General features: G+C 43.2%; 2 protein-coding genes and 2 long non-coding RNA genes across 8 annotated transcripts; 2 read left to right on the top strand and 2 right to left on the bottom strand.

Moving 5' to 3' along the window:
* Positions 1 to 17,378: 17,378 nt before the first annotated feature.
* LOC147326525 (hyaluronan and proteoglycan link protein 1-like) lies at positions 17,379 to 40,767 on the bottom strand. 2 transcript variants are annotated; one of them, XM_086301816.1, is made up of 6 exons: positions 40,451 to 40,767; positions 25,410 to 25,542; positions 24,066 to 24,229; positions 23,443 to 23,641; positions 22,349 to 22,651; positions 17,379 to 20,886 (listed from the first exon to the last, which is right to left on the bottom strand). In XM_086301816.1, the coding sequence occupies exons 2-6, from the start codon at positions 25,513 to 25,515 to the stop codon at positions 20,597 to 20,599; spliced, it is 1,062 nt and encodes a 353-aa protein (XP_086157942.1). In that variant the 5' UTR covers positions 25,516 to 25,542; positions 40,451 to 40,767; the 3' UTR covers positions 17,379 to 20,596. The 2 variants fall into 2 exon arrangements, with proteins under 2 accessions (XP_086157942.1, XP_086157943.1); XM_086301817.1 differs by lacking the exon at positions 40,451 to 40,767 and adding an exon at positions 25,942 to 26,058.
* Positions 40,768 to 45,954: 5,187 nt separating this feature from the next.
* On the top strand, positions 45,955 to 49,413 carry LOC147326526 (uncharacterized). Its single transcript, XM_086302612.1, has 2 exons — positions 45,955 to 47,759; positions 48,251 to 49,413. The coding sequence occupies exons 1-2, from the start codon at positions 46,028 to 46,030 to the stop codon at positions 49,411 to 49,413; spliced, it is 2,895 nt and encodes a 964-aa protein (XP_086158738.1). The 5' UTR covers positions 45,955 to 46,027.
* Positions 49,414 to 51,743: 2,330 nt separating this feature from the next.
* LOC147326527 (uncharacterized) lies at positions 51,744 to 56,708 on the bottom strand. Its single transcript, XR_015130483.1, has 4 exons — positions 56,543 to 56,708; positions 56,177 to 56,256; positions 55,627 to 55,734; positions 51,744 to 53,632 (listed from the first exon to the last, which is right to left on the bottom strand). It is a non-coding gene; the product is annotated as an uncharacterized LOC147326527 (long non-coding RNA).
* Positions 56,709 to 56,743: 35 nt separating this feature from the next.
* Positions 56,744 to 60,042, top strand: LOC147326528 (uncharacterized). Of its 4 annotated transcripts, none has more exons than XR_015130481.1 (6): positions 56,744 to 56,864; positions 57,885 to 58,051; positions 58,511 to 58,656; positions 59,060 to 59,221; positions 59,366 to 59,533; positions 59,686 to 60,042. It is a non-coding gene; the product is annotated as an uncharacterized LOC147326528 (long non-coding RNA). The 4 variants fall into 4 exon arrangements; XR_015130482.1 differs by lacking the exon at positions 56,744 to 56,864 and adding an exon at positions 56,978 to 57,435; XR_015130480.1 differs by lacking the exon at positions 56,744 to 56,864 and adding an exon at positions 56,984 to 57,396 and having other exon boundaries at positions 58,511 to 58,643.
* The last annotated feature ends 858 nt before the right edge of the window (positions 60,043 to 60,900 follow it).

Below are 60,900 nucleotides of genomic sequence, written 5' to 3' on the forward strand. Positions count from 1 at the left end.
GTAACCGGTCCGTTGCCATGGGTTACCGGTCCGTTGCCATGGTAACCGGTCCGTTGCCATGGGTTACCTGACCGTTGCCATGGGTTAACTGTCCGTTGCCATGCGTCAACTGTCCGTTGCCATGCGTTTACATGTGTTGTTATGGGTTAACTGTCCGTTGCCATGCGTTTACATGCGTTGTTATGGGTTAACTGTCCGTTGCCATGGGTTAACTGTCCGTTGCCATGCGTTAACTGTCCGTTGCCATGCGTTTACATGCGTTGTTATGGGTTAACTGTCCGTTGCCATGGGTAACCGGTCCGTTGCCATGGGTTACCGGTCCGTTGCCATGGTAACCGGTCCGTTGCCATGGTAACCGGTCCGTTGCCATGGTAACCGGTCCGTTGCCATGGGTTACCTGACCGTTGCCATGTGTTAACTGTCCGTTGCCATGCGTTTACATGCGTTGTTATGGGTTAACTGTCCGTTGCCATGGGTTAACTGTCCGTTGCCATGCGTTAACTGTCCGTTGCCATGCGTTTACATGCGTTGTTATGGGTTAACTGTCCGTTGCCATGCGTTTACATGCATTGTTATGGGTTAACTGTCCGTTGCCGTGGGTTATATGACCGTTGCCATGGATTAACTGTCCGTTGCCATGCGTTAACTGTCCGTTGCCATGCGTTTACATGCGTTGTTATGGGTTAACTGTCCGTTGCCATGCGTTTATATGCGTTGTTATGGGTTAACTGTCCGTTGCCATGGGTTACCGGTCCGTTGCCATGGTAACCGGTCCGTTGCCATGGGTTACTGGTCCGTTGCCATGGTAACCGGTCCGTTGCCATGGTAACCGGTCCGTTGCCATGGGTTACCTGACCGTTGCCATGGGTTAACTGTTCGTTGCCATGCGTTTACATGCGTTGTTATGGGTTAACTGTCCGTTGCCATGCGTTTACATGCGTTGTTATGGGTTAACTGTCCGTTGCCATGGGTTAACTGTCCGTTGCCATGCGTTAACTGTCCGTTGCCATGCGTTTACATGCGTTGTTATGGGTTAACTGTCCGTTGCCATGGGTAACCGGTCCGTTGCCATGGGTTACCGGTCCGTTGCCATGGTAACCGGTCCGTTGCCATGGTAACCGGTCCGTTGCCATGGTAACCGGTCCGTTGCCATGGGTTACCTGACCGTTGCCATGCGTTAACTGTCCGTTGCCATGCGTTTACATGCGTTGTTATGGGTTAACTGTCCGTTGCCATGGGTTAACTGTCCGTTGCCATGCGTTAACTGTCCGTTGCCATGCGTTTACATGCGTTGTTATGGGTTAACTGTCCGTTGCCATGCGTTTACATGCATTGTTATGGGTTAACTGTCCGTTGCCGTGGGTTATATGACCGTTGCCATGGATTAACTGTCCGTTGCCATGCGTTAACTGTCCGTTGCCATGCGTTTACATGCGTTGTTATGGGTTAACTGTCCGTTGCCATGCGTTTATATGCGTTGTTATGGGTTAACTGTCCGTTGCCATGGGTTACCGGTCCGTTGCCATGGTAACCGGTCCGTTGCCATGGGTTACTGGTCCGTTGCCATGGTAACCGGTCCGTTGCCATGGTAACCGGTCCGTTGCCATGGGTTACCTGACCGTTGCCATGGGTTAACTGTCCGTTGCCATGCGTTAACTGTCCGTTGCCATGGGTTATATGACCGTTGCCATGGGTTAACTGTCCGTTGCCATGCGTTTACATGTGTTGTTATGGGTTAACTGTCCGTTGCCATGCGTTTACATGTGTTGTTATGGGTTAACTGTCCGTTTGCCATGCGTTTACATGTGTTGTTATGGGTTAACTGTCCGTTTGCCATGCGTTTACATGTGTTGTTATGGGTTAACTGTCCGTTGCCATGCGTTTACATGCGTTGTTATGGGTTAACTGTCCGTTGCCATGGGTTAACTGTCCGTTGCCATGCGTTAACTGTCCGTTGCCATGCGTTTACATGCGTTGTTATGGGTTAACTGTCCGTTGCCATGGGTTACCGGTCCGTTGCCATGGTAACCGGTCCGTTGCCATGGGTTACCGGTCCGTTGCCATGGTAACCGGTCCGTTGCCATGGGTTACCTGACCGTTGCCATGGGTTAACTGTCCGTTGCCATGCGTCAACTGTCCGTTGCCATGCGTTTACATGTGTTGTTATGGGTTAACTGTCCGTTGCCATGCGTTTACATGCGTTGTTATGGGTTAACTGTCCGTTGCCATGGGTTAACTGTCCGTTGCCATGCGTTAACTGTCCGTTGCCATGCGTTTACATGCGTTGTTATGGGTTAACTGTCCGTTGCCATGGGTAACCGGTCCGTTGCCATGGGTTACCGGTCCGTTGCCATGGTAACCGGTCCGTTGCCATGGTAACCGGTCCGTTGCCATGGTAACCGGTCCGTTGCCATGGGTTACCTGACCGTTGCCATGCGTTAACTGTCCGTTGCCATGCGTTTACATGCGTTGTTATGGGTTAACTGTCCGTTGCCATGGGTTAACTGTCCGTTGCCATGCGTTAACTGTCCGTTGCCATGCGTTTACATGCGTTGTTATGGGTTAACTGTCCGTTGCCATGCGTTTACATGCATTGTTATGGGTTAACTGTCCGTTGCCGTGGGTTATATGACCGTTGCCATGGATTAACTGTCCGTTGCCATGCGTTAACTGTCCGTTGCCATGCGTTTACATGCGTTGTTATGGGTTAACTGTCCGTTGCCATGCGTTTATATGCGTTGTTATGGGTTAACTGTCCGTTGCCATGGGTTACCGGTCCGTTGCCATGGTAACCGGTCCGTTGCCATGGGTTACTGGTCCGTTGCCATGGTAACCGGTCCGTTGCCATGGTAACCGGTCCGTTGCCATGGGTTACCTGACCGTTGCCATGGGTTAACTGTCCGTTGCCATGCGTTAACTGTCCGTTGCCATGGGTTATATGACCGTTGCCATGGGTTAACTGTCCGTTGCCATGCGTTTACATGTGTTGTTATGGGTTAACTGTCCGTTGCCATGCGTTTACATGTGTTGTTATGGGTTAACTGTCCGTTTGCCATGCGTTTACATGTGTTGTTATGGGTTAACTGTCCGTTTGCCATGGGTTATATGACCGTTGTTATGGGTTAACTGTCCGTTGCCATGCGTTTACATGCGTTGTTATGGGTTAACTGTCCGTTGCCATGGGTTACCGGTCCGTTGCCATGGTGACCGGTCCGTTGCCATGGTAACCGGTCCGTTGCCATGGGTTACCTGACCGTTGCCATGGGTTAACTGTCCGTTGCCATGCGTCAACTGTCCGTTGCCATGCGTTTACATGTGTTGTTATGGGTTAACTGTTCGTTGCCATGCGTTTACATGCGTTGTTATGGGTTAACTGTCCGTTGCCATGCGTTTACATGCGTTGTTATGGGTTAACTGTCCGTTGCCATGGGTTAACTGTCCGTTGCCATGCGTTAACTGTCCGTTGCCATGCGTTTACATGCGTTGTTATGGGTTAACTGTCCGTTGCCATGGGTAACCGGTCCGTTGCCATGGGTTACCGGTCCGTTGCCATGCGTCAACTGTCCGTTGCCATGCGTTTACATGTGTTGTTATGGGTTAACTGTTCGTTGCCATGCGTTTACATGCGTTGTTATGGGTTAACTGTCCGTTGCCATGCGTTTACATGCGTTGTTATGGGTTAACTGTCCGTTGCCATGGGTTAACTGTCCGTTGCCATGCGTTAACTGTCCGTTGCCATGCGTTTACATGCGTTGTTATGGGTTAACTGTCCGTTGCCATGGTAACCGGTCCGTTGCCATGGGTTACCGGTCCGTTGCCATGGTAACCGGTCCGTTGCCATGGTAACCGGTCCGTTGCCATGGTAACCGGTCCGTTGCCATGGGTTACCTGACCGTTGCCATGCGTTAACTGTCCGTTGCCATGCGTTTACATGCGTTGTTATGGGTTAACTGTCCGTTGCCATGGGTTAACTGTCCGTTGCCATGCGTTAACTGTCCGTTGCCATGCGTTTACATGCGTTGTTATGGGTTAACTGTCCGTTGCCATGCGTTTACATGCATTGTTATGGGTTAACTGTCCGTTGCCGTGGGTTATATGACCGTTGCCATGGATTAACTGTCCGTTGCCATGCGTTAACTGTCCGTTGCCATGCGTTTACATGCGTTGTTATGGGTTAACTGTCCGTTGCCATGCGTTTATATGCGTTGTTATGGGTTAACTGTCCGTTGCCATGGGTTACCGGTCCGTTGCCATGGTAACCGGTCCGTTGCCATGGGTTACTGGTCCGTTGCCATGGTAACCGGTCCGTTGCCATGGTAACCGGTCCGTTGCCATGGGTTACCTGACCGTTGCCATGGGTTAACTGTCCGTTGCCATGCGTTAACTGTCCGTTGCCATGGGTTATATGACCGTTGCCATGGGTTAACTGTCCGTTGCCATGCGTTTACATGTGTTGTTATGGGTTAACTGTCCGTTGCCATGCGTTTACATGTGTTGTTATGGGTTAACTGTCCGTTTGCCATGCGTTTACATGTGTTGTTATGGGTTAACTGTCCGTTTGCCATGGGTTATATGACCGTTGTTATGGGTTAACTGTCCGTTGCCATGCGTTTACATGCGTTGTTATGGGTTAACTGTCCGTTGCCATGGGTTACCGGTCCGTTGCCATGGTGACCGGTCCGTTGCCATGGTAACCGGTCCGTTGCCATGGGTTACCTGACCGTTGCCATGGGTTAACTGTCCGTTGCCATGCGTCAACTGTCCGTTGCCATGCGTTTACATGTGTTGTTATGGGTTAACTGTTCGTTGCCATGCGTTTACATGCGTTGTTATGGGTTAACTGTCCGTTGCCATGCGTTTACATGCGTTGTTATGGGTTAACTGTCCGTTGCCATGCGTTTACATGCGTTGTTATGGGTTAACTGTCCGTTTGCCATGCGTTTACATGCGTTGTTATGGGTTAACTGTCCGTTGCCATGCGTTTACATGTGTTGTTATGGGTTAACTGTCCGTTGCCATGGGTTACCGGTCCGTTGCCATGGTAACCGGTCCGTTGCCATGGGTTACCGGTCCGTTGCCATGGTAACTGGTCCGTTGCCATGGTAACCGGTCCGTTGCCATGGGTTACCTGACCGTTGCCATGGGTTAACTGTCCGTTGCCATGCGTTATATGACCGTTGCCATGGGTTAACTGTCCGTTGCCATGCGTTAACTGTCCGTTGCCATGCGTTTACATGCGTTGTTATGGGTTAACTGTCCGTTGCCATGCGTTTACATGCGTTGTTATGGGTTAACTGTCCGTTGCCATGGGTTATATGACCGTTGCCATGGGTTAACTGTCCGTTGCCATGCGTTAACTGTCCGTTGCCATGCGTTTACATGCGTTGTTATGGGTTAACTGTCCGTTGCCATGCGTTTACATGCGTGGTTATGGGTTAACTGTCCGTTGCCATGCGTTTACATGTGTTGTTATGGGTTAACTGTCCGTTGCCATGCGTTTACATGTGTTGTTATGGGTTAACTGTCCGTTTGCCATGCGTTTACATGTGTTGTTATGGGTTAACTGTCCGTTTGCCATGCGTTTACATGTGTTGTTATGGGTTAACTGTCCGTTGCCATGCGTTTACATGCGTTGTTATGGGTTAACTGTCCGTTGCCATGGGTTAACTGTCCGTTGCCATGCGTTAACTGTCCGTTGCCATGCGTTTACATGCGTTGTTATGGGTTAACTGTCCGTTGCCATGGGTTACCGGTCCGTTGCCATGGTAACCGGTCCGTTGCCATGGGTTACCGGTCCGTTGCCATGGTAACCGGTCCGTTGCCATGGGTTACCTGACCGTTGCCATGGGTTAACTGTCCGTTGCCATGCGTCAACTGTCCGTTGCCATGCGTTTACATGTGTTGTTATGGGTTAACTGTCCGTTGCCATGCGTTTACATGCGTTGTTATGGGTTAACTGTCCGTTGCCATGCGTTTACATGCGTTGTTATGGGTTAACTGTCCGTTTGCCATGCGTTTACATGCGTTGTTATGGGTTAACTGTCCGTTGCCATGCGTTTACATGCGTTGTTATGGGTTAACTGTCCGTTGCCATGCGTTTACATGCGTTGTTATGGGTTAACTGTCCGTTGCCATGGGTTATATGACCGTTGCCATGGGTTAACTGTCCGTTGCCATGCGTTTACATGCGTTGTTATGGGTTAACTGTCCGTTGCCATGGGTTAACTGTCCGTTGCCATGCGTTAACTGTCCGTTGCCATGCGTTTACATGCGTTGTTATGGGTTAACTGTCCGTTGCCATGTGTTACCGGTCCGTTGCCATGGTAACCGGTCCGTTGCCATGGGTTACCGGTCCGTTGCCATGGTAACCGGTCCGTTGCCATGGTAACCGGTCCGTTGCCATGGGTTACCTGACCGTTGCCATGGGTTAACTGTCCGTTGCCATGCGTCAACTGTCCGTTGCCATGCGTTTACATGTGTTGTTATGGGTTAACTGTCCGTTGCCATGCGTTTACATGCGTTGTTATGGGTTAACTGTCCGTTGCCATGGGTTACCGGTCCGTTGCCATGGTAACCGGTCCGTTGCCATGGTAACCAGTCCGTTGCCATGGGTTACCTGACCGTTGCCATGGGTTAACTGTCCGTTGCCATGCGTTAACTGTCCGTTGCCATGCGTTTACATGTGTTGTTATGGGTTAACTGTCCGTTGCCATGCGTTTACATGCGTTGTTATGGGTTAACTGTCCGTTGCCATGGGTTACCGGTCCGTTGCCATGGTAACCGGTCCGTTGCCATGGTAACCGGTCCGTTGCCATGGGTTACCTGACCGTTGCCATGGGTTAACTGTCCGTTGCCATGGGTTAACTGTCCGTTGCGTTGCGTTAACTGTCCGTTGCCATGCGTTTACATGCGTTGTTATGGGTTAACTGTCCGTTGCCATGGGTTACCGGTCCGTTGCCATGGTAACCGGTCCGTTGCCATGGGTTACCGGTCCGTTGCCATGGTAACCGGTCCGTTGCCATGGGTTACCTGACCGTTGCCATGGGTTAACTGTCCGTTGCCATGCGTTAACTGTCCGTTGCCATGCGTTTACATGTGTTGTTATGGGTTAACTGTCCGTTGCCATGCGTTTACATGCGTTGTTATGGGTTAACTGTCCGTTGCCATGGGTTAACTGTCCGTTGCCATGGTAACCGGTCCGTTGCCATGGGTTACCTGACCGTTGCCATGGGTTAACTGTCCGTTGCCATGTGTTAACTGTCCGTTGCCATGCGTTTACATGTGTTGTTATGGGTTAACTGTCCGTTGCCATGGGTTAACTGTCCGTTGCCATGCGTTAACTGTCCGCTGCCATGCGTTTACATGTGTTGTTATGGGTTAACTGTCCGTTGCCATGGGTTAACTGTCCGTTGCCATGCGTTAACTGTCCGTTGCCATGCGTTTACATGCGTTGTTATGGGTTAACTGTCCGTTGCCACGGGTTATCTGTCCGTTGCCATGCGTTTACATGCGTTGTTATGGGTTAACTGTCCGTTGCCATGCGTTTACATGCGTTGTTATGGGTTAACTGTCCGTTGCCATGGGTTATATGACCGTTGTTATGGGTTAACTGTCCGTTGCCATGCGTTTACATGCGTTGTTATGGGTTAACTGTCCGTTGCCATGGGTTACCGGTCCGTTGCCATGGTAACCGGTCCGTTGCCATGGGTTACCTGACCGTTGCCATGGGTTAACTGTCCGTTGCCATGCGTTAACTGTCCGTTGCCATGCGTTTACATGTGTTGTTATGGGTTAACTGTCCGTTGCCATGGGTTAACTGTCCGTTGCCATGCGTTAACTGTCCGTTGCCATGCGTTTACATGTGTTGTTATGGGTTAACTGTCCGTTGCCATGCGTTTACATGCGTTGTTATGGGTTAACTGTCCGTTGCCATGGGTTAACTGTCCGTTGCCATGCGTTAACTGTCCGTTGCCATGGGTTATATGACCGTTGCCATGGGTTAACTGTCCGTTGCCATGCGTTTACATGTGTTGTTATGGGTTAACTGTCCGTTGCCATGGGTTATATGACCGTTGCCATGGGTTAACTGTCCGTTGCCATGCGTTTACATGTGTTGTTATGGGTTAACTGTCCGTTTGCCATGCGTTTACATGTGTTGTTATGGGTTAACTGTCCGTTTGCCATGCGTTTACATGTGTTGTTATGGGTTAACTGTCCGTTGCCATGGGTTATATGACCGTTGTTATGGGTTAACTGTCCGTTGCCATGCGTTTACATGCGTTGTTATGGGTTAACTGTCCGTTGCCATGGGTTACCGGTCCGTTGCCATGGTAACCGGTCCGTTGCCATGGTAACCGGTCCGTTGCCATGGGTTACCTGACCGTTGCCATGGGTTAACTGTCCGTTGCCATGCGTCAACTGTCCGTTGCCATGCGTTTACATGTGTTGTTATGGGTTAACTGTTCGTTGCCATGCGTTTACATGCGTTGTTATGGGTTAACTGTCCGTTGCCATGCGTTTACATGCGTTGTTATGGGTTAACTGTCCGTTTGCCATGCGTTCACATGCGTTGTTATGGGTTAACTGTCCGTTTGCCATGCGTTCACATGCGTTGTTATGGGTTAACTGTCCGTTTGCCATGCGTTTACATGTGTTGTTATGGGTTAACTGTCCGTTGCCATGGGTTACCGGTCCGTTGCCATGGTAACCGGTCCGTTGCCATGGGTTACCGGTCCGTTGCCATGGTAACTGGTCCGTTGCCATGGGTTACCTGACCGTTGCCATGGGTTAACTGTCCGTTGCCATGCGTTAACTGTCCGTTGCCATGCGTTTACATGCGTTGTTATGGGTTAACTGTCCGTTGCCATGGGTTATATGACCGTTGCCATGGGTTAACTGTCCGTTGCCATGCGTTAACTGTCCGTTGCCATGCGTTTACATGCGTTGTTATGGGTTAACTGTCCGTTGCCATGGGTTATATGACCGTTGCCATGGGTTAACTGTCCGTTGCCATGCGTTTACATGTGTTGTTATGGGTTAACTGTCCGTTTGCCATGCGTTTACATGTGTTGTTATGGGTTAACTGTCCGTTTGCCATGCGTTTACATGTGTTGTTATGGGTTAACTGTCCGTTGCCATGGGTTACCGGTCCGTTGCCATGGTAACCGGTCCGTTGCCATGGGTTACCGGTCCGTTGCCATGGTAACCGGTCCGTTGCCATGGGTTACCTGACCGTTGCCATGGGTTAACTGTCCGTTGCCATGCGTCAACTGTCCGTTGCCATGCGTTAACTGTCCGTTGCCATGCGTTTACATGCGTTGTTATGGGTTAACTGTCCGTTGCCATGGGTTATATGACCGTTGCCATGGGTTAACTGTCCGTTGCCATGCGTTTACATGTGTTGTTATGGGTTAACTGTCCGTTTGCCATGCGTTTACATGTGTTGTTATGGGTTAACTGTCCGTTTGCCATGCGTTTACATGTGTTGTTATGGGTTAACTGTCCGTTGCCATGGGTTACCGGTCCGTTGCCATGGTAACCGGTCCGTTGCCATGGGTTACCGGTCCGTTGCCATGGTAACCGGTCCGTTGCCATGGGTTACCTGACCGTTGCCATGGGTTAACTGTCCGTTGCCATGCGTCAACTGTCCGTTGCCATGCGTTTACATGTGTTGTTATGGGTTAACTGTCCGTTGCCATGCATTTACATGCGTTGTTATGGGTTAACTGTCCGTTGCCATGGGTTAACTGTCCGTTGCCATGCGTTAACTGTCCGTTGCCATGCGTTTACATGCGTTGTTATGGGTTAACTGTCCGTTGCCATGCGTTTACATGCGTTGTTATGGGTTAACTGTCCGTTTGCCATGCGTTTACATGCGTTGTTATGGGTTAACTGTCCGTTGCCATGCGTTCACATGCGTTGTTATGGGTTAACTGTCCGTTTGCCATGCGTTTACATGCGTTGTTATGGGTTAACTGTCCGTTGCCATGGGTTACCGGTCCGTTGCCATGGTAACCGGTCCGTTGCCATGGTAACCGGTCCGTTGCCATGGGTTACCGGTCCGTTGCCATGGTAACCGGTCCGTTGCCATGGTAACCGGTCCGTTGCCATGGGTTACCTGACCGTTGCCATGGGTTAACTGTCCGTTGCCATGCGTCAACTGTCCGTTGCCATGCGTTTACATGCGTTGTTATGGGTTAACTGTCCGTTGCCATGCATTTACATGCGTTGTTATGGGTTAACTGTCCGTTGCCATGGGTTAACTGTCCGTTGCCATGCGTTAACTGTCCGTTGCCATGCGTTTACATGCGTTGTTATGGGTTAACTGTCCGTTGCCATGGGTTACCGGTCCGTTGCCATGGTAACCGGTCCGTTGCCATGGGTTACCGGTCCGTTGCCATGGTAACTGTCCGTTGCCATGGGTTAACTGTCCGTTGCCATGCGTTATATGACCGTTGCCATGGGTTAACTGTCCGTTGCCATGCGTTAACTGTCCGTTGCCATGCGTTTACATGCGTTGTTATGGGTTAACTGTCCGTTGCCATGCGTTTACATGCGTTGTTATGGGTTAACTGTCCGTTTGCCATGCGTTTACATGCGTTGTTATGGGTTAACTGTCCGTTGCCATGCGTTTACATGCGTTGTTATGGGTTAACTGTCCGTTGCCATGGGTTATATGACCGTTGCCATGGGTTAACTGTCCGTTGCCATGCGTTTACATGTGTTGTTATGGGTTAACTGTCCGTTTGCCATGCATTTACATGTGTTGTTATGGGTTAACTGTCCGTTTGCCATGCGTTTACATGTGTTGTTATGGGTTAACTGTCCGTTGCCATGGGTTACCGGTCCGTTGCCATGGTAACCGGTCCGTTGCCATGGTAACCGGTCCGTTGCCATGGGTTACCTGACCGTTGCCATGGGTTAACTGTCCGTTGCCATGCGTCAACTGTCCGTTGCCATGCGTTTACATGTGTTGTTATGGGTTAACTGTCCGTTGCCATGCATTTACATGCGTTGTTATGGGTTAACTGTCCGTTGCCATGGGTTAACTGTCCGTTGCCATGCGTTAACTGTCCGTTGCCATGCGTTTACATGCGTTGTTATGGGTTAACTGTCCGTTGCCATGCGTTTACATGCGTTGTTATGGGTTAACTGTCCGTTGCCATGGGTTGTATGACCGTTGCCATGCGTTTACATGCGTTGTTATGGGTTAACTGTCCGTTGCCATGCGTTTACATGCGTTGTTATGGGTTAACTGTCCGTTGCCATGGGTTATATGACCGTTGCCATGGGTTAACTGTCCGTTGCCATGCGTTTACATGTGTTGTTATGGGTTAACTGTCCGTTGCCATGCGTTTACATGCGTTGTTATGGGTTAACTGTCCGTTGCCATGGGTTATATGACCGTTGCCATGGGTTAACTGTCCGTTGCCATGGTAACAGGTCCGTTGCCACGGTAACCGGTCCGTTGCCATGATAACCGGTCCGTTGCCATGGATTACCTGACCGTTGCCATGGGTTAACTGTCCGTTGCCATGCGTTAACTGTCCGTTGCCATGCGTTTACATGCGTTGTTATGGGTTAACTGTCCGTTGCCATGGGTTATCTGTCCGTTGCCATGCGTTTACATGCGTTGTTATGGGTTAACTGTCCGTTGCCATGCGTTTACATGCGTTGTTATGGGTTAACTGTCCGTTGCCATGGGTTACCGGTCCGTTGCCATGGGTTACCGGTCCGTTGCCATGGTAACAGGTCCGTTGCCACGGTAACCGGTCCGTTGCCATGGTAACCGGTCCGTTGCCATGCGTTTACATGCGTTGTTATGGGTTAACTGTCCGTTGCCATGCGTTTACATGCGTTGTTATGGGTTACCGGTCCGTTGCCACTCTTCTCTTTCTTTGCTGTCTTAACACTAGGAGTCCCAGGCTTCTACCTTTCTACCTTTAAAACCCACCACCAGCCAAATGGCTGGTAGCCAAGTGGAAGCTAAATTGGCTAGTCATTCATATGTAAATTAGGTTGTTAGCTGGGAATTCTGGAGGGAGGGGAGTGGGGGTGTGTGGATGAGGGGGTGGGGGAGCTGCTAAAAGCTGTGAACTTCCTTTTGTGTTTCATCTTGATGCATTCTCAATCATCCAGGGAAATAAATCTCCAAAAGTCACCAACTTGGAGTGTTTCAGTTTGCCATCTTAGGGAGAAATCAACACACATGGGTGTAGGTCCTTTGTTGCTGAGATTTATTGATAAAAACAGTACAAAAAACCAACCATTTGTACACATATTTACAAATAATAATAAAAAGTGAGTTTCTCAATATATTCCTGTCCTTTGGACGTCTAGTGAAAAACAGTTTTCTGTCTTGACTGATCTGTAATCACTTTTCTACATTTATATCCAGTTTTTTGCCATCGAGATCACCACAGTCCAAATGCAAAAGCTTTAAAGCAAGACTTAGGAAACCAGTGGGTGTCGTTATGGTATTTACTTCTGGCATCTGTAATGAATTTTGGAATGAATATTGTTAGAATTATGTGAATCATATACTTTAGTTCTGATGAGTGGCTCCATAGTCTCATGGTTTTCACGTTGTGGCTCGAGTGGTTTGTATACAGATCAATGCTTGGGCAAGATACTGAACCCTGAGTTACCTCTGTGTGTGTGAATGCATTCAGCAGATAAAAGCACAAGGCACTATGTAAATACCATTTCTTTTACATTCACCTAAGAAGTGAAAAAATCTCCAGTTTAATCCCAGCTGGAGACAAAAATCCCTTGGGGGTGTCAGGAACGGAAATCCACTGTGAATAAGGGGAGCAGCTGAATAAAGCTTTTATGCTGGAGCCCTCATGGTCACTATATTCAAACACTTTTCACCACAATCATAAAACATCAAATGAGGAATTGTCCATAAAGTCCTGAGTGCTTAAAAAGAAGTTGCAAGTTCTTCACTGGAAATACACCTACTGGTTTGTTGGGGGCAGATGATTAGTGCCCAGACTTTCAGAAACAAATAACCAAACACAGAAAACATAACAAACCACAAATGTCTGCCAGGGTTTCAGCACTGAGCTGGGAAACATCTTGTTATTTATGCGAGCTGAGCCTATTTGAATAAGAAAAATACTGCTTCTTTCACAATATACCAAATCTTTTCATTTCTTTTGCCTGAGTCACTGAGAAATTTTCTTCACTCCGCAGCCCACCAACTTCACGAACCCAGTGTATGCCACCCTGTACATGGGTGCCCACAACAGCCGCAATTCTCTGGCGAGCACTGATGAAAAGAAGGAGCTCCTCTCCCAGGTTGACGAGGACATGAGCGACCCCCTGGCATAGACCTCGGCATGGACTGAACTCTGCCAACATTGCCCTGCCTCGCCCAACCTAGAGCCAGCGAGCTCTCTCATTTTATGCCTTTACCAACTGAAAAGAAAAGCAACAAAAAAACATAAAAACGAGAACACTGTATAAAATGTATAAAATGAAGAACTACTTTTTTTAAGTGATTGCAGTATTATATTTTGTTCTTTGACAAAAAGGAAAACAAATCCTCTGGTGACGGAAAAGAAACCATTTTATAGACATTTTATCCAGTTCTTTTTCATTTTGCTCACTTCCTCACAACTCAGAATGGCTTACTGAAGGCCAGACAGTCCTGATCTCCAAGGACCCCCAGAAGAGAACTTTCCCATCCAACCACTGGCCAATAACCTGCCTCAGTACCACATGGACGCTGCTGTCAGGCATCATAGCAGCTAAGAAGAACAATACATGAGTGGGGGGACAAAAAGGAATTGTCAGGAATACCGGTGTTCTGGGAATCCATCCTACCTGACAAACCATCCTACCCGTTGTTTCTACGCATGCGCGCAACACGAAATTCAGTGGCGAACCGTCTTACCTTTGTGAATATAAGCTACAAACATACTCTGACGGGTAAAATTATGTGCCAAACCGTCCTACCTTTGTAAAAGTGATGTACAAGCATACTTTAACAGCTATAATTAAGTGGCAAATCGTCCCACCTTTGTTAATATGGGCTAGAAGCATAATTTTACAGCTAGAATTCAGTGGCAAATCATCTTACCTTTGTTAATAAGAGCTAGAAACATACTCTGACGGGTATAAATACGTGCCAAACCATGCTACCTTTCTGAATGTGACCTACAAGCATACTTTAACAGGTAAAATGAAGTGGCAAACCATCCTGGCTTTATGAATGTGAGCTACAAGCATACTCTGATGGGCAAAGTTAAGTGGTAAACCGTCATACCTACTTACGTTTGTGCTGGAATTACTGTGTGACAGCAGAAATGTGCATAAACTACTTACGGTAGGACGTTTTGCCAAAGTAGGACGTTTTGTCAGAACAGCGGAGGAGTGAAAGACCAGCTACTGGTAGACAGGGCAGTGTGGACTAGGCTGACCAACCTGAGCACTCCCTGGAATGATTACAAGAAAGCCTATGACTCGATGCCCCACACCTGGATCCTGGAATGCCTGGAACAGTACAAGATCAACAGGACCCTAAGAGCCTTCATCAGGAACTCAGTGGGGGTGTGGTGGACAACACTAGAGACCAACTTCAAGCCCATAGGACAGGTTGCCATCAAGTGCGGGATCTACAAAGGAAATGCTCTATTCCCACTGCTGTTCTGTATAGGCCTGAACCCCCTCAGTGAGATTACTGACAGGACTGGCTACGTATACTAACTACAGAATGGAGCAATATGTATGTATGTATGTATATATATATATATATATATATATATATATATATATATATATATATATATATATATATATATATATATATATATATGTATATATATATATATGTATGTATGTATGTGTGTGTGTGTGTGTGTGTGTGTGTGTGTGTGTGTGTGTGTGTGTCATTGCAAGACATAATACAAATAAGCAACTGAAGTTAAAGAGGAAATCATGGAATCAATTATTAAACCAAAGTGTATTCTAAATTTTTGACTCATCAAAGTAGCCACCTTTGGCAGATGTATCAGCTGAACACACACGTGGCATTCTTTCTACATTCTTTTCTACTTCAGAAAGCTCTCCCCATATCTGTTGCTTTCACTCCAGTTCATCCCAAAGCAGGTCAATGGGGTTTAAGTCTGGAGACTGTGCTGGTCACTCCATGTTTTCAAGCTTACCAGCTTGTTCTTTTTTTCCTAAGGTAGTTCTGGCATAGCTGGGTCTTATATTTGGGTCATTATCTTGCTGTAGAATGGACCCCTGACCAACTAGGCACATACCAGAGGGTACTACATGGCGCTACAGAAAGTTGTGGTAGCTGTTTTGGTTTAGGGTGCCTGTCACTCTGTACAAGTCACCGACCCTGGATCCAGCAAAACAGCCCCAGACCATCACACTTCCTCCATGTTTAACAGTTGATGCCACACACTGTGGAACCATCCTTTCACATACTTGACGGCGTACAAAGATCCTGTGTGATGAAGATTTGAAATTTTGATTCATCAGTTCATAATACCTTCTTCCAGTCTTCAGTATCCCAATGGCAATGTTTCATGGTCCAGGGAAGCCTCTATGTCTTATTCTGACATCTTAGCAATGACTTTATTCCTGCAACTTGTCCTGTCAAACCTACAGCTTGAAGTCTTCTCTTCTTTTTTTTTTTTTTTTTGCCTGTCCCGTTTGGATCTTTAGCCATCAGAATTGTTGTCTGAAGGCCAAGAAAGATGCCAAATGGATTTACTTTACCAAGTGGATCATCATGGCCTTGCCATATCGGTCCATTTGATTGACCTTTATTATAATTATGTATTTATTTTATTTTCGTTTTTTAAAGACGGGACAGACATGACTGGGGGAGAGGGAGAGAAAGAAAAATAGAGGGGAGAAGAGATGGTGAGAAAGGGAGGAAGAAAAAAAAAGAAAAACAAACAAAACACCTGGATCACCTGTATGGAGATAAAAAAAACAGAAGAGAAACAAACAACAAAGAGCAACGTAATAAAAACAACACCATCAAAATAAACTAGCTAACAATAGATAACAGTAGATACTTTTTAAATTTCACCTGTTGAGAATGAAAAAACAAAGCAAGTAGAAGAAAACGAGAGCAACATAATAAACAACATCACGATGATCTATGGGAATATGACAGTAAATACTAAATATTGAATATTATTGTGCAGCACGTAAGATCGACAGCGCACAGTGTGCTTTGAGGTAGGAGCCAAAAACGGTGTAGTTTGTGTGTGTGAGCACCCGTGTGTACACCTGTGAGCATGAACGCGCTTGTTTTTAAAAGGTTCCTTCATGTGTGCACAGCCCCGTCCACCAGGGCATGAAGCAGGTATGGAGGAGATCAAAACTCCAGACATCCAGAGGCCTCCAGAACACAAGAGACAAAGGAAGACCAACAGAGGGGCAGCCGCGCCACTGTCCCAGAAAGAGCTGAGGAGAGTCCCAGATGAGGGCTCACTCAGCTGCCGAGGAGCAGAAGAAGTCGGGGGGGGGGGGGGGGGGGGTTGCAGTGACATGCCCGTGAGCTCCGCCGGCAGCCAGCTGTGCCAGAGTGACCGAGCCCCAGGCCGAGAGGCCGAGGGCACCCCACCCCCGAAGTGGCCCGAGCGAGCCCCAGGCTCCAGACCTCTTCCTGTTTGAGTTTGCCCCAGTTTCTGAGTGCCTTTTGATGGTGAAGGAAACTGTACTCACTGACACCTTAACTTTCTTTCCAATTTCTCTGTAGGAAAGACCTACATTTCTAAGTGTTATGATGGTCTGTCTCTCTTCCCTTGTTATTTGCCCTTTTCTCACCATTTTTCTAGCAACGCACTACTTTCTGCAGTACAAGACAGTTCAACTGATGTTCACGAGGGTACCACAGTGTGTTCCAGCACTGCTGTTATGCAGACAGAGGGGGTTGTAAGTGATCCAGAAAAGTTGGAACACCTGTAGGAATTAGTAGCACGAGCTTTGAGGGCTTGATCAACCTCCATTGCTGCAGAACAACTTTAAATTGTTAACGCATTTTGTGTTCCCTGAAACAGGCCTTTTTGTATAATTCTGAAAATCTTTGACCGGTACTGCTGTCTTTGTTTATTGTGGATGTCTATATATAATCTGTGCTCTCTTTGTAATGTTAAACAGACAGCTTTCCTGAAAATAGCACAAACAAAAGAATCAGCATGAAAACCAACATGCCGTCACTCAGCTTTTAAAACAGTCATTTACTTTGGCAACATGCTGTATTTCAGTTACAAAATTAACTGATGCAGCACCATGAATGGCCTCAGTGTTCCCACTGGAAAAACATTTTCATGTAAGCAGGACCCCTCCCTCTGCAAACATTTACACATTACAGCATTACCCAAGAACTACAGCTCTGCAAATACACATCCTAACAAATAAAGGGCAGACATTAACTTTGATGATTTTTCTTTTCCGCTGCAACTACAGTGGAATCGCTCATCGTTGCTATGATGTATTTATGTTAATTCAGTAATGGTTGTATACATTGATAGAGGCTGAGTCATGGTTTATATATTCTTTTATTATCCCTTTGTCTGCAAATCCCTAAGATTGTTTTCTATGCTGTGGTTCTCGAAGAACAATATCAGAAAGACAATAGAATACAAAATAGAAGCTTTAAAATGAACAGTTGAAATGGTGAAAACATAGATATTTACTTTCTTGTGATATGACAAAAGTGATACCACTGTCATATCTGTACAGTAGATACAAAGTGGTAGATAAGCAGGAGACACGTAACTTCATTTAGCATAAAAGAAAGGCTAGTAAAGAGATGTGAAAACATTTGCTGAAATGTGATATTCCTGACAACTACTTGAACTTTAGCTACACACAGAATTTAGACTAGCAACTGGTAGAAACAGGTAATCTGGTTAGGAAAAATGTAACATACTAAGTAAGGCAAGTAACAAATGTAAACAGGTAGCTGAGCTGCACTAAACTTGAAACACTGGACAACGAATTAGCAAAATTTCCCCACTATTTTCTTCATTTAACGAGTAGCAGGTTGAGACAACTTGACTGTAGGAAATATGGATGATGTAACATCAATTGTGAAATTGCTTTCAATCCGCACTGATGCACTGAAGAACTGCCTTGCATATCTTATTATATATCTTATATATTAGTTTCATTCTATTTATTTTACAGGATTTTCCAGGTATTTTTCTATGCTAGCTAATGAGCTTGTGGGTGTCCTAAATTTAAACACTGGTGTGAGCTTGGTGTCAACATGTAGCTCAGAATCTTACCAATTAACACATAATACTGTTTACTTTCAAGAAATATCTTGATTTTATAGCCCATTATGAGATCTAGCTATTACACAGCTGTGTGTTAGCGTACCAGTTTGCACTTTCACAAATGTCAAACTATTCATTTAATTGACTGTAATTTCTGCAATAATTCTAATCAATACACTAATACAAAAGGAGTAAATTAAATAAAACAGATCTTTAGTAAGTGTTTACTTCATAGCTGTTATAGCATTTTATCTTCCACATCATCAGTGTGTGATCATTACAGGCTATTTTCGTCCAGCAGTTCACTGATGATAAGTATAGCAAAACTCTGATTGTGCAGTGACTTGAGTAGCCAAGTATAGCCAACTCTGCACCATTCCAATTAGATTACCTAAACTTCAGTCTTTTCCATCCTGGGCTGTGTACAGTGAGCTTACACATTACATTTACTGTTATACCCTTAAATGGAAGAAACCTTTAGAGGCTCCTGCAGGAAGAACTGGTCGGCTGCTTCATGGCTGTGCCTTGCAGAACTTAGACAGCAATTAGGGGACCAGTTCAGGACCTTAGACTTCATCTCTATATACATTAGTGTGTAAGTCAGTCACAGAGTGTTATCTCTGTTAACCTCAGCACCTTATTCTTTTACCTGGTATCCATTAGTAGGTTTTCTGAATACTCTGACCTAGCCTAGCATTAGTCCCAATTTATTCAAAAGAGTTGCATATTATTTTTAGTCACAATTGAGTTTCTTGTCAACGTAAACTAAGACTTTATTACGTCCCCCCCCACACACACACACAAAGCATCAATACTATATGACTTGTTAAAGAGAGGGTAGATTTTTGGGTCCAAAGAGTTTGCAAGTCTTGTTTAGGCTGACAATCCACAGTGTGAGTAGTAGTCATTGGCCATGTGTGTCTGTTAGCATACTAACAGTCACTATTTTGCTTTTTTCTTTGTATTTGGCACAAAGAACTTTGCAATTTCAGTGGTACAAACAACTAAATCTTTGCTTTTGTGACATGACTAATATTTATTTCTTTTTATTGTTTTGCTTTTTTGTTGACTAAAATAGATCAAACATAAACCTGAGCATAACCTGGATTTAAATCTAAATTTTCCAATTCTAGCTACAATTCTAGTTAACAGCAGCCTAGCACCATCATAGGAGAGGAATGGAGTAGAAAAATGTGATTTAAAGGTCAAGCAACATTGTATGCAGAAAGCAGATTTTTATGATATTACAAACACATGCTGAAGGTCAAACCCACAACTGAATAACAGGATTTTTTTGATTGTCCTCTCAGGTTGCACTGGGATTGCTGGGCTAATGAGCAACATCAGTCACAAGCAGGGCAAAGCCTGGCTCTGGTAATAAGCTAGAAGAATCTATGGCATTTGTATCAAAAATAGCAGTCTATAAGGCGCTAAATAGATAGCAAGAGTAGCTATACTCTAATAGCAATTTTGCTGTTGAAGTCAAGGCATGCTCTGAAGAACAAAACGTACTCTAGCACTGCAAAGCATTTTTTCATGCCAGGCATTCTGTATTGCTGCAAAGAGCAAACTGCTGTTTGCCTTGTCTTCTCTCCTCTATGCATCATATTCGGTAAATTCAGTGCAAAATCATTTTTTGTGGTGTTTTTTCCACCGTTATTGTATGTTTCATGTAAACCCAATAGACTTGGATAGTTTGACCAGAAAGATAAAAATTATATTCTAAATATTTCTACAGTATATCAAAAAATAGTCATTAACAGAAATACATTTCTAGATTATCACATTCTACATACTTAGAAAACATAAACAATGCTAACAGTTAAATGATTTCTTTTTCATTTTGGTGATGAGACTAGTGTTTGGTTCATCACGTTTGTATAAAAAAAAATAAAACACTGGGTGGTAGGATGATTTACAAAGTACCTGTCTTAGCACCTTGTTAACATTGAACAGCAGAGATTGGATTAGTTACGTTTCAGACTTTCAGACTTTCAGACTTTGACGAGCCTAGTCCATTTGTAAATGACAGTATGTCTGTAGCCGTAGGTTATCTAATCCCCACAACAATGTGCCCACCTCTCTGAAGGGCATTGATTAAATAATATAAACCTTAAATATGCGTAAACTATCCCTTGTAGAATATAAGGTCCCAGTTTACAAAGCACAACATGAATCGGTCTGGATAAAACATCTTAAGGTTTCCATTAAAAAAAAAAAACTATCACAGTTTGAATGTGCTTTTTTCTCTGTTTTCTTTCTCTCATTTATTATGCTCATTATTGTATGTGTTGATGCATGTTAGTGTATGTAATTGTTTGCTGGATGTGTGTTGTGGCTCAGTTGTGGCCCTTGAAACAATACACTCCATACAGCTTATGCTTCTTGTCAGGGAAGCCACTGAACCTAACAGCAGCTTCAGTGGGACTGCAGCGCCGGCGCGGGTGGGAGATGGGGTAACGGACACTGCCATCCTCCAACCAGCCTGCATCACAGCGGTCATAGCCCAGCAGCTTCCAGGCAGCATACATCTGGCCAACCTTGGCAATTTGAGCACCATCTTTTTGGCATGCCCTGACTGCCTCATCATAGGTCAGCTTAAAGGGTTGGATCAGGTAGTAGAAACGACCTGAGGTGACAAGAAAACAGAAGGATGAACATAATGGGTTAGAACATACAGAAAATATATCAATGTATCAAATTCCTGCAACCTAACATGATCCTGTCACCACAACAAGACAGGATATACATGCTTTGATGCCTTTACAAATTTGACGAAGTTAAAACATCCATCATTTCATATTATACGCCATCGTTTGTTTTGTGGTGTTGCAAAATACACTGTTTACGGCAATACTGAGATGATGAAGATCAGATGAGAAGCAAAAAAGAGCCGTCAGGTGCTGAAAAATGAACCTTAGACTCAAACGTTAGAACAGCCTTTTTCACACGGCACGCCATGTAATAAATAGAAAGTAAATGGCAGCCGTTACAACAATCTAAAGATATATAGTTTCATGCATTGGTCACAGGTACACTCCAGGTACACAACGCCCAGCTGAAAACACTTTACCCAAGTCGAGTTGCCCAAGATTCACAGAATTTACCAAAAATGCGATATATATCATTATCGGGATGAGAAATGTCTTACATCGGGATAAGAGATTTTGGTCATATTACACAGCCCTCAAAATCTGTTGAGACCATGTGTAACATTCAGACATTCCGGAATATAATAAAATAACTTGTCATTTTCATCATAAGATAATGATGTGATTTACTATCTTTTTTCAGCTATTTTGTAAAACTGTACATTAAAAGAATTTGGACTACAATATTTGTATTTTATGATTAAAAATATTATCATAAAGATCTCTCAAATATTGGTGGAAGCATAAAAAATCATTTTGATAATTACCAGTACTTAGTACGCAGCTGTGACATAAAACTTACACTGAGTGGTGGTCTAAAAAATCGGATACCACATCCTAACCCCACAAGCTCTAAGTTACCCTCTGTTCCACACTATTCAGTATTGTGCCCTGGGACACCTGAACAAAGAGGGAGGAGTCCAGTGGTGGAAACCATGGTGTGTCTCCTGAGCCACATCTATTCTAGGTGCTGCTATAGGAAGTAAGATGCAAGCATCCCAGTTGGAGCTCACATGGCTCTTCATACTAACTCATATTAAAGCTGGATTGAATAGTGTGTAAAAAACAAAAACAACAAAAAAACCAACAACAACAATTTGATAAATATGAGGTCACTAGCTACATTTTAAAGACATGTTAATATCAAGTGTTAATTAACTTCTTTAGACCTGCTATCCATCAGGGCACTAGCATCCCATTTGTGGTTAGGGCTGGATTCTGTTTTAGCCACATAAAAAAGAAGCACACTTTCAGAAACTCTTACATGTTGGTATTATAGTATTAACATTCGTTTCTTTTTCAATTTTAGGTGGCCAAACAGGTAAAAATGTTTTCAATCAACTCATAACCCAGTAACCACAGAGAGCATGTTGCCCTCAGTATTGCAGATGTGTTTGTCGCCAATACCTACAAAAACACAGTTTTAGTGCTGTTCCTCACCTTTGTAGTGGGAGGTAAAGCAGAAAACATCATAGTGGTTCTTGTCCTTGTCTCTCAACCCATAGTTCCGAATGCCTGGCACTGTGTTCTTGCCACCACAGGGTTCTCTGGGGGTGTTGATGGGATACTGGACTGTGCCATCAGACAGCCAGCCAGCATTGCACCAGTCCATCCCTCCACGCCATGTGTCATACAGTTGGTCAAAAGATGCCACGATAGCATCCTGATCGTGGCACGCCCGCTCTGCATCGTAGAAATTAAGGTTGTAGCGTCCCAGGCGGGGGTAGTATGGGAAGACAACACCTGCACAGACAGGGTGAAAACAGAAAATGAGGGCAGAGAAGGAGATGCAATAGAATAGAATAGAATTTATTTTGAACATGTCAATATAACTAAAATAACAAGAAAACACATACACAAAACAAAGGCATCAAAGTTGTCATTAATATCTCTATATCCACTCAATTAATACGCTTGAAAAGGAGTAGAAAAGATAGATTTACACTTATTTGTTGCTACCCGCTTGTTTCAAATACCAAAATTTGCTAAAAATATAAAAATGAGACAAGGATTCAATAGAACACAATGATACAGCAACATTCATGTAACTTATTGTTTTTACATGAATCCTTACTACATAGGGTTTCCTCTAAGGGTATTTGGTCTTATTTGGAACAAGTTCTGAATGTTGTGGCTCAAAGATTTGTTTCCTACTTTATACATTATTTGTGCAGTTATCAGGTCAACCAAGTTTTTAAATTTAAGAATATTTAATTTAATAAAAAGTTGATTTGATGCTTCTTTTTTGCAGAATATATATTGGATGGTGTGTGTTCTATAGGTGGCTCCCCACAATTCCACACAGTACAGAAGTATAATGGAACAATACAAAGTATATAATATATAATGATGTTTGATTTAGAAGATCCTTAACTTTATAGAGATGACCTGCAGCCAGGATAAACTGGATGTGTTTGGTCAGCTGTTTGTGTGTTTGACTGGCTCCAGCATTTTTGTCTTCAGCTGACATTACCCCCCCCCCCTTTTCCATATTTAAATTCTACTAATTTTTGAAGTAGTTCCAAATATTATACCTTCAAGGTCCAGCGACACCACTGCTGTTCCATCTTCCAGCCCGTCAATTACTTCACATTTATACCTCCCATAATCCTCCAAAGTGATTTCTGTAATGACTAGAGAAGCATCCATGGCCGAAGAACCTTGTAGGTGGACACGTCCATGGAATCTGCCATAACTCCTTTTGTGATAATCCATGGCAACAAACACATCCACCTAGAGCACGATGAAAAGTGTTCATGTTATACTTTTCCACTGCTTTCAGTTTTTGGAATTTCTTAAGAATAGTCCAGCACATTTTGAACAGAATAAACAAGAAATTCAATTCAATTTTATTTAAACAGCGCCAAATCACAACAACAGTCGCCTCGATGCACTTTATATTGTAAGCTAGACCCTTCAATAATACAATAATACAACAGAGAAAACCCCGACCCTGAGCAAGTGCTTTGATGACAGTGGGAGGGAAGATGTCTTAGCAAGTGATGAATAATAAGATAATAAGGCCACCATTGGACATGTGTAACAAAACTAGTTTATAATGCTTCTACATAAATTATATATTGATACTTTGGAATGCTACACACAATGTTTTGAAAAAAAAATTACTAATGACAGTTCATGTCAAATAAATGATAACCTCTTTTAGATAGTCTGAGGTCAGCTTGGTCCATTTGATCCGCATCTTACGGTTTTGTGCCAGTGTTTGGTCCCTTAGAATCGTGCATGGTAAAGTAGCATTTCCCCCTCGTCTTGACACCACTTTGGTTTTTTCTGCTACCACTGACAGTTGGGGGCCATTTTCTGAAAAACAGCAACCAAACAGAGAGCAAAGTGCTTCAATGGGACGGATTTTAAGAAATGAATGCAGACTGATTATTAGCGACTTTATATGTGAGAAGAAGGGTTCTAAATTCGATTCCATATTTACCAACGAGGCAGTCAAGAGAAGCTAATAGACAGACAAAGTATTTTAGAAGTATGATTTTCTTTCTAGTCCCAACCAGAACTCCTGTCGAATGTTTTGGATCAGCTGACAAGATGTTTCTAGTCTTAGCAATTGTGCAGGTGAAAGAAGACAGATCTGTGGGGTATGAACCCTCTAAAATGTTTGTCCTCCAGTTTTAAAGAGGGAAATTCTATTACATTTTAGTCTCTAACTGAGATCAGACTATAACAAATTTGAGAATGCTGCAGCTATGCAGCTGAATATCCAAGCCTGCTGAAAACTTTGAGGTTCTGGCATTCTGCCATCTTCTCTATGTATGGTCATGTTAGACTAGAAAAACAAAAGTAAATAAATGAATGAACAAACAATAACAAAAAAAACCCAAAATGAAGCAAAACGTTAAAAAATGCTAGTCCAGTTAAGACGAAACTGCTCCAAGGTCTCAAACCAAACAGCAAAGAATATCTGTGCCATAGATCCAAACAGTGCCAAAGACTCAGCTGCTGCTAAACTGCTTTAAACTTTACTTTAAACAATAACTAATAGAGATTAATTTATCATGTTTTATTTTACTAAAAATATTATACAGTAGCTAGTGATATTGAAAAAAAAGGAAATTGGAAGTCATGCTGGTAAAGATTTATATCATCGTTCTCACTGAATCACGCAGCCTAAATGAAAAGGGCTTTGGTTTTGTTCGTATCTCACAAACAAGGAAAACCAAACAATAGATAAATAAATACATTTCCGAAGTGACTTGCATAACAAAATAGCTGTTATGTGTTGTTGGTTTTTTTTTTTACCATGTAAAAACTAGAGATATACAGTGTTTTAATTTGCTGATAAAAGCCAAACTGGATAGCTCTGTCTAAGTTAGCTAAAAGTCCCTACATAGCAGTCTTATCACTGAGAACATGCTGATAAACTGAGGGAAGAAAGGACACTGCAGAGTGAGTGTTCTAAACGAAACACAGAAACAGACGCTGGAATGACATTGTCACTCTCACAAAGAAACACAAGTGAACATGTACTCACCTGTGACATAAATGGTTCTCGAATGCTCCAGGTCAGGGTACAGAGCATCTAAGTCGTTTTCTGCTACATTCAGTGATATCAAAGCCCAGATCAGCACAGGAATCATCTTCACTCACCAGCTAGGTTCTGACCACTGCAGAGACACACAGACAGAGGGTGGGGTTATGCTACAGTGAGGATGCTAAGGAAAGTTTTCCATGTATAAGCTATACAGAAAGCCCGTTTATAAGCTTCTTCTGTATGCAACTGTATGACCCTGTGTTTCTATCTGCAGTGCTTTTTCTCCCCCGAGAGCTCCGTAATTACAGTTGGTTAACAGGACGCCTGCCTGCTGGGTACTGAGCACATCTAAAGAGAAACACACACATCTCAAAATCCCATTTCTAAGTTGTTGAACGCAGTTAAACATACAGTCAGACTCAGCACATTAAAATAAAGCTTCTCAATGCACAAACCAGGCATCCCTACAAGCTACAGCCCACAGAAGATGTTCACACAAATACACATTCTGTGTAAGCCATATAGTACATACTGTGCAGGAAGTATTCTGTCATTCAGCACTGTGAGAAAGCAGCATGTCCTGATGACAGCCCACACTTTTAGAAGGAGACTGCCACCGTGCAGCGTCACCCCTGCACCTCAAGCTTCATTCACACTCACACACTGGCGTAGCTGTAGTTGCATCCTTGTGAGGACACCAGCTGACACAACAGAAATTCTTGATTTAACAGCTAACTAGCCCTTTGAGTTTCCCACATTTTGTTCATTGCCCTCAATTTGACTTAAAAAATTACATGTAAATATACATGTAATGTATTTACATGTAAAATATATATATATTGGTGGTTTCTGTGGTATTTGTTTAGGTGATGATGGGTGAAAAATTATTGTTGTACCCTTATATATCTTATACAAAATATAACAGAAGAAAAAAAACCAACAATTTCATTTTAATATTGGCAGGACAGGTTTTGTATAACCTGTAAAAAATATTTCACAGCTTGTGTGGCAATATATGTGCTGGAGGATGGTTAGGAGTGCTGGCCGACTTTGCCAGGTGGAGTTCCTGAAGTCAGCAGAAAAACTGCAGCGTATACACACACACACACACACACACACACACACACACACACACACACACACTTACTTTATACCCCTCCCAGCCTGTCATTATGGGCGGGACAACTGGGGAGGGTGCAATGATAAGGAAGTGAAGTATGTTGGGAAAGATGTATGTCGTTTAAAAAAAAGGTAAAAATGCTTGAGTCAGAATGTGCACTGCAGGACACAAGAAGAGCAGGTGATGTGTGAAATGATAATAGAGAAGCAGACAGAGAGCGACTAAGACTGGGAGATATGGCGAAAAAAAGAAGCTAAAGCAGGGAGGGAGGGAGGGAGGCGGAAGAAGCTGAGGGGACTGCAGCAGCAAAAATGATGCAGTTTGAATCTTCACTGGCACCATTAGGTGATGAGCTTCAGCACCTCATCATCCACAACTGTCATGTGCTGACTTTATTTGAACAAAATGTTAACATTATTAAATAAATATAAAAGTTAATAAGTAGTGTTTTTTCCATACAGCTGAAGAGTGGAAGTTTAGATCAGTTTGATAACATTTGCATTTATAGTACACCTCGTACGAAGAACTATTTCTTTTACCTACTTGGATACTTACCAAGTTATAAGTTCATTGAGTCTTTTTACTTATCCATTTAATTCATGTTTTTCAGTTGTGTAATCCTGGACATGTTACAGCAAGGGAATGTTTTTAATGTCTCTACATTGAACTGCAGGTCTGTGATGTTTTATCAAATTCTTGATGCCTGATTTACATTCACTTTTAAGACCTTGTAAGAGAAAATCTTATTTAAGTTTCTGAAGATGTTTCAACTCTTATTCAAGAGGCTTCTTCAGTTCTAAACCCAAAAGGTGGAGTGCACCAGGTATTTAAATCCTAGTGGGATTCTGTCTTCTCTGTCCAAAATGTGAACATTGGCATCCTCTAATCTCTGGCTATCTACTGCAAGATCTCTTTGATCTTTCTCCCCTCACCCCAACCAGTTGCTCAGATGACCGCCCCTCCCCGAGCCTGGTTCTGCTTGAGGTTTCTTCCTATTAAAAGGGAGTTTTTCCTTGCCAATATCACCAAAGTAATGCTCATAGGGGGTCATATGATCATTGGGGTGTTCCGTTTTCTTGTCCATTTTTTATTGTAGTTTGTACCTTACACTTGAGTCAACTGCTATATAAATAAAATTGAACTGAAGAGGCATGTTTGTGTCTGTAGAAACCCTCACTGTATTTAAAATATCTCGTGATGAGGCAGACATGTAATCGTGTGCAAATCTGATTTGGGGTAAAGTTGGTTCTGCTTTGGGAGGAGCTGTCTTGCTGTAGTCATTTCTGACAGCCTCCTCCTACAAGGTACAGCATCCCCTGGGTAAACATAGTGGTATGTAGGGCTCCACGTTCAGCTGCATGAAGCGTAAACACAAAACCTATTTGTACTCAAAGAGCATGATGGTTATGCTCAATCATACTCTCTCTCTCTCTCTCTCTCTCTCTCTCTATCGAGACAGAGAGAGATATAGATATATACCTAAATAGAGATATGTATGTATATATGTATATGTAGAGGAAGACAACCATTAATGGTCACAACTTATTTAAAATCACTAAACTGATCCTTGTCTTTGGACTGTTGGGGGAAGCCAGAGAACCCACCCAGAGTAGCTGGACAACCCCCACCTAGTTCATTTAAAGCCAGGACCTTCTTGCTGTGAGGCAACAGTGCTAAACAATGAACCACAGCTGAAATTGGAAAAGATTAATTCTTTTGAGATCTTATCAAAAATGTATGTTTTGCCACAAAAGGATAGCAGCAAGACAGAAAGGGAAGCCTTACGTAATAGTAGTGTGACCTGCTGTAAAGTATGGTTTCGAGAATGAAACAGACAAAGGATGTTGAACATGGAGCTGCCAGGCAAGAGAAAAAGAGAAAGACCAAAAAGAACATCCATGAATATAGTGAAGGAAGACATGCAGAGGGCTGGTGTGAGAGTGGAGGATGCTGGGACAGTGAGATGGAGGCACATGATCTGCATTTGGTGATGAAGACATGCCAAAAGAGATATCATGTCATTTTTCAAAAAATAATACTTTTATACATTTGTTTTCCTAACGGTATCTTGAGGTAAAGCAAACTGTACCAGAAACAAGTGCATTCATGGGGTTCCTACCATTTTCAGCATTGCCTGTAGTCACTTAATAAATCAGTGTTTATGGTACAAAATTACATAATGCATTAAGTTGGATATGTTCATGCTTGACTTTGTTTTTAAGTGTATTAGTATAAGGTACTCAAAGTACAGGATCTCCAGGATTTTGTCAGACACAGGAACAGAAATACTCTCTCTTAGTTAAGTAAATGGTAAATGGCCTGTATTTGTATAGCACTTTACTTAGTCCCTAAGGACTCCAAAGAAAAAACTTTATACTACATTCAGTCATTCACCCATTCACACACATTCGCACCTTGGTGATGGCAAGCTACATTGTAGCCACAGCTGCCCTGGGGCGCACTGACAGAGGCAGTCATCAAAAAGGTTTGCTTCAAGTGCATATATTCAAAATGTCCACTCCTTGTTTGTTTATGAACATTTTTTAACATTTTTTTAATAGCAGCAACCAACCAAATTTAGTTTAACAGTAATTAAAGAAATCGAATGTCCAGTCACCATCTGCTAAATCTCTCATATTCTAATTAGCAAAAAGAAAGAAAGAAAGCACCTTTTTAAAAAGAAGCTGTTGAGTTGCATAAGGAGGATTGGAGGACTGAGTTTTTACACAGTTTGTCACTTTGTTGGAGCCCAGAAGTAAGATATTTTGCTGTCTTTTGCCTTGAGTTTGACATTGGCTGCACAGTAGAGTAAATATGCTGCTGGTGCTTCAGTTCATTGCTTTAGTCTAAGTATTATGTATGAAGAGGATGCTAGGGACAGGGCAGATTCTTTACCCTGCTGTTGGACATCCATTGATTTTTTCCCCACCTTACTCATGAACCCACAGGTAAGTCTTAGTTTCAAAACTTACTAGTTTAGTATTATGCCATAAAAATAGAATTAAACCCATTTGGGATATATAAGTACATTCCTTCTTTAGCACTGAAAAGACATTGTGTATGACATCATAATGTGCCTTTACCCTCAGTTTTGGTTGAGTTTGATATGCTCAAAATGAGAACAGCAGGTATTGGTGAAAGGGGCATATACATAGCCTGAGGCTGGAAGGGGTGTGAATGATCCTGTTCCTGAAATTCAGATGCTATGTCCACTTGCTTCTTATCTGCATTTAACATATAAGATAATTGACTAATATGCTAATATGTCCTTTGGGCATGATAGCACAGGGGTCACAGCAGTCATAGTTTGGAATCTCTTGAACCTTTAGTGTTCCATGACTAACAGAGGACCAGAGCACTGATGGAAACTGGGAGTTTTCCAGTTGAATCTCCAACTTTAAGAGCTATTCCAGGCTACTTTTTCAAACAGACTGGATTATGAGCTGTGAGTTGAATCAAATGCAGCATTAACCTTGTTTAATTAGTCTTTAATCAACCGCCACTGGAACACTGTGGCACTATTTTAAGTGGACCCATGAATTCATTAAACCTTCAACATTTCTAACAAACTGCTGTGGCAGTGGATGTGGATTGGAGACGGGCATCTGAACCACCTCAAATCGCTCCCTTTAATGTGGAAGAGTAGCAGTACAGTACTCTGAGCCCCTTGTGAACGACTGAACTTCTTGCCCTTTCTCTGAAGGCCAACCACCCTTCAGAGAAATCTAATTTCTGCTGCTTGTATCCATAATCTTATTCTTTCGATCACTACCCCACATAGTAGACAGGTCTGGCCTGGATCTGGTGTTAAGTCGGCACTGCTGGCTGACAGCTGGCATGGTAAGTGGTATGTCATTCAGATATGGGCCAGGCCTGGCGTAGATGGCACTGTTTATATGATGGCATGCCACATCTGGCCCGATTGTGGATTGGTTTATCTGGCCAAGGCTCATAGAAAACAGGTCTGGCCTGTATCCGGCAATAAGCTGGAACTTCTGACTGACTGGTGTCATGTCAGGGTGTATGTCAACCATATGTGGGCCAGGTCTGGCAATGATAGTGCTATTTATTTTCCTATTTTAGTTAGAGGACCCAAGTGCCATGTTGCAATACTATACTGCTATGGTAGCCAACTTTTCAAATGCAGGTTTGACAGGTTTGTGAGTGTACACTTCATCCACAACCTAGTGAGGGTTTACTTATGTCTACTACCGGGCTCCTGTAGCTCAGGAGGTAGAGCGGGTTATCAACTGATCGGAAGGTTAGTGGTTCGATCCCTGGCTCCTCCAGGCTGCATGTCAAGAGTGTGAATGTGTATGAATGTACAGAGTTGGCCATTTATATGGATACACCGTAATAAAATGGGAATGGTTGGTGATATTAAAGTCCTGTTTGTGGCACATTAGTATATGTGCAATTGCACACTGCTTGCATGATCTCTGCGCACAGAAAATCTGCGTTGCGCACACAAAAAAATCCAAGCTGAATTGCAATTAAAACCTTAATAATTCTGTTTTGCGGTGTTAGTCAGTAAGTGACTGGCGGCTCCCGCATGGGATTAGAACGATGCCACCTTATCCCATAATCCAGCCAATATTTACTTTGGGGAGAAACGGTAAAAACGGCGTTTTATAAGGAAAGCCTCGAAAGCGCTCTCCACCTGTGAGCAAAACCAAAACCAAAAACCCCAGCCTTTCCTGTTGGTCGAAAAATGTACCATGTCGACCAATCAAAAAAATGATATGGCAACATGGTATTTAGTTGTTTAGGAAGGGGAACGTTTTGGAGTGACGATGGTGTTTTGAAATGTGAGAGATTTGCCACGTTTAGTACAAATCTTGTGTAGTTAGTGTGTAGTGTAGTCAGTAGTTTTCTTGTGTGTGTCAGAACAATGAGGCGACTGCTGAATGTGTAACAGCAGTCTGGCGAGGAAGGAGCGGCTAGCCGGTCCAGCGGGCATGTGGTGTGGAGGTTAGCCGGATAACACGGAGCCAGTCAGTTAAATTAAACAACAGACCTTTATTCCTTGTCAGCAACATAAGACCATACAAGCCAGGTCTCCACGGCTCTACACTGTCCGTACATACATGTGCGGGGATCGGTAGTCGCCGGTGCCAGGCTGTTACAATGGTGAGGTCTATCCTGAGAACAGAACACGAGCAGTATGTAATGGCTGCCACGCTATACTCACACACCCCCTAGGAGACTCCCCCCCTAGTGGTGCTATAACCCAAAAGGTTTGTTACAAATGTTACAGGTGTTACAGCAGTGATACATCTCCTGTTGTCAGGCCTGCAGGTATCAGGCTGTTGTTCCCCTTTATCTCATAGTGGACAGAAATTATGTTTTGGAGTGCATAATTGTGTGGCATCAGATTTGATGCAGAACAGCTGATTGTTCTGTAAATAGTTTGAAATGTTTATTTTAAAAAACGCCTTGGCTGCATTTTTAGGTAAACAGCTGCAAAAAACTTGTTTGCAAAACTTTTTTGAAGAAGTAACTACATAATTAATTGCCCAACATTGGTCATTATATACTGTATTTTGCAGGCAGAGAGTTACAGGACTCTCTCCCAGACCACAGACTCATACTCATAATACAAGTCAGAGCTTTATTTAAAAAAAAGAAAAAAGAAAAAGAAAGAAAGTTGTGTTTTCAAAATTGGAGTTCAAATTATTTTTACTTCCAAAAGTGTTAACATACTACGCAGGTCATGAACAAGATTTTTTTTTAATTTTCATTGTAATTGGGCTAAACACTTAATTAAAAGTAGTCTAATGCTTTCATTTGATTATTTTAATAAACCATGTAACTTGGATGGATTTGATGCTGGCGTGACCACAGTGCACACGTCTAATGTTGCTCTCAGTGGTCCAAGTGTCCGCTCAGGGAGTTTGTGTGTTCGCTCAGACACATGAAAAATTAGAGGGAACATTGCCTACGAGACCACCCATCTTCCATGCTACAGTTAGCAAACTGCTTGCTAAGTTTCGTGAAACTGGTTCAGTGTTGGATTTGCCAAAATGTGGACGCAAGAAAACTGTCACTAATGAAGAAACATCAGTGGCTGTCCTAGCTTCATTCAGCAAGAACCCACAGTGTAGCACTCGCCGCATGTCACTGGAGAGTGGCATTAGTCGAACATCCCTTCGGCGGATATTAGCTACTCACAAATGGCACCCTTACAAACTCCAGCTACTGCAGCATCTCAGCGAGAATGACCCAGATCGGCGGACAGAATTTGCAGAATGGGCAAAACAAAAATTGGAACAGGACCCTCAGTTCACGCAGAAGATTTTGTTCAGTGATGAGGCAAACTTTTATGTGAAAGGTGAAGTTAACAAACAAAAACACTGCTATTGGTCTGACACTAACCCACATTTGATGGATCCCTCCAAGACTGTTGGAACAACAAAAGTGATGGTTTGGTGTGGTATATGGGGACATCAATGGAAACCCCAAGGCCACTTGATATTTGAAATTGCTACATGATGATGTGTTTCCCTCTTTATGCACTGAAGCTGGCATGTTCCCTGAGTTTCTCCAGCAAGATGGTGCACCACCACATTATGGGTGCCAGGTCCGAGCATTCCTAGATGAACAGTTTCCTGGAAAGTGGATTGGTCGTCGTGGGCCAGTTGAATGGCCCCCAAAGTCTCCCGATCTGACCCCCTTAGACTTTTATCTTTGGGGTCATCTGAAGGCAATTGTCTATGGTGTGAAGATACGAGATGTGCAGCACATGAAACTACGGATACTGGATGCCTGTGCTGGCATTTCTCCTGCGGTGTTGCTATCAGTGTGTGAAGAGTGGGAGAAGAGGGTTGCATTGACAAGCCAACACAATGGGCAGCACATTGAACACATTTTATAAGTGGTCAGAAACTTGTAAATAACTCATGAAAGAATAAAGTTACATTGAAACCAAGCACACCATTGTTTTTCTTGTGACATTACCAATAAGTTTGATGTGTCACATGGCCCTCTTCCTATTGAAAAAACAAAAGTTGTATCCAAGATGGCCGACTTCTAAATGGCCACCATGGTCACCACCCATCTTGAGGAGTTTGCCCCCTCACATATACTAATGTGCCACAAACAGGACTTTAATATCACCAACCATTCCCATGTTATTACGGTGTATCCATATAAATGGCCCACCCTGTAGTTAGGAAGCACTCAGTTTAGAGAAATTGGGTGAATATTGTATAGAGCACTATGAATAATCCAGGAGAGTAGAAAAGCGCTATGTAAGAAACAGTCCATTCACTGTCTGAACAAAGTTTCATCATGTTTCTTTTGTGCTATCATGTTCTGGCACATGTTATTACATGGCTTGATTAAGGTACACATTAGGCTGACATCTGGGGCCAGAGCTGAAACTGTTCTGGGCCAGCACAGGGCCAGCAGTGTGTCTGCAACTGGCCTGTGGGTGCACACAACTTACACATGGCCCACATACCACAAAGAATGATGAGCCTTTGGTGGCCCAGATCTGGTTTCCCAGAGGTAATCCAAACATGGGCCAGCACAGGACCACCAGTGTGTCTGCAACTGGCCTTGTGGTGGCCCATGTGTGGATCTGGACCATACCAGTTTTGCTATGTGGGACCCAGAGCTTATGACCATAGGTAAGGGTAGGGACATCTTTGCTTTTGCACTTAGCTTTCTCTTCACTACGACAGATTTGTACAGTGTCTGCAAGACTGCAGCCCCAATCCATCTGTCAATCTCTCGATCCTCTATCCACTCACTAATGAACAAGACCCTGAGATACCTAAACTCCTCTACTTGGGGCAGCAACACATCCGTGACACAGAGTGGGCACTGCACCTTTTTCCCACGGAGGACCACGGCCACAGATCTGTGCTGATTCTCATTCCCGCCACTTCACAGTCAGCTGTGAGCCACTCCAGTGCAAGCTATAGAACACCTCCTGATGGCTAACTAAGCCCAATAGGACGGACTCCTCCTTCAGCTTGATGGCTCTCTTCTCGGATTACCACCACAAAAAGCACCAACCACCTTGCAGTAAAACTGCAGTAAAAAACAGATGCCACAGATGTTCAAAAGCAGCCACAAAGCATTAAAGTAAATGCAGTTTAGAATACATCTATGTCATGGGCTTGTGAATTAATGTGTTGGGTTGATTTTGCTGCCTTACAATTTGTGTGGATTGAAAACAGGCCCCCACATTCTTCTTAACTCTTATGTAGAAGTTGCTAAGCTCACTTTTCCATTTCAAAGCAACAACAGGAAATTTTACTGAGAGCGTTTTATATAAGGTTTTAAAAGCCGTGGGGTTACTTTTTTATTAAGCTGAGAGGCAGCAGCATGCAGAGAAAGCATCGGGATACGAAAACTAGGCTAACACTAGCTAGCTAGCAAGTTCATGAACCTGGTGCTAAACTGCAAGAAAGCACAACATAACAGTAAACCACTTACTCACCAAATCAGTGTACCACACATTAGAATCACAGCGGTGCCAATAATAACCACTTAAGTGGAAGCATTCTCCAGCTGCACGCTGGTTTGCTCAACATATTCTAGAAGACCCGTGCTGGCTACAATATTCTCATCAGGTTGAAAAGAAGGGTAAACATCCTTTAAACTTCTTAAATGTCTCCTTTGCACACGTCATTACTACATGTGATGCAATTTTATCTTATGTATTCAGAACTGTTTTTTTTTTTTATTAATATCCATATACTCTGTTTTTTTTTTTTTAATTTAATGTTCTTTCCAAATTCCAGGTTTGGAATATGGAAATTATTTACATTTATGACTAAGCCACAAAACAGAGTAACTTGAACCTCAACAAACCTCCTTTAGAGAGAAAACTAAATTTAGTGTAAAAACCTTAAAAGAGAGACCTGATGAGCCACTTAGAGGGAAAGAAAAGTCTGTGTTATTTTCTTTTTTATTTGTAAGACATCATTTGCTCAGTTATGGGTTATCTCCTTTAAGGTACACATTTGTGTGGGAGCCAAGCATCTCTGGACTGTTGCCTTCTTTTTAAACAAAAGCACCAAAACCTCAGGACAATGATACATGCAAAGGAATGCATGGGTAATGACATTAATGAGACAATGAGATGTGAAGACCACCACAAAGAGACAAAACAATCATTTATGTCATTGTAAAGTGACAGTACTTGTTCTTGTAAGAAATGCATAAGTGATCATGAGATTTGGAAAGTTTCTTTGAACACTCAACTGTATAACTAGAAAATAGTTCACAGGTTAATGCAGACATCTCTCTATCTTCTTTCAGTTATACAATTCAGGGTCACAGGGAGTTTAGAGGCTATCACAGAACAAGGGACAGACTCCACCTGGAAGAGGTCACTAATTTGTCTTAGGGCTAACACATACAGACAAACAACTATCACCAATGCATGTTTATGGACTGTGGGAAGAAGCCAGGGAGTTCATACAGAGAAGAACATGCAAACACCACACAGAAAGGCTGGATATAAGCCCAGGGCCTTCTTGCTGTGATGCAACAGCAACCACACCACCACACTTCCCCAGTGTAAGCTTACAAATAAAGTAACCATTATGAATTAAAGAGGCGGAGTTTTGTTCTGCTTGAATGGACATCTCACTTCTGACTGAGTGAGAAGGTGATGTAAGAGCTCCTGAGACTTTGTAGCCTGAGCGATAAACACAATACTTTCATTACATACAAGTTGTTAACCTGGCTTATGCTGAAAACCAGTACAAAGGAGATGCTTTCCTCCATGTGTTTATAGACCACTCTGCATTTAATTGTTAATCATTTTAAACTGTAACTCTTTTCCACAGCGTGTCTTTTATCCTGTCTTCCTCCTCTCAATCCATACTGGTCGTGAACAAGAAAAAAAGAAAGAAATCATCAAGGGAGCATATACTTTTCACAGCACTGTACATGTCCTTCTGAGCGGTAGATTAAGCAGGACAATTGAAGCATTCAGTTTTAGTCAGTATCTTAACCAGCTACAGAGCAAGCTTCAGCTACAGCTATAAAAAGACAAAAATCTAGTGATAAAAGCAGCTTCTTTATCTCCCAAGTTGTAAAAGAGTCTGGGGAAAACTGGTTTCAGACAGGTATCAATTTGTAGGTTGAATGTGAATTCAATAAATGAGATTGCATTCAACAAACGTAACAATGCAACAGGCCAGATCAGGCTGTTGTGGTTGGGTGAATAACTTCATGGTACAGATAGTGACAGACTCCTTTAATGTGCTGCTATCTCTGCTGCAAGCCTGCAAATGTTCAGAGCTCTGGACAACATTTAGGGTTACCTGGCTTACACTAAAACTTCTGGCGAACAGAGAGGCATTCAGTCTCTGCAGCACCAGTGCAGAAGCATAAATGCTAAACATATTTTTTTTTCTTATGAAGGAGTCCACAAAGATCACATTAAAACTCTGTAAAGGTTACATAGGAGAATCATTCTTAAAATAAACTGAATGGAAACTTGGAGGTTTAGTGTAAACCTTAGCCTAGGGTATGCTTATGCATTTCTTTTCCTCGTGTAGTCTTTCCACAGGGAAATGATGCAGAAAACATTCTATATTCAGCATCTCTAAAGTGGAGTAGGAACACCCTGTTGGAGAACGTCTTTTAAAAGCTGTGAGGCAACCTGCTTTGGAAAAGCAAACCCTGCCAAGCATACAGACATTAGCAGTCTCTAGAATCTACTATGTGTTTGCATGTGGGTGGGGTGCAATTCGATGGGTGTGGTATTTACTGTATATGCAGCCTTAGGTATTCACAAATAGTCTGTCTCCTTATTGCACAGCTGATATATTTTCCTCCTATGGTTGACGTGGTGAGTTCAAACTAGTCTACTGAATTCTTTATTATACATCACCAGCACACCACGTCATACCTGCCACAAAGAGCCCTCAGTACAGAGCACAAGATTTTCCTTTTAATATTCCATATAAATACTATGAGAAAACAGTAATACTGTTGGTGACACTGATTGTATTGCAGGAACGAGAATAGCTAGAAATGTATGATCCTACAATCCTGCCCATCTCTGTTTTTGTTTCTGCTTTTGTTTTCTGTGGGAAATCAAGCTTTGGTTAGGGTTAGATACACTCCTCATAAGCATCTAAATGGGTACAGGGTACTCACTGCTAGCCAAACACAGGAGGCACTATCAGAGCTAAAAGTAACTAAGTGTTCAAGTGCTTTTTTAATCCTTGCCTTGTTAACTGTCCATCCATTTTATTCCACTTATCTAATTCAGGGTCACGGGGTTGCTCTCCGATGTGTTCAGTAAGGTGTGAATTTTAGATAGAAAGCACTTAGACTTAGAAAAAAAAGTGCTGTGAATGGGTAAATAAGGTAAAAAGAAAAGTACTATATAAGAATCAGTCCATTGGAATGACCGGCTGCATCTTCTCCTTAACTTGCTGTCTGTCTGAGTGTTGTCTAGAAAAAACTATGTAGGCTTTATAGATAATTGAGAAACTTTCTGGTGGAAACCTGGTCTTGTTAGAAGAGACAGCATCCATCCCACTTTGGATGGAGCAGCTCTCATTTCTAGAAACTTTGCCAAATTTATTAACCCCCCCAAAAACGTTATTATCCAGAGTTGGGACCAGGAAGCAGAATTGCAGTCTTACAAGCCTCTCTGCAGCTTCTCTCCTCCTGTTATCCCCCAAACCCGATCCCCTTAGAGACTGTGTCAGCTTCCAAACAGACAAAAAACAAACTAAAAACCAGCAAAAAATAGCTTCAGTATGAGAAAAAGTTACCAAGAAAGATATTTCACAAATAGTCTTGTAGTGAGAAAAATCTCAACCTTGTGATTTCGTCCATCCACTCAACACCACAATAGACTCACCTACAGCATTTAACTGGGAGCATGGTTAAATAATAAATAAGGTAAGGTAATGTTACTGAAGAGAGAAAACGTTCAGAAAATTTGGCTCATGTGTCTTGCTTGACATTTGCTATATAAAGGCGAATACACATAAATAGACACACACAAGACATACTGATGCAGATTTTTCCCTTTCAAGCTAGCAGCCAGTAGATGTTGCTGTTTCCTGCTCACTACTAATTCATATAAAGTGTGTGTGTGTGTGTGTGTGTGTGTGTGTGTGTGTGTGTGTGTGTGTGTGTGTGTGTGTGTGTGTGTGTGTGAAATAACACCCCCCTTTTGATTAAGGGTTGACATGGTCCACTGCAGGCCCCAGTCTGAATGTATGTTTGTGTGTGTGCTCTGGGTGGGTGCAGGGGTAATGGGTGGGGGTCCGGGTGGAGCCGCAGAGTCTAAGCCAGCAAACAGAGAGGGGTTGTTGAGCTGAGAGCTGCTCACAGTCCTGATGTTTTCAGCTCTAAATCACTTGGCCTGTTGCTGCACAACATGGTCGACCACAACTATTCTCAGAAGTCTCACAAATATGATCGGCTGCACGATTCCATGATGAGCAGATGAATGAAGATGGGGAAAGAAAACAAAACCTTGGTTTATAGCGCAATGGAGTTTATAGAAGCAATTTCTGCATTCCACTTGCAATAGTCCAATAAGTAAACTGTGAAAACTGTCAATATCAACTATTCTTAAAAAATAAATTCATCCTTGTTATGTAAGACACTGCTCTTTGCTCTTTACAGGTTGCTGCAGTGGGACATTCTTCTTTATTCACAGATATTCATCTCTTCCGTGGCTTGGTTAGATGTTCCTCCAGAACATTTTGCTTAGTGTTTCCATGGCCGGGCCCCTGAACAATGAAGCAACCTGGCTTTGAACAGATTTCCAATTCCCTGTTCGCAGTGTATAACAAAACCTGTATGTACATCAGTTGTAATATGTCTTGGTCTGCTCATGCTACAAGAAAAACTACCCGACTGCCTTTACAGATATTAGGAAAAAAATTCAGGTTGTATTACTTTACTTCAGAAAACAGTAGACTTATCACTGATAAGTTGATAAGTATCACTGAGCTGCAAGTCCCTCAACAGATGTTCCTGAACTGTGTGAAAGTACTACCCCCAAGCAGGAGCATTTTGTGGGTAAAAACTCCTAAAACCTAAGCGAGACCCTGCCTCATCTTCACTTCATCAAAAGATTACACCCTCTAGCATGCATATTGAAAACTCAACTAAAGCTCAAGTACCTTTAAGCCTATGTCTAAATATAGCACTCAACGAAGGGTGTTTGGAGTCTACTGCAGTGGAAATCCTTAAAAGTCCAGCTCCACAAGGAGACAAATATTTCCGTTACCTTTTACAAAATCCCCCAAAATGTTCCAGACCTGTGCACAGGACACAACCTCAGGCAAGTATTTATGTTGAGGAGGAAAAACAAGCAGGACTTTTTAAAAGGAAAAGTAAATAGTTTTTGATCTGTGGCAGTCAGAATGCTTTTTGTTTCTTTACATTTTAATATTTGTTATAAGATAGTAGAGTTGATGATGATAATAATAATAATAATAATAATAACAATAAAAACAATAACAGTAATAACTACAACAACAACAACAACAACAACAACAATAATAATAACAAAACAACAACAACAACAATAATAATAATAATAAGAAGAAGAAGAAGAAGTAGATTTACAAGGCGCTTAGTGAGTGAACGTTCGTTTCTGCTGTTAAAAGGACAAGTCGGTTTTCTTTATGAAAACAGTTATATAGCAAAAACAAAAACAAAAAACAAACAAAAATAGTGTTACTGCTTATTCCTATTAGGTTTGGTTTGTGATACGCACTTTAACGTCTTCATTACTGTTACACGTCTTTCCTTTTCCCTAAAACACCTTGAGATTATTACAAGGTGTTATATTTATCATTCCAATAAACATCGCATTAATTCTCATATTCTTTGTAATGCGTCAAAGTGACAAGAGTTTCACAGGACTTTTTTTTTTTGTAAACACAAAACGAAATAAAAAAAAAACCCAGCTCTTTACCTCGCCCTGTGCGCTGTTTGGAAGCCTCAATCCTGCGGCAGCCAAGAAGGTGATTGAAGCGTAAACCGTTTACGCACCAAGTTAAGAGCAGCAGGCGGTGCGGGTGTTTCTCTATCTGCTCCAATAACAGGTTCCACTATCAGCACTAATAGCAGTGCGGCAGCGCGGTCCTCCAGTTTACACGCACGTGGGTAAGAACAGTCCGACTTGCGAGCGGCACCGCGCGCATGCAGGTGAAGTGCGTGAAGTGCAAATCCACACTGTGAAGTGGATGTTTAGCCTTTTTGGACAACTATTTCCAAATGCCTCACACCCATTTCAGGAAAAGTGTCAAACAAAGGAGGTACCCGGCCCTGTTGCTCAATCTGTGCTTACAGACTAGATTTGCACAAGCCCATCACCCCGCCTTCTCATTGCTTCTCAGCGCCTCTCAGCTTTAATCACACGTCGTGTTTAAAGTTAGTAAACATTCAAACGTGCCTTTGTCAGCAGTAGTGATGTACTGTTTATGTGTTCTTCTCTTTTTACCTGAAGAGAAACGAAAAATCAGACATCAAATCACAAACATGCTCATGAAAAGAATGAAGTGTCTCGTGAGAGAGAGTCAGTCTTTCTTACACTCAGTAAAATGTAGTTCAGTATTTGAGTTCCACCATGATGAGCTCTTTTCACTGCTATGACAGAACAAATCAACTGTCATGGGCCCTATTTCAGGAAGCCGGTTTAGAAAACTCAGAGTGAAAAACGATACCCAGCCAACATGTATATATGGGCCCCACCTGGTTTTTGCTCGGGCTGGATGGGTAGCATGTGGGCATGGGCTCAAACTGGGCTTTTTGTATGGGGCCTACTTGGGTTCTTCACATTAAACCCATATGGGCCATCCCAAGTGAGCACTTTTAGTAGGTCCTAGCTGGGTCAAACATGGGAAACACTTAACTTGGTCCAAAATGGGAAACACATGTAGGACCCACTTGGGTTTTCCACCTGGGATAGACATGGGCAAACACAGTCATTTAAGGATAGGCTGTTGTTGTGTGCCCCAGGTGGGGCAAAGTTAGGTAATCAATATATGTTTTAGTATCGATGACACAGGTGGGCCCCACCTGGTCAAACTAAATGGGTCGCACATGGGCAAATGCAAGTCAGACCCTGAAAACATGTCTATGTGGGCCCCAGGTGGGGCAAAGTGAGGTAATCAATATATTTTTTTAGCACTGATGACATAGGTGGGGCCCACCTGGTCAAACTATATGGGTCGCACATGGGCAAATGCAAGTCAGACCCTGAAACATGTCTATGTGGGCCCCAGGTGGGGCAAAGTTAGGTAATCAGTATATATTTTTTAGTACTGATGACACAGGTGGGGCCTACCTGGCCAAACTATATGGGTCACACATGGGCAAATGCAAGTCAGACCCTGAAAACATGTCTATGTGGGCCCCATATGGGTTATGTTAAGTTAATATGGGCATATATTTTATGTGGGCTCAAGATTGTTTAGTATATATGGGACCCACTTAGGTTTCTCACATTAAAGCCATATGGGCAAAACCGAGTGGAAACATATAGTAGGTCCTGGCTGGGTCAAACATGGGAAACACTTCACTTGTTTCAAAATGGGAAACACACGTAGGACCCACTTGGGTTTTTCACCTGGGTTAGACATGGGCAAACACAGTCATTTAAAGAAAAGCATTTGCTGTGTGCCCCAGGTGGGGCAAAGTGAGGTAATCGGTATATATTTTTTGGTACTGATGACATAGGTGGGGCCCACCTGGTCAAACTATATGTGTCACACATGGGCAAATGCAAGTCAGACCCTGAAAACATGTCTATGTGGGCCCCAAATGGGTTGTGTTAAATTAATATGGGCATATATTTTACATGGGCTCAAGATTGTTTAGTATATATGGGACCCACTTGCGTTTCTAACATCAAATCCATATGGGTGGGCATCCAATGTAGGTCCTAGTTGGGTTAGTGATGGTAAATGTGTACATTGGTTCAAAATGGTAGCACATGCTTATGTGAGGATTCTTCTTCTGTGAAGAGCCTGAGAAAGTGTTATTTGAATAAAGGAGGATTTATTCCAAACAAGCCCATCACAGATTGCGCACAACCCAGGGAGTTCTGAAAGTCAAATTGTAAAAATAATCTCAAAAGAAAGTATGAACATAACTCTCTTTTATAACCTGCAGACGGCACCCATGTGGTACCATTCTCTAAGAAATCACCCTAACTTTAACATATTTGGCACAACCTCAGTCTATCACTTTTGCTACCCTTACGTACAGTCAGATGTTCTTGACCCTTCATTTTTGACCCTCTCAGTATTTAGCCTTGGCTAGCAAATGTACTCAAAGTCCACATTGAGACCTCAAGATGTTATGTGTTATCAGACACTACAACCCAGCTGTCAAGTGAGACTATAGGAACTTTGGTGTTTTTGAACATTCAATGTTACTCAAAACACTCTGCACACTATTCCAAATAACTGGTTTGAAACTGGTTACTTTTTAATTTTAGATTTCATTTTATGTACTTAATGTGAACTCTGCATGGTAGGCTGCATGGTGAGGCTCAGATAAGATAAAATAAGGACTTCATGATTCTTCTTAGGTAAATTCACTTGTCACAGCAGCAATAATAAGTGATTAAAACGGACACAAGAGTAGAAAAAAAGAAAAGCAAAAAATACGAATAAAAAACTTAAGATAAAAGTGAATTACACAGACAAAATCCAGATTTGGCATTTGCAAATTAAGGATTACTGGTTGTTCAAACAATTAAGACTATTTACTTGAGCAAACATGCAGTTGAGGATTTTTAGTAGATCAGACACACTCTACTGTATTAGAGAAAAGACAGTTAGTTACATGGAAGATGGAAGTTTTGGTTAATCAGATCCAGTAAAGCTCCTGAAGTATATTACCGATCTGTTAAAATGTTACTCTTCAAACTTGTGCCCTCAAATTATATAACCAGAAATAATTTATATTTTCTTTGAACTAGTGGAAAGGAGAGGGAATGGGGTCTTTCAAGCAGTCACACTTCAACTGTGAAACTCCCTTGTCCTTATGGTGTATTGACACTATTGAAACTTTTCAAAACCAGTCTAATGTTAGAAGAGCTTTTAGGTAAACTGTTATTCTTCTTCTTATTATTATTATATTTTTATTAATTATATTTTTATTATGATGTTTATTTGGGTGACACTTTTTGATAAATATTATATATTACTTTTAAAAACATATTAACCATCCCTATGCTTAAAAAACTTTTAAAAATAAAATTGTTCTTTTAAACTTGTGCATTGTTTGACTTTTAAAATTTTTGTATCAGGTGTAAAACGACTTTTTAAATAAAGTTGTTTTTAATGTGAGCAGCTCCTATTGGCTCGTTTAAAAAGAGGGAGGAGCAGATTGCACCGCCTAGCGTCTAGTCTTCGCGGTCTTTCGTCTGTTGCGCCTTTTCTCTCCCTGGTGTTTAAGAACGTGGAGGACAAAAGGATACCAAAGAATCGAAAACTATGACAAAGGTAAATACTTAAAGTTTGATACGTTTTCATCAATGGTTATTTTAGTAACTTTCTATAGTCGTCCTAAACGGTATAAGGGGGAGAAGCATAACATCTTTAGCTAGCAGGTAGAACTGGGTTAATTTGCTGCATTGTCTTTGGCAAACATAATTTAAAGTTAATTAAAAAACTCTTGCTGCCTATATTCTACTCAATAAAGTTCATCTTATCTTATTCTGTTTTCATTGCACCATTCTCTCTATACAGTTTTTGAATTTACACACTATAACGTACACGGCAGTTTTTTTCTGTGCTTCTGCAACTGTTTCTTGGGTTTTCCTATAAGGTTTTTGTAATTAATTTAAAAAATTTATATTATTTTTTTGGCTTTAGTGGATTCCTGCTCAGCTAACTCGGCCATTATGCACTACCCAGTAAACAAAATGGCTGAACAGTATCTTAAATGTCTGAACATGAGCTAGTCATACCATGTTACGTAATATTCATGTGCAGTGTAGCAAGGTGATTGTTTAAATTACCGGAGTAGATGCCTGCAGCTGAAACGGTTTTCTGATCTGAATACGGTAATGTTACCAGATATGCATTGTACTATGGGAAAACGGTGGTGGATCAGTGTGTAAAAAGCCCCCAAAAGAAACACACAGCGTCTTTAGCTCAAACACTGTCTGATCACTCTCTTAGATACTGTGCTGTTCCATCTAGTTATTGGTTACTGAGAAATGTTAGGTCATTAATTAATTAAGAGAGTGCAGCTGTTCAGATCAGATGGTGAAGTAGGAAAATGCAGAACATGTTATTATAGCTGAATGCTGTGTAAAATACTAGTAATAAATCTAACTCCCATTTACGGCTTTTACTACTGTGGGGCTAAATAAAAAATTACAGACATAATGAAATCTGCTACAATTACAAAGCTTAAGTTTAAAACAATTATTATATATTAAGCATTTTTTTGCTCTTTTTTTTTTTTTAATTCTTTTTGCTAATAATGGACTCAATTTTATTATCAACTTCAAAGACCTATTAAACTTTTAAACCATTAAATCCAGGAAATTAGATGCCCGTAAATGTACGAGACCCTCTTTATGTCTAGTATCCCCAAATATTTAATAATCCTTTCTAAAAGTACACAAATTTTGTTCTTTTCAATTAAATATTGCATGTTCAATGTATTCTTGAGCAGGTAAAAATTCCACTAAATTAGTTTTTGCATATTTTTAAGTATAATCAAATTTTTATAGTTTGCGAGTACTTTTAATTTGGAGATTTTGCCACTTGATTTGAAGTTTGGATAGTGTTTTATAGTAATTTGTAAATGTTTTGAACTCATCTGGCTTCTTAATAATTTAATAAAAAATTAACAAGCCATGTAATAATTTGAAAACCACTAGGGACCACTTATAAAAAAGTAATTCCTTTTTTACTTAACCCTGATGCACCCGCCAGGGGGAGAGCGGCGGGGTCGGGGGATGCGGGTCCCCCACGGAGGGAGGGAGGGAGGGAGGGAGGAGGTTGGGGTCGCGAGATCCCCCCGATGGGATGGGGATGGGGATGGGATGGCGGGCTCGGGGGATGCGGGTCCCCCGCGGAGGGAGGGAGGAGGTTGGGGTCGCGAGATCCCCCCCCGATGGGATGGGGATGGGATGGGATAGGATGGGATGGGATGGCGGGGTCGGGGGATGCGGGTCCCCCGCGGAGGGAGGGAGGGAGGGAGGGAGGAGGTTGGGGTCGCGAGATCCCCCCCCGATGGGATGGGGATGGGATGGGATGGGATGGCGGGCTCGGGGGATGCGGGTCCCCCGCCGAGGGAGGGAGGGAGGGAGGGAGGAGGTTGGGGTCGCGAGATCCCCCCCCCCCGATGGGATGGGGATGGGATGGGATGGGGATTGGATGGGATGGGATTGGAGAGAGAGAGAGAGAGAGAGAGAGAGAGAGAGAGAGAGAGAGAGAGAGAGAGATATAAAGTCTTGTAAAAAGGTGGTCGAGAAACACCCCGGCGAAAGCAGAAGAAGACGAAGAAGAAGAAGAAGAAGATAATGTCACGCACTAGACCGTGGGAGCCAAAGAGCACTAAGGTCGGTACAGGCGGATCGCAATCGCCAGCGGTGTCCTCCTCCTCCTCCTCCCGCTCACCATCACCGTCGCCATCGCCATCGCATTTGGCGTACGCTGCGTGGTCGGCTCCGGTGGCTCCGTTGTTGCGACCGGCCACGTTTCGCTATCGAGGGCTAGGGGTCGAGGAAGACCAAGAGCAGCGGCAGCAGCGGCAGCAGCGGCAGCAGCAGCGGCAGCAGCAGCAGCAGCGGCAGCAGCAGCAGCAGCAGCAGCTACAGGAGAACTTGGAGGAGGACGAGAGCAAGGAAGAGGAGCAAGAGGCCGAGGGGGACGACAACGACGACCCGACGGCCCGAACGCTCGCAGACGACGAGGAGGAGAGCCACTCGGAGGATCAGGAGGACGAAAACGATGGGGTGGGTAGTTGCGAGGAAGACGATCGCGGTTACGAAATGGCGTCGCAACTCTGCCAGGACGGCGGCTCGCAAGGCGAGTCGAACCGCCGAGAGGGAGAGGAAGAAGAAGCAGGCGCCGACCCACCGGGGCGGGGGACTCGGGAGATTTGGCAAGAGGACGACGCCGGCCGCGCTGCAGGTGGCGTTCATGATCCTGGGCGCGATCGCGGCCGCGGCGCTGTCGGTGAAACTCGCGACGCTGATGTAGCCGACGATTACGACTACGACGATGACGAAGAAGACAAAGACTATGAAGAAGAAGAAGAAGAGGAAGAAGAAGAAGAAGAAGAAGAAGAAGAAGAAGAAGAAGAAGACGTCCTCGCCGATGATGATGATGATGATGATGATGAAGAAGAAGAAAAAGAAGAAGACAAAGACTATGAAGAAGAAAAAAAAGAAGAAGAAGAAGAAGACAAAGACAAAGACTATGAAGAAGAAGAAGAAGAAGAAAAAGAAGACATCCTCGCCAATGATGATGAAGAAGAAGAAGAAGAAGAAGAAGAAGAAGAAAAAGAAGAAGAAGAAGAAGAAGACAAAGACAAAGACTATGAAGAAGAAGAAGAAGACATCCTCGCCAATGATGATGAAGAAGAAGAAGAAGAAGAAGAAGAAGAAGACGTCCTCGCTGATGATTATAACGATGACGATGAAGAAGACAAAGACTATGAAGAAGAAGAAGAAGAAGAAGAAGAAGAAGAAGAAGAAGAAGAAGAAGAAGAATTAGAATTAGAAGAAGAAGACGACGACCTCGACCAGCCGGGACGAGGCCCCACCGAAGAGGCCGTGGCGGCGGCGCGAGACGAGGCCTCCGCGTTCATGGCCTACTTCCCGCCGGAGATAGAGGACTCGGTGATCGCCATGACCAACCTGGAAGCGGGCAGGCGCAGGCCCGCCATCGACGGATGGAAGCCCATGGGCCGCGTCGAGTTCCGAGCCTACCTGGGGCTGCTCGTGCTCGCCGGCGTGTACAGGTCCCGGGGAGAGGCCTGCGAGAGCCTGTGGGACGCCGAGAGCGGCAGGTCCGTGTTCAGAGCCACGATGCCGCTCAAGACCTTTCGAGCCTACTCGAGCGCGCTGCGCTTCGACGACAGGGAGACCAGAAGGGCCGGGCGAGGCGAAGGCGAAGGCGAGGGCGATAGCTGCTACGACAAACTGGCCCCCATCAGAGCCGTGTGGGACGAGTGGTGCGCGAGGTTGCCCGCCATGTACCGCCCGGGACCGGAGGTCACCGTCGACGAGAGACTGGTGCCGTTCAGAGGTACGTACGTACGTACTATGTGGTGTGTGTGTGTGTGTGTGTGTGTGTGTGTGTGTGTGTGTGTGTGTGTGTGTGTGTGTGTGTGTGTGTGTGACTGGGAGGAGGAATAGGAGCGGGAATGACGAAAACGGGCTAGCTCGCTGCTCTGTTGCATACTCGTGTTGGGTTCCGCGTTTGTGGTGCTTTCGCATGACTCTTTATGTCTATGAAGCTATGAAGCTATGAAGTCTATGACTCTTTATGTCTATGAAGCTATGAAGCTATGAAGTCTATGACTCTTTATGTCTTTGTATCTATGAAGCGCCTTGAGGCGACTTTTGTTGTGATTTGGCGCTATATAAATAAAATTGAATTGAATTGAATGTCTTCTCCTTGCGTTTCTGCCCCAATCTCCCCCCACACTTTCCCACATCTCTCTCTCTCTCTCTCTCTCTCTCTCTCTCTCTCTCTCTCTCTCTCTCTCTCTCTCTCTCTCTCCATCCATCCATCAGGACGGTGTCCGTTCAGACAGTACATGCCCAGCAAGCCGGCCAGGTACGGGATCAAGATATGGGTGGCGTGCGACGCGCGTTCCAGCTACGCGTGGAAGATGCAAGTCTACACCGGCAAGCCCGACAAGCGCGGCCCTCCCGAAAAGCACCTGGCCACTCGAGTGGTCGTGGACCTCACCGAGGGACTGACTCCGGGACGCAACGTCACGTGCGACAACTTTTTCACCTCGCGCGAGCTCGCCGATAGGCTCTATCGCGAGAGAGGCCACACCGTGCTGGGCACTCTGCGGTCGAACAGACCCGAGATCCCCAGAGAGCTGCGCTGCGTCAAGGGCAGGGCCGTGGGCTCCGTCGAATCCGTGGTACTCGGCGGCTCCGCGGGACGAGGGGGAGGAAGAGGAGGACGAGAAGGAGGAGGAGGAGGAGGAGGAGGAGGGCCCGACACGATCATCCTCTCCTACGTGGCCAAGAAGAACAAGAACGTGCTGCTCCTCACCACAGCTCCTCGTTATAACCACCATCGCTCCGGCCCCGAGCCCCGGCCTAGCCGCCGCATCAGCAACAGCAGCAGCAACAGCAGCGGCGGCAGCAGCAACAGAAGCGGCGCGAAACCGCCCTTGGTGCTGCATTACAACCGCACCAAGGGAGGAGTGGACAACCTGGACAAGGTCGTGAGCACGTACAGCTGCAGGAGAAAGACCCGCAGGTGGCCCGTGGCCCTTTTCCACAACATGGTCGACGTGGCGGCCTACAACGCGTTCGTGCTGTGGAGGGAAATTCACCCCGACTGGATGCCGGGCAAGCTCAACAGACGACGGCTCTTCCTCGAGCGACTGGGCAAAGCGCTCGCGCGCCCCATGCTCGAAGCCAGGGCGGCTTTAGCGCGAGGACCGGGAGGAGGAGGAGGAGGAGGCAGAGTCGCGGCCCGAGGCGCTACCGCCGAGGCAGCCTCTAACAACAACGCTACGCCACGCGACTCCTCTCCGGTCAAGAGGCGCAGGTGCCGCGTGTGTCCCAGGAGCAAAGACGTCAAGACCAAGATCCTGTGCCGCGAGTGCCGAGCGCACGTGTGTACAAACTGCGCCGTCACGTACTGTCCCAACTGCGCCGCTTCTTCTTCTTCTTCCCGCGACGCCGCTCCCCGGACGCCACCGACGCCGTGATAACACAAGCGCCCCAACGGTGGTCCCCTAGCGACCCACCCCCACCCCACCCCACCCTATCATCATCATCATCATCATCATCATCATCATCATCATCACACAATATATGCCCCCGGGGGGTCCTAGTGACCCCAAACCTATCATCATCATCATCATCATCATCATCATCATCATCATCACATATGCCCCCCGGGGGGGTCCTAGTGACCCCAAACCTATCATCATCATCATCATCATCATCATCACATATGCCCCCCCCCGGGGGGGTCCTAGTGACCCCAAACCTATCATCATCATCATCATCATCATCATCATCATCATCACATATGCCCCCCCCCGGGGGGGTCCTAGTGACCCCAAACCTATCATCATCATCATCATCATCATCATCACATATGCCCGAGGGGGTCGCTAGGACCCCCACCCTAATCATCATAAAACACACATATCCCCCCCCAGGGGGTTACCAAGACCCCCCATCGCCACCACCACCATCATCAGGATCATCATCATCATCATCACACACACACACACACACACTCATCATCATCACACACACACACACACACACACACACACACACACACACACACACTCATCATCATCATCATCATCACACACACACACACACACACACCTCGGGGGGTCACCACGACCCACGCCCCGAGAACAGGCGGGCGCACAAGGGTTAAGCTGAAACAAGCGCCTCGACGCCAAAGCTTTCCTCGCGTTGTAAAAAAATATACAGCCACAGGGGGGCGTTTTAAAAACGCACCCCCCTGTCGTGGGCGGCCCTAATGGCATTACCCCTGTCGTGGGCGGCCCTAATGGCATTACCCCGATCCTCCTAGTTGAAATACCTGCGTTTTCACGCAGGCTCTATGGCGCGCGACCAGCAGAGGCCGCCTGGTACGCCGCATGGAGAGAGAGAGAGAGAGAGAGAGAGAGAGAGAGAGAGAGAGAGAGAGAGAGAGAGAGAGAGAGAGAGAGAGAGAGAGAGAAATGCCTTGTTTGAGAAAAAAGTTGAGATAACTCACCTACAAATGCGCAAGGTTAAAGCAGTGAAACTTAACATACACCTGTTGTTAAATGATAAAGTTTATCCACTACTAACAAATAAACTTTCTGTTTCTTGTTCACGTTTAGACAATAAAGATGAGCTGAAGCTCAGCCACCGACTAAGCTTTTTTCATTTAAAGCCAAAATGCTCTGTATGGACATTAGACAGCTCATGTACAATTTGAAAGCCTCAGCCTTTTTACGCTTTCCTATTCCTAACTTTTCTACATCACTTTATTTTGGAAAAGCAGATGGCTGCCCTCCCTCGGCCTGGTTTTTGCTGGTGGAGGTTTCTTCCTGTTTAAAAAGGTTTCTTTCTTCCCACTGTCAATACCCACTGTTGCCAGGTATTCACTCATACAGGTGTTTGCTTGATTGTTGAGGGTTTGTCTTTATAGGGCTTTTACCTTACCATATAAAGCACCTTGAGGCAACTGTTGTGATTTGGTGCTATGTTGTCAGAATTGAATTTAAGTGAAAACTATTCGGTTCCAGACTTGAGTTATTGTTTAACAAAGTCAGAGTGCTGTCATTAACCTCTCTGTCTCCTCTCATTTAAATAAAAAAATACAGAGGCCAAACTGTTGATACCAAACATACTAACTAATTGAAGAAGTCGTCTTTAAATTTCCTGAGAATACTAGACACTCCACACTCTAGGTCCACCCCTTCCACCAGTAGGCCTTTCGCCTCTTCACACAGTCAAACACTGGCTTTCAGACACATATACAAGAAAGAGGCAGGCGGAGAATGCTGCTACTTGTATTCTTTTTGAGCCATGTTGAAGATTTTCGTGACAAAAGTGGTAAAGTTGACGCCAGTTAAACAGCTGCCGTCCAAGGTAAATTTGATTCCGCCAACAGAAAGGCACAGAGTGTTTGTTTTCACCGAAGCACCTTGGCATGCAGCTGTCTGTTATTGAAATGTGCGTCTTTATGACACAGAAACCTTGCACGTGCTTTGGTTTCACTACCATGCAGAACTGCATGCGTGTGATTTGCGGGAATATAATAAGTGTAGTTATCGGTCAGGAATGAAATAAGGGTAATCCTCTTCAACAAAAGGATCTACTTGAAGTCATCCTCTAACAACAGGGCCTCTCAGTTCCTGTCGACCCCTTTCCTTTAGTGTAACCTGGATACCAGACTGCTGTTTGTCTAACACTGCTCCTTTCCCATCAGGTCCTTACAGTTCCCTTCTGCATAGCAGTAGCCTGGCCTTCTTCAGGTTTATAGTACCTGTGTGCAAATCTGGAATACCTGACCACAGAGTTTCTGGTCATTCTTTATTCTTGAATTCAGATTTGCAGATACTGACCTGATTTTAGCAATAGAAAACTTACAAAAACACAAATTCTTCAAAAATAAAAATGTGCAAATTTGTGGGAGAAAATAACACAAAAATAATACAACTGAATACAACTTGTAGCTGGTACTAGTCGTGTTGAAGATGCAATGACTATTGTTCCTTATGTGTCTGTGGTTCAACGTGTATGTTATTCCGACACCTTTCTTTATGTGTGAAAGGGAGTTACTGATGGTTACTAAGTACTCATCAGCAGTTAAAATCCAGGATGAAAACTATGTGAGCATGCGCAATGATGAAAGAATAACAATGAGATGAGATTTACCTGTTGCTTTAGGTGGACCTGGACAGAGGCTATAGCCCAATTCAACCATGACTATAACTGATGACAATATTTCTTGTTCGGCTCTTGAGACCAAGCTACAGATCTATTCTACAGCCTACAGCAAGAGGGATGTATGATGGTGAAGGGTCCTGTTGACTGTTGGGATTCCCTGGAGAGCCTGATTGGTGCTCTGTTGTCTGTCAAAGAATAATCAAATCAAATCAAATCACTTTTATTGTCACATCACATGTGCAGGCACACTGGCACAGCACATGCGAGTGAAATTCTTGTGTGCGAACCCCACAAGCAACAGAGATGTGCAAACACAACAACACAAACGAGCAAAATACAAGAATGGCCAACCTGAAACTAATAAATATACAGTGGGGCAAAAAAGTATTTAGTCAGCCACCGATTGTGCAAGTTCCCCCACTTAAAATCATGACAGAGGTCAGTAATTTGCACCAGAGGTACACTTCAACTGTGAGAGACAGAATGTGAAAAAAAATCCATGAATCCACATGGTAGGATTTGTAAAGAATTTATTCGTAAATTAGGGTGGAAAATAAGTATTTGGTCACCTCAAACAAGGAAAATCTCTGGCTCTCACAGACCTGTAACGTCTTCTGTAAGAAGCTTTTCTGTCCCCCACTCGTTACCTGTATGAATGGCACCTGTTTGAACTCATCATCTGTATAAAAGACACCTGTCCACAGCCTCAAACAGTCAGACTCCAAACTCCGCCATGGCCAAGACCAAAGAGCTTGCTCTCGAGAAGATCTGCATGGAGGAATGGGCCAAAATACCAGCTACTGTGTGTACAAACCTGGTAAAGACCTATAGTAAACGTTTGACCTCTGTTATTGCCAACAAAGGTTATGTTACAAAGTATTGAGTTGTATTTTTGTTATTGACCAAATACTTATTTTCCACCCTGATTTACGAATAAATTCTTTACAAATCCTACCATGTGGATTCATGGATTTTTTTTTCACATTCTGTCTCTCACAGTTGAAGTGTACCTCTGGTGCGAATTACTGACCTCTGTCATCATTTTAAGTGGGGGCACAATCGGTGGCTGACTAAATACTTTTTTGCCCCACTGTATGTACAATATATAATAGTGTATGCATTTCTGGATGTGTATACTAAATATTTTCCTGTGTGTGTGTGTATACACATTTTTACAAATTAAATAGTAAAAAATAGATAAATAAAAATAATAAAAAATAATAATAATAATAATAAAATATATAGAATATACAGAGTTGAATATGTGCAAAACAAGTGGCATTTATATACAGTGTGGAGTGCATAATGTTGAAGTTCCAGTAGTGAAGCTGAGGTGTCTATGACGTGTTCAGCAGTCTGATGGCCTGGTGGAAGAAGCTGTCTCTCAGTCTGCTGTACGGGACCGGATGCTGCAGAACCTCCTTCCTGATGGAAGCAGTCTGAACAGTTTATGGCTGGGGTAACTGGAGTCCTTGATGATCCTCCCCGCTTTCCTCAGGCACCGCTTCCTGTAGATGTCTTGGAGGGAAGCGAAGGGAAGAATACACATAGTATGATTGATTGACTGAAGTGAGCACACCTCTTTTCACACATGCCTAAAAAGTCTGTGGTACGTGTGTACCTGGAATAACATCAGCCATGTTTAATTTTATGTATTTGGCTGACTCACTCACTGTATGTCTGTCTTATATCACAGCAGTATATTTATTTCTTATCAGTTTGAAAACCTCAAGCTAAACCAATGACAGTGAGAGGAGAGTTTTAATGCAAACAGGCTGCGATATTATGATACTGTATGTCTGTCTTACATATCACAGTGAACATCTGTTCACATCACACCCACATCTGTGGGTGAGATGATAAGCACGTGCAGCAGGTAGCTGTGCCCTGGATGTGCCATGTGCAACTAAACTGTTTCCCATGATCCCTCCTGCGAGCTGGCTGGAGGTACACCTGGTTCCAAGGTTGGTATGCCTGGCCAGGGCGCGCAAAACGGCTGCAGCGGCTATTTTTACACAGACACACTTCAAACGGACTCAGCCCGCCCCTCCAACACGAGCCTCTGCTTCACGCTGACCGTGTCTGAAGCCAGGCCCTGTCGATCTGCTGTCAACTGCCCCTGAGCAAATCAAAGCCTGAAACTGGTAGAATCTGGATTTTCTTTCTTCAAATTATCGTTCAACTGCTTTTTACTCTTTCTAAGATTTATCCTCCATCGGACTGAAGGAAAAACACATATTTTCTTTACTGCTGCATTTGCAGCAGCTGGTTGTTCTGACGCAGAGCAATTATTCAAGCATAATAACCCGGGACACAATAATATTTCACTTAGAGAGATTTCAGTATTTCTATCAACACCAAGCATAATGACATCAAATGCACGTCACTGGAAGGACTCAGTGTTGTAATGCATATAATATGGAGCCACTATCAGGGACAAACAGAGACTGCAGCGTGTTGTGCGCTCTGCTGAGAAGGTGATTGGCTGCAGACTCCCATCTCTGCAGGACCTGTACACCTCCAGGACACTGCGGCGTGCAGCCCGGATCTCAGCTGACCCTTCTCACCCTGGACACAGTCTGTTTGACCTGCTCCCCTCAGGCAGGAGGCTCCGGTCCATTCGCACCAGAACCTCTCGCCATAAGAACAGTTTCTTCCCCTCTGCTGTTGGACACATGAACAATTACCACATGATTGTCCCCGCCACTAACACATGACCCTACGCTGTGTCACTTCATCATTTCATGTTTGGCACTGATCACCACCTGCACTCATGTATATATCTTTCTACGTAGCACTCATAATTCTTATTCTCATGTATATCTCATGCACATATCTTTCTTTCTACATAGCACTTTAATTCTTATTGTCTGCACTGAAGCACCGCAGCAATTTCCTAATGTTGTAAACCTCAACATCTGGCAATAAACCCATTCTGATTCTGATTCTGATTCTGATTATGAGTCATTACCTTTGGGCAACAGTGCCCTCTTATCTATACTACATACATACATATACACAGCCAGACTACATTATGCATCCCATAATTGACTGCGGTGGGATGTGTAATTTGTTTATTTTGGCGTAATGATCCCAGCTGTTATAATGATAATGAGAAAATGCTCTCCAAATATAATCACCCTAATGACAGGACATTATGTTTATGTCCTGTCATTAGGGTGATTAGGGATAACAGGACAGAATATGAACGAAGAACACATTGTCAGAATAACATATGTTCAATTTTAACCTCATTAAGTCATCTATATATTCAAGCCCTTTGTTTTCTGCATGCCATTGTTGGGTCGTCTGTTCATTCTGCCCTATCTAGCCTGGTTCTATTATTTTGACCTTAGCCTTAGTTTTCGTCTTTGCCTGTTTTCCACAGTTATAGTTATAGGTCTTAGTACCTCTTAGTGTTTTGTTTCGTAGTGTTTTTGACAGTTTGCTTTGGTTTCTTGGTTTTCCCTGCCGTCATCTCAATAAAGGATCACTTTTCTGTTTAAACTTACTACTCCTCGTCATCATCTGCTTTGGGTCCTGTTTCCACATCGGGTGTGCACCCCGCCGTGACAGACAGCTTCATCTAGTTCCAAGGCCAGGTCTGTTGAGCTTCATTTCTTTCAATACAGAGGTGAGAGTTATGTTATGTTATGTTATATTATATTTCCCACATTGTAAATCTGTAATGCAGTCAGCATGTCTCTCCAGTTGTAATAAATTTATGCCCTAATTGTGGATAAACTGCCATAATTGAGAAAATCTTGGGGGACGCTGCTTAAATGTGAAATAGATATACAAGCATGGGACAAAATCCTGCTCCTTCCATCTAAAATCTATGTTTGTAACCGATTTAAAGAACTACAGTACGAAATTTTTTCACAATGTGCACTGTTAACCTTTGCTGTATTTTTTCCACAGTAAAATACCACAAAATGCCCAGTAACTTACCTGAAAACATTTCTACAGTTAATTATTGCTTTGCATTATGGGTATATTAAGGTTATTTACATTTACTTACTGTATTTTTTAAAACAAAATTGCGATAGTAGTTATACCTACCGTTAACACATTAGCAGCTACTGTATTATGTGTGTTCGGCCCTCCCTGTACGTTCCAGTTTGGCAGATAGATAAACAGTTCTTCAAAAGGAGAGACATAAGAAAAACATATTAAAACATACATCTGGAACATAATATATTTCTCACATTACAAAATACAGACTGAAGACTTAGCAACTTGAACTATAGCTGGTATAACCAAGACAAATAAATGAAAACATGTTAACTCCAAATCCCGCTAGCTTGATGCTAACACACAATGAATTAGCATCGGCAATGCAGCTAACATGCCGGCTTCAAATATGAGAGTCAACAACCCATTTTACATCACATGCTTAACATGAACACAGAATATAATCGTACTTACAAGTGTAACCCCTGGTCAGCTTCTCTTTCCAGCGCTGTGTGAATAAAACTCTCTGGATGAGGATTTAAAAAATATGTTTTAAACTCATGCTCTGTGAGAGCGGACGGAGAGGACTTACCACAGCGAAAGCTTTATTGCTCCTAACGATAGGCAGGGGGGTAGCCCGTTTACCAGTAGCAGACTTCCGCTGCGGATTTTCAAAATAAAAGTTCCAAAATAAACCCATGGTTGCGATCCCAAGTTTAACAGGAGAGAGGACAAAAGATTTTGCACCTGTTATTGTTGGACCTCTGTGTGGAAACTGCAAACGGGACATCATAAGGTAATGCAAAACGACTCTCCTACCCTAACATATTCGTTTATTAATTCTTAAGAGCATGTATAGTTTGTGTGTGTGTGGGAGGGCTTAAAATCGGTGTTAGCTTGGTCGAAATAGCACATTAGCTGAATTATTCTGGAAAAAATAGGTTGTGTGTGTTTTTTTTCTTTTCTCATTTGAATATATATTTAGATATATATTTTACACGGGGAGGGGCGAGGAACACAGGCGCAACGACAGTCTTTGTCTTTTTTTTTCCCCGCCGAGTGTGGTGCATTGTCCTCCTGCGCTTCTGTTCTATGACTGTCAAGTCAAACCGGGTGAAGAGCCCTGAGGGAAAACGTAAACGTGACAGACTGGAGGGCGGAACTAATCTTGTGTCTGGGTTTCTGTCGGGAAGAAAAAGAAAGGCGAACTGGGAAGCAATAGGAAGGTGCCACTTTCGGGAAAAGCCCAGTATAATTCCTTCAATAAGTTGTCGCCAACATGAATATTGTGTGGAACTGAAGTATCTACAAAGCCAGGGAGGCAGCCGGTAAGGGAATGGTTGCTGACTATGGTAAAAGACTTTGAAGTGAGTTGCTAAAGAATCGCGGCTGCCGCTAGCATGTAGCATTAGCACTGTGTCGTGAGTTGGTCGCCTGTTTACGAGCGGCACGCTCGTAAACATTGTTTATTGTTGGTCTGCATATGGAAGACTGTTAATGCTTGCATATGGTTAAGAGAAGCTGGTTATAAATACTATTGTTACTGCTCAAGTTCTAATGCAGATTGATTATTTAATTTAGCACTTTAATAGAAAGCAGTATTTCTCAAGGTGTATGTACAATTGTTAGTGAATTACGTAATTTGAGCATTTAAAAATACTCAAGCAAATATTGTACTACAAAGCTTATGCACTGCATTGATGTGTTAAAAAAAAAGGAAAAAAAAAAGAAAATGTGTTTGGGATTGTTTACAATATTTGCAGATGTGTGATAACAAACATAATTTGTATTTGGGTTTTTTGGTTTGTATTTAAAGGGTTTTCACCTATGGCTGACTGTGGCCGAAAAGAAGATTAAAGAAAAGGAAAAACAAAAGATCTGCCTGGTCATTGAGTGAAACCCAGTTAAACACCTGTGGTAGATGCATCAATCCCTTTCAAGCGGGGAAGCTGCACAAACTTAGAGAGTTTGACTAAGCAGCAGGTAAAAATACACATTTAATGAGAATAAAGAAAGACAACTTCTTTTTTGGAAATTTAGAGACTGCTAAAACAATCTTATCCAGTTTTGAGCTTGCTCATGTAGGTTAGCCTGCTTTATTTAATTTTGTGTGAGCTGCAGTACACAACATTAAAAAGTTAATGTGACATTAGGTTGGTGGCGCGAGGAACTCCAACCTAAGTTTAATATTTATTAATTTTTTAAGTGGGAAGGGGAGTATGTTTTTTTTTCCTTTAATACAACGTCTTCCAGGGTCTTTTTCATAGGAAAACCATGTAACGTCTGTGTTAGGTTGGTCAAAAGAGCAATTAGTTGAATTATTCTCGAAAAGATGGGTTGTGTGTTTTTTTTTCTTTTATTTACTTATGTAAATATATTTTTCAAGGGTTAAATAAATGCAACGTTAAATTAACAATTGTCTCTCTGTCTTTTCCCGCCCAGTGTGGTACATTGCTGTCCTCCTGCCCTTGCTGGCTGCGCTGACAGTGTGATGTAGCCTCAGTGTTTGTGTTTAAAGGCTTTTTCCACCAAGATGTCTGTTGAGAGAGAGATGACCTTACCCATCACACCAAGGGTAATAGCGCTCGGTAAATAAATAGTTTCCTCTTGTAATATTTTTGTAAAAAATCTATGTAATTATTGTGGTATTTGTACACACAACAACTTACTTAACAGGGGTTTGTCTGTTTTATATTGTATAAAAATAGAATACACAGAGTTTGCTGCTGTTTCTCTTATTATACACAATGACCAACAGGAAAAAAAAACAGCCTAACATTTCAGCACAGGCCAAAATGCCAAAACATTAGGCAGTTTTTTCCTGTAATTGATCATAATTTTCATGACATAATAAATAATAAGAGAAACAGCAGCAAACCGTGTGGATTCTATTTTTTTTTTACAGTGTGAGGCCTGCTATCCAGCATTCTTGTGGAAACCTTATTTGTAAGGGTGAGCACATTGTCTTATTGGACTCTTGTCTGTTTTTAGGGAATAATTTCATGTCTGCAAGCCGCTGGATGATCAGTTTGGAGGGCAAGGTATTTTATGAGCCGACTTTGCCAGCACCCTTGCTGTCTTCTTTGCGTCATACTACGTTTTCAACCTTGAGTATCAGGAGTCAGCGTCCATCACACTGGAGATGATACAGAGGTAAATACTTTACACCATTAAAGCTTACACCATTTAAGAATGAAATATATGTGATAGCTTGACTACAGTTGCAGAAACATATAGGTGATTGCTGTAATGTATGTTTTAATTTTGAAATTAAAGCAGCCCTTTTTCCGTTAAAAGGTTCTTTTTGTGAGGATCAATCCAGACATGGGAACAAAATGCCCTGCAAAACTTGGTACAAGCTGCAAGACAGGTCGTGTCGTAAAGAGGAAGGTTACAAGCATCAGCCCTCAGATCACCACCTTCCTCCAGCGGCTCTCTGAGTTTGAATGGAGGACTTCCAACTAGGTAAGAATACAGAGATGATAATATCTTTTACATAGCTGATAATTATATACATACTGTACACACATCCATACAACAGTATGAATGATCTCAGACAGATGTGAACAAGTGAATAACCTGAGCAAACATGAATATTGATGATGTGTCTTTGACAGGTGGTGATAAAGACTACGCTGAACCCGACCATCCTGGTAACGGAAATCTAAATCCCATGTCACATTCTATTTCCTGGGACCCACTGATAATTATTATATTTTGTAAATGATTTTTGTTTTACAATTGTAATAGTTTATTTAATGTTCATGCTGGTGGGTTTGTCCTGTTTTTAGTGGAATGAAAAACTGTTTTCCTTAAAAAAATCAGACACAGAAAGGTGAAGGACTGTGTAGTTTTCATGTACGCTTCTATTTATTTTGGTTATTGACATTGTTTTTATTCAGTTGAAAAATGTTTTTCTTGTTAAAAAAATATCAACAAAAAATATCAACAATAAATGTTGGTTTAATTCACTATTCTGAGACTACTTTATTGAATTATATTGTTTTTTGTAAATCAGAATCAGAATACTTTATTGATCCCTGGGGGGAAATTATTTTTTGTTACAGTGCTCCATTTTAAACCAACATTAAGACAAGACAGACAATACGCTAACTAAGAATAGTACTATATATATATATATATATATATATATATATATATATATATATATATATATATATATATATACATACATACATACATACATACATACATACATACATACATACATACATAAGTCACTTATAAATAAATATTTGGAAAAGAAACATGTGTAGTTGTAGCAGCAAACAGTGTGTTAAGTGGATGCGTTGTACAGGGAGATGGCCACAGGCAGGAATGATTTCCTGTGTCGTTCAGTGGTGCTTTTCGGTAATCTCAGTCTCTCACTGAACGAGCTCCTGTGACTGACCAACATGTCATGGAGTGGGTGGGAGGTGTTATCCAACATTGTCTTTATCTTGGACAGCATCCGCCTCTCCGACACCACCTTGAGGGAGTCCAGCTCCATCCCCACAACATTGCTGGCCTTACGGATCAGTTTATTAAGTCTGTTGGCATCTGCGACCCTCAGCCTGCTCCCCCCAGCATGCAACAGCATAGAGGATCGCACTGGCCACCACAGACTCATAGAAAATCCTCAGCATTTTCTGGCAGATGTTGAAGGACCTCAGTCGCCTCAAAAAATAGAGACGACTCTGGCCCTTCCTGTAAAGTGCTGTGGTGTTTAGCCCAGTCCAGTTTATTGTCAATGTGTACTCCAATGTATTTATAGTCCTCCACAATGTCAACACTGACCCCCTGGATTGAAACAGGGGTCAAGTGTTTCCTGG

The sequence above is a fragment of the Aulonocara sp. 'chitande type north' Nkhata Bay genome, linkage group LG7 (genome assembly GCF_057382095.1).
Source record: "Aulonocara sp. 'chitande type north' Nkhata Bay isolate Kocher_YH1m ecotype deep benthic linkage group LG7, A_spYH_male_GT1.1, whole genome shotgun sequence".
NCBI lineage: Eukaryota > Metazoa > Chordata > Actinopteri > Cichliformes > Cichlidae > Aulonocara > Aulonocara sp. 'chitande type north' Nkhata Bay.

What these genes read in the sequence shown, in the direction of transcription:
- LOC147326525 (XM_086301816.1), bottom strand. Translation starts at nt 25,515, where the DNA reads ATGATTCCTGTGCTGATCTGGGCTTTGATATCACTGAATGTAGCAGAA. An exon ending in GGTGTCGCTGGACCTTGAAG is followed by an intron (nt 22,652 to 23,442) that starts GTATAATATTTG and finishes CTGTCTGTGCAG; the next exon opens with GTGTTGTCTTCCCATACTAC. An exon ending in CTTTACCTCCCACTACAAAG is followed by an intron (nt 20,887 to 22,348) that starts GTGAGGAACAGC and finishes TTGTCACCTCAG; the next exon opens with GTCGTTTCTACTACCTGATC.
- LOC147326526 (XM_086302612.1), top strand. Translation starts at nt 46,028, where the DNA reads ATGTCACGCACTAGACCGTGGGAGCCAAAGAGCACTAAGGTCGGTACA. An exon ending in GAGACTGGTGCCGTTCAGAG is followed by an intron (nt 47,760 to 48,250) that starts GTACGTACGTAC and finishes TCCATCCATCAG; the next exon opens with GACGGTGTCCGTTCAGACAG.